This window comes from Hemicordylus capensis, chromosome 1, assembly GCF_027244095.1.
Source record: "Hemicordylus capensis ecotype Gifberg chromosome 1, rHemCap1.1.pri, whole genome shotgun sequence".
Classification (NCBI taxonomy): domain Eukaryota; kingdom Metazoa; phylum Chordata; class Lepidosauria; order Squamata; family Cordylidae; genus Hemicordylus; species Hemicordylus capensis.
Genome location: NC_069657.1, coordinates 205,038,842 through 205,093,834, shown reverse-complemented (window position 1 = coordinate 205,093,834; position 54,993 = coordinate 205,038,842). Strand labels below are relative to the sequence as shown.

Sequence of the window (54,993 nt, the reverse complement as noted above, 5' to 3'; positions counted from 1 at the left end):
ATATTTTAATGCTGCTGCTTGTGCACATGGGTCTAAAATGACTGACTATCATCTAGCACAATGTTAAGAGTGCTAAAACCCACCGAAATTGGACTCAGTGGACTCAAGTGTGGCATTCATTTTTGGATGGTTCCTTGATCAGCTAAATAGTTGCTGTTGATTAATCAAGTGATGCATTTTAGAAGAAGCTAATTTTTAATAAGCAACTTACTCCTCTCTCAACTCAGTATGCCTTAATTAAAATGGCTCCTGTTGGTATGCCTACTATTAGAGGTGGGGTGGAATAAAAATGTAATAAACAAGAATATGCATCATCTAAAAGCAAAGAATGAATGAAAAGCAAAACTATTGGTTTATTTATTTATTTATTTATTTATTTATTTATTTATTTATCTATCAATCATATTTCTATACTGCCTGATATCGAAATCTCCAGGCGGAGTACAAGTTAAAACATAATATAAAACAGTTAAAAATTCATAAAACAGATAAAACCGGTCTCAATAAGTAAAAACATATTAAAACAGGTACATCTTGAGGTTCTTCCTAAGAGCAAATGAAAAAGGAGATGCTCTTATTTTAACAGGTAGCATATTCCAAAGCCCTGGAGCAGCCACAGAGAAGGCCCAGTCCAGAGTCGCCACCTCTAGAAATGGATGTATCTGGCGTATCAGCTGAAGCTGATAAAAAGCAATCCTGGCCACTGCCTCAACCCGAGACCAGGAAGAATTTGGGATCCAGCAGCACTCCCAGACTATGAACCTGATCTTTTAGGGGGAGTGTAACCCCATCCAGAACAGGCAGATCTAAACCATCCCTCAGGTCCTGATCCCATATAGACATTGCCTCCATCTAGTTTGGATTAAACTTCAGCTTGTTATCCCTCATCCAATCCATTATCACCTCCAGGCTGGCATTTAGCGGGGTCACGCCAGTTCCTGATGAAGTTGGTATGGAGAAGAAGACCTGGGTGTCATCAGCATATCGATAACACCCTAGACCAAACCTCCTGATGATCTCTCCCGGCAGATCCATGCAGTTATTAAAAAGCACTGGAGACAGTATGGAGCCTTGTGGGACTCCACACACTAGCTCACACTTTGCAGAATAATAGTCTCCAAGTGGCACCATCTGGAATTTGCCAGAGAGGTACAACTGTAGAACGTGCCACCCAATCCTACCTCCCAAGTGTCCCTGCAGGATACCATGGTTGATGGCACTGAAAGCCGCTAAGAGATCCAAAAGAATCAGCAGAGTCATACTCCCTCTGTTGGAGATCATCAATCAGGCTGACCAAGGCAGTCTGCACCGCATAGCCCACCTGAAAGCCAGTTTGGAATGATAACCAAATTTATATAACCAAATGTATAAGCAAATTCATGAATGTTTTGTATTAGCACTTACACTTATATACCGCTTTTATAGCTGGAGCTCTCTAAGCGGTTTACAATGATTTAGCATATTGCCCCCAACATTCTGGGTACTCATTTTACCGACCTCGGAAGGATGGAAGGCTGAGTCAACCTTGAGCCCCTGGTCAGGATCGAACTTGTAACCTTCTGGTTACAGGGCGGCAGTTTTACCACTGCGCCACCAGGGGCTCTTTTGTATTTGATTTGCTTTCTTGTAGAGATGGCTTTTTATAGATTTACACTGCTAAGAAAAGTAGGATAATGGGAATAAATAGATTGATTAAAACTAATTGAGTTTATTATTTAAGTTCTTTAAGTGTGTGGTGGCCCTGGTAAACAGCATAGTACTGCTGTATTTTAAAGTCTGTTGAAAATTTGCTTAATTTCCATTCATGCAACCCCTTTGCCCCACTTGGCCAATTTCTTAAACCATTATTGGAGAGCTGAAGGCATCATGTGAACTCAACTATATACACAAGGTAGTCTGAAATGTGGAGCAAATCTTCTGTATGTGTGTGAACCATTGCAAACTTTCCCCCAAAATACAATTACCAGGATTCACTAGCTGGGGAAAGTAAAGGAGGATATTTTAGGTAGAGTGCAAATGGGAACAGCTACACACAACAATCCAGCTTCCACATAATTAAACACATAGGTCACAATTCAGAGAAAGATTAAGGCTGCACTCTAGGTGTAAGAGACCCAGTGCTTGCAGTGACGTTTCCTTCTACTGCACGCATCCTCAGATCAGGCTGCCATAGGAGAGGAGAGCTGGTCTTGTGGTAGCAAGCATGACTTGTTCCCTTAGCTAAGCAGGGTCCATCTGGGTTGCATAATGAATGGGAGACTAGATGTGTGAGCACTGTAAGATATTCCTTTCAGGGGATGGAGCTACTCTTGGAACAGCAGAAGGTTTCAAGTTCCCTCCCTGGCATCTCCAAGATAGGACAAGATTTTTATTTTTTTAATAGGACAAGATTTTTTATTGAACCAACAAACTACCAAAGCATACAGTACATTGCCAAAGCATAATTATATACAAAGTGGTTGTTTTTACATGATATATCTACAAAGATTTACACACAATGATTTGGAAACCCACAAGGTTATGAAGTATATGCAGGTAGTACTGTAACTCGGGGGTGGGGGATTTCAAGGCACATCAGGTAATCGGGGGGTGGGGGGAGGTTACGTCCAATGTCCATTTCCACAATTTGTCCCATCGCTGTTTAGAAGAGATACTCTTGTCTTTTTGCACATAACCATACAAACTTTTCCAGAAGAGATTTATTGTCTCATCTGCGTGAACCTCTTGGTCGCGTCTTCCCTCCCTATTCCTATGCAGGAGCATTGCATAAATGACATACAGGTTTACTAACCTGATTACGAGGAGGGGAGCATTCCAATTCCCTAGTATGAGGGCACCCGTTCTGTCCCGTTTCCTTGAAGGTTTCTTTCTGGGACCTCGAAAGGAGGTTCTATTGCTCAAACCCGATGTTAGTTCTTCCCAAGTCTGTTTTTCCAAATCAGGCCACTCTAACAGCTTGCTTACTCCCTGCCACACTCTTTTGGCTACCACACGAAATGTGAGTGGGTTTCCCTGAATGTTTTATCTAGCTCACTAGCTTTCTGTTTGCAGGTGATTTTAGGGCACTCTTGCTGGTCCTCTGGGAGCCATGGCTTAGCCGCATTAAGTGGTAGTACTTGATGGTATAAGCGCCACCTTGTTTCCATAAATGGAAAGGGACTTTTTTCTCCTTAAAGAGAGCGATAGGGTGATGGGATAGGGCTGAGAGAGATTCCTGCCTGCAACCTTGGAGAAGCTGCTGCCAGTCTGTGAAGACAATACTGAGCTAGATAGACCAATGGTCTGACTCAGTATATGGCAGCTTCCTATGTTCCATTTAAGCATACTTACCAGGAAGTAAACTCTATTGAAATCAATGGGACATTCTTTCAAGTTAAAAGGTTTTAGGAAGCAAACAGTTTTGGAAGGAAAAATGGGAAGGGAAGGGAAGAGAAAATCCCACTCATACAAGCACAAACATTGTCTTTGAAATGAACTTCCTCGCCTTCCAGTCCCTGCATAAGTGAGCATCCCCTTCCCAGCAGGACCGCCGAGCTCATGTGGCTCTCCAGGGAAGCCGGCATTTTTCTAACTTTGGCCTCCACGTCCAATCAATGAGGACTGTATGCGCTGGAAAAGGGCAGGGAGAGGGGTATCCGTTTTCTCTGGGCATGATCAGCTGAAAGAAAGAACCGGCGGGGGTGGGTGGGGGGAACAAAGGCATATTTCAAGGGTGGAGAGCAAAGGTGATTTCCTGTTGTGTTGCCTCTCGCGCAGAATGCTGCCGCCCTCCTGTGCCTCGTTTCAACTTCTCCGCCTGGCCGGTGTGCAGAGCTCGCCATGGAACGGGACGGGTGCCTCCGCAGGTCACTTCATTTTCTGCCATGCCCTGAGAAGGGGATTAGTGGGAAGCAAAAAGGCGGGTGTGCGCTGGGGGGCGGCGGCGGCGGGGAGGGTTGGTGGGAGAGAATCTGCTTTCTATTTCTCCCGTAGATTAAATGCATCTGGATCCATGTGGAAAGAGCTTCCTCTGGCCACTGTGCTGCAAGTTTCTCAGAGGCATTTGTATGGGGGGAAGGGATCGCCAGGACAATGAGAGCCTCTTTCTCGCAGAGAAAAGCTGCCGGGTTGAGACGGAGCCTATCAGCAACTTTGGTGGTGGGCTGAAAAAAGAAGGCTCGACGTGCATTGTTGAGGCAGAAAGGAAGGGAATCGGGAGCAGAGAAAAGCTGCCACCCCCTTTCTGATTTTCTGAGCGAAAAAGAGTGCAGGTTTCTTTGCAAACAAAAACAAAGCAAACACACAAACGGAACAGGTTACCTCCTGCCTTTCAGATTTATGCTCATTGCATGGTGTGTGGGTGTCCTGCCCGCCACCTCGGAGTCCCAACTTGCTTCACAATGCTTACTTTTATGTGACTTTATGCAGATCCAAAAGAAACACAAGAGCACACACAAAACTGAGAGCCTGCAGCTTTCCAGCGGGATAAACAGAAGGGGCAGGGGGTGGAGACAAACAGTGTCTTATACTGATGGAAGTTAATGCAGCCTCAGGTCATCTCGTTCCTCCCTGCTCCCCACCCGCCCCTTTCCTCCCTTGCATATGAAAAGAAAGGAGGGAACAGAGGGGGATAAGGAGAACGGCAGCTCTGGGAGGAGGAGGAGGAGCTGCGCCTCTTTGGCCAGGAGGTGGGAAAGTGAAAAAAGCTGGATCTAGCCACACAGAAGCAAAGCCGGTCTTGCCTGTCCAGCCAGCAGCAGCAGCAGCAGCAGCAAGAACAGAACTGCCATCTGTAGTAGGGCGACTTTCATCAGAAGCCCCCTCCCTCTTTCCCGCCCCTCCCCAACTTCCCCAAACTTCCCCAAGTCCCGCTCCCGCAGCTCTGGGCACTCCACAAAGTTGCCTCAGCGCGCAAGCCCTAGGGTGTGATCCGATCCAGCGCTGGACCTGAGGAGGGGGGGTAGGAGGACAGTCAGTTTTCCTTGCTCTTCTTCTTCTCCTTCTTCTCCTTCTCCACCGCCCCTCCTCCCGCAGCCCTTGCAGCAGGCTTCGCCTGAGAGGAACATATCTGGCTCCCGTTGGTCCCCGACTCGGGAACTGGGAAGAAGGAAGTCCACTGACGAGTCCCTCCGCAGAGAAGGGGCAGCAGGAGAGAGAGGCGAGTGCCCGGCGGCGGCGCCATCGCTGGCCCCGGGAGGTGTGGGTGCTGTGCTGCTGCTAGGCTGCTGCTAGGGTGAAGGCTCCGGGGCGATGCTGCTGCCGCCCGCCTTCCTGGTTGCCCTGGCCGGGCTGCTGCTGGCGAGCTGGGCGCCGCCGCCGCCGGCGGAGGGCGCGGCGTGCGAGCCGGTGCGTATCCCGCTCTGCAAGTCGCTGCCCTGGAACATGACCAAGATGCCCAACCACCTGCACCACAGCACGCAGGCCAACGCCATCCTGGCCATGGAGCAGTTCGAAGGGCTGCTGGGCGTCCACTGCAGCCCGGACCTGCTCTTCTTCCTCTGCGCCATGTACGCGCCCATCTGCACCATCGACTTCCAGCACGAGCCCATCAAGCCCTGCAAGTCCGTCTGCGAGAGGGCCCGGGCGGGCTGCGAGCCCGTCCTCATCAAGTACGGCCACGCCTGGCCCGAAAGCCTGGCCTGCGACGAGCTGCCCGTCTACGACCGAGGCGTCTGCATCTCCCCAGAGGCCATCGTCACTGCCGAGGGATCCGGTGAGTGAGTGGCCGTCACCTTCTCTTCCCCGCTCCCAGCCCCACCCCCGTCACCCTGCCCTGACCCTCGCAGATCCCCCGCCGGCCGCCACCAAGCATGCCTTCAGGCACTAACCCGAAGCCCTCCGAAGCCTGCCAACTTCCCCTGCTGCTGTGACCCAGCCCAGGATCCCAGGGCATGGCCGAGGGCACGTGCTGACGACGCTTCGTTCCTTGCTGAAGCTAAGCAGGTCTAGCTCTGGGCAGCCCCTGGATGGGAAGCCGCTTGGCAACCCGGTGTAGGCCACCATGGAAGAAAGGTGGGATATAGATGCAATAAGATGCATTAGCAGCTATACTTTGGTCCCTCTCAAGCATGCCAGCCTTTTCCACCACCTGACCTAGTCTCAGGTAAATATTTTCCCTTGACTCCCTCTACTCTGGGCCCATCCAGCCCAAAGGTCTTTGAGGTCAAGCTGTCTCTCCTCCCTGTTTGCTCTCTTCATTTAGCCCCACTTAGTTTCAGGTAAGCCTCTCACATTTCCAGTCATCCCTGGCCACCTGTGCTAACCACCAAATCACAACCCCAATCCAAAATCTCTGTGAGGCCTTAAACCTTGCCCACTTCACCCTCCTGCCCACTCCCCCCCCCCAACCCCGTCCCTCAGTAGGCCTCACTAATCCTAGCAAACTCAAACCAGAAGGGCTATGAAACTGGCCATGTTTCCATCGGCTGACCCTTTCCTCTACTCAACGCCCCACAGCCATAATAATAATCTCTCATCCCAGCAAGCCCTATCACCTCTGAATTCCCCATTCCTAGCTGCCCTGATAGATGACTGCACGCCAACCCTTCTTCTTAAACATTAATCCCTATCTTATCTGAATTTGGTAATAATTCTAGCCCAGCATCTTTCTTCAAATGAGGTGATCCTAGTCTCTGCCTGTTCAATAATCATGTTTTCTTCTGGCTCCTTTTTCCAGTTCCTCATGCTGTCTCTTCAACCTTTCTTGTCACCTAAGGTTATCAGATGAACATTTCAAAAAGAAGTAGTGCTTCTGAAGAAAGTTTCTTTATTGTCTGGAGATGGACACGCATTATGTTTTATGGCAGGAGTTCTCAAACTTAAGTTCCCAGATATTGTTGGACTACAACTCCCATCATCCTCAGCCAGCCACTGAAGCTGGGGATGATGGAAATTGCGGTCCAGCAAGATCTGGGAACCTAAAGTTTGAGAACTCCTGTTCTATAGAAATGTAAGAACCTTGGAGGAGCCTGGCTAGATGAGATGAAGGCTCCCTCTTGTCCAGCATCTTGTGTCCTGTGATGGTCACCCAGATGCTTCTGGGCATAAAAGCAAGAGCCTTCCTCTGCTGCTTGTACCCCTAGCAACTGGTATCCAGAGGAATACCACCTCTGAACTTGGCACTTTAGCTTTTCTGCCTAATAGCTATTGATTATATACATTAAGTATATGAGGTGTGGAGAAGTACTTGCTTTTGTCTGTTTTGAAGCCACTGCTAATAGGTTTCATTGACTGACCTCGAGTACTAGTGTTATGGAAGGAGAATTTCCCCCCTCAGCTTTCGCCATATCACTCTCATCATTTTATGAGCTTCTCTCGTAAATGCCTGAGACACTGCTTTAACCCTCCATGTAGGAAAAGAACTCCAGTCATTCAGTAATATTGGTTCCCTTTTTCTACACCTTTCCGAGCTCTGTAATATCCTTTTTGAGATGGGGGTGACCAGATTATATAGCCAAAATAAATGATCTCTTCTAAAATAAAGAATACCTGGCAATCATCTTCACTCACTTGGTACACCTGAGCCCACTTTGAATCTTACTTGTCCTGAAGCCTTTCCTCTAGTTTAGGGCTGCTCAACTTTGGCCCTCCTGCAGATGTTGGCTTACAACTCGCATCATCCCTCACTACTGGCCACTGTGGCTGTAGTCCAAAAACAGCTGGAGGGCCAAAGTAGAGCAGCTCTGCCCTAGTTGTTCCTTAGCATCTGCTTTGCTTGCAGAAGGTCCCAGATTCAGTCCTTGACATCTCCAGGTAGAGATGGGAAAACTGCTGCTGGTCAGTGTAGACAATTCTGAGCTAGGTGAACCAGCGATCTGTAGAATAATGCAACCTCGTATGTAGCCAATGCAGTTCATTGCAGCTTCACTCTAAGATGCCATCGACACAAAACGTAAATCACATGCAAATCCGATAAACTTCTTTTTGGCCTGTTCTTGTTTGCAGCTGGGGATCATATAGCCAAAGGTATTCCTGTATTCAGAACAAAACTTCTTTCACATAAGATAGGTTCACACAACCTGCCTCAAGTCAGTAAGCCAGAGAAATGTAGGGAACAAGTAGGTAACCAGCAGCATTCACTCCCAGCAGGCATGATGTCTGAACCTGCCTGGGTCCTATTCCCATGCTGCATTACCAACATTTGCTCGCTTTCTGTCACCGAGGTTTGAAGTCTGGTGAAGAAAGTTGGGTGGCAGTATTGGAACCGGACTTGGGTGGATTTAGATGTCACATCCACCGGAAGCACATGCTGCTGGTTACTTACTTCCCCCCATTTCCCTGGTTAATTGACTTGAGGCGGGTCATGTGAACCTGCCCATAGAAAACTAGATGCCAAAGTCCTAGGCTTTACATGCTGTGTAGAGGAGTTTCCCCCCTTTGTGGGGAAAATTGTGACCTCGCATCTACAGTCTGATATGGTAGCGTCCAAGAACTGTGGGCTCGTTCTAAAGCACACGTGGGCTGTCTTTTACATCTCTTGTGTCCATCTAGCATTTTCCTTTCATCTCCCTAGCTTCAGATCCTTTTGTAAACTCAGTGGAGGTCAGAAAATCATTGATGATTTCAGCCCTGAAACTGCTAGAGTGGGTTTGTGATTCACAACAGAATGTTCACTGAATCCAAAGGTGGCTTTTCATAATTATTAACCTACAGTTTCCAGGACTGAACTAGGCGTTACTAGGCTAAATGCATGCAGCTCACCCCCACTAGGCTTTTTCTTTTCCTGGAGGAGCAGGAAAAAGCTGGGAGCAGCTTTTGGAGGAGCCCTGTGAAGGAGAAAAGTGGCAGGGGAGGTAGCAGGTACCTTAGCAGGCAGGGAAAGGGTTATGCACTCCTCCTCCTGCTGCTTCTGTGCTTCACATTGCCCTCACAAGGACTGCTCTTTTTAAAAGTTGGGCTGCCCAACTTTGGCCCTCAGCTGTTTTCTGAGTGGACTACAACTCCCATCATCCCCAGACACAGTGGCCAATAGGGATGATGGGAGTTGTAGTCTAACATTTGCAGGAAGACTGAAGTTGTGCAGTCCTGTTTTAAAGGACAGTTGGAAGTGACATACACACGTTTTAAAGTCAGATTAGCTTTTGCCCTCCGAGGGTTCAAAAAAAATCCTGTATTTTTTCTTTAGTTCATAATTGGCACCAGCCTATGTGCATTACCAGCAGCCTGATATCCCTCCCATCCCCATGTAATTTGTATGAATAGGGCGGAAAAGGCAGCCTCACTGCAGGAGATATTGCACCTTTTAAAAATTGGGGGAAATTCTCCACGCAAGGAAGCTCATTTCAAAAGAACAGGCAAGGAAACAAAAAAGGGGAAACAGTGTTTCTTTGATATGGGTGACAGAGGCAGGGAGGGAGAGCTGGCATTAACTGCTTTATTTTTGAAATATATAGTGGCACATATTAGTGCCACTATATCTATATCTATATCTATATCTATATCTATATCTATATCTATATCTATATCTATATCTATATCTATATCTATCTATCTATCTAGTGGCACTCCTAAAAGCTAACCTAAATGTCTGGAATGTTTGAATGTGTGAGGGGGGAAGATAGGGGGATGGGACCATAGCTCAGTGGAAGAGCATCTGCTTTGCATGCAGAAGGGATGTGGCATCTCCATGTAGGACTGGGAAAATCTGTGTCTGAAACCCTGGAGAAGTGCTGTTGCCGGTCTGTGAAGACAACACTGAGAATGATGGACCAATGGTCTGATGCTGTATAAGGCCGGCCCCTATGTTGTGCTGTGTGTAAGCATTGATTTCATGGGCACTATTGGATAGGTGCCCTCAAAACTAATGCAGCTTCTGGTCTCAGTATTACAATAAATGTGCTAACTTCCGAGGGGAGAACATCCCATGGTTTTGCACTGAGAGTATCTCATTGTTTCAGTGCTGAGAAAATCATGCACTTTTCTTGCAACAGAAGTGCTGGCTCATAGAAGGATATCAGATTATCAGCTGCAGTTGGTGAGAAAATAATTTTAAAAGGCTCACATTCCCACCCCACTCCCTTATACCTCAGTGCCTTTTCTCCATGCAAGCACTGCTTGGCTTGGGATGGAAGTCCATGGAGTGGACTGCAGGATCCCTGGGAGGGTAGCAGTGTAGGACTGTCCAGAGGCAGGGCTGTGCCCAAGAAAGGAAGCTGCCGCCTTGGTACCAGCCATCCCGACTTGACAGGATGCCTCTTTCCCTTGGTGGCAGTAATGCTGATGCCACCACAGGCAGAGAGGGATGTGGTGACTTTCCTCCCTTTGGTGGTGACAGGGATCCCCCTGATCTCCCCAGAACAGAGCAGCCATCAAAGAGGCTCTTTTGCTCCTCTACCAAGAGAAGAATAAAGTGGTCAAGAAGATGCCTCTTCCTTGCTCTTCGTTTGGTGTTGGTAGCATTGGTGTCATTTGATGGCACTGATCTTTCCCGTGTGCTCTCCAGATGCCAGCAGGATAGCATCAGAGAGGCAGCATAACCAAGGGACAGAAGCAGAAAATGAGTTGTCGTGTGCCTGGTTGTCATGTCTCCTTGCATTTAATCTCAACTTTGAAATGGTTCAAAAGAGACGTCTATTTGGTTGAGAAAAACTTCACAAAATTTTGTTCAGGAGCGTGGTTGGGAAAACAAAAAAGTTACCAACGTTTATCATCAAAACAGCAGTTATGTAATTAATGATTATTGATGGGCAGTCTGTTCTTTACATTGATAAAAGCACAATAATAAACTTTTTTCAGGACCTCTTTAATGTGCAAATAAATAAAACAAAACAGATGTTAAAATAGCAAATATGTTGATGTTACACATCAGCTTCAGTGCTATACAGTGGTGATTGAAACGTGCTCTTGAGTACAATACTTCAACATCATGACTCAGCAAAACTGACAGTAATTAGCTAATCCTGTTTCAGTGTCAACCAGTCCTGCTACAAAAACCCCAATATCTCATAAGCAGAGTGGAACAGTAAAAATTCCCACTCTCACATAATAGGAATGGTGAGTAATAATGGGAGGGAAAGAGTAAAAGTTCACCTTCACTCAATAGCCAATGAATTTCATCGCTTCCCTTATTTCTTCTTTAACCTTTTTGGTGTATTCACTACTCTACCTTGGTGTTATTCTTTAACATGCCCTGCCCATGGATTTGTTCCATAATTCTATTATGTGCTCCAGCACAATAATAACTTTTATAGCAAGCATTTTTGGTTTTGCAGTATTAAGATCGATTTGGTTCAGTCCAAGATATTACATTGTACTTCTTTACTCTGTGAGCCCTTTGGGGACAAGGAACCATCTTATTAATTATTATTTTGTTTTTCTATGTAAACCACTTTGAGAACTTTTGTTGAAAAGTTGTATAAAAATATTCATAATAGAAATAGTGGAAGTATCTGATAGAGAGAGTGAGGGAGTAAGGGCACTTTTTGATACATAGTGGAGAAGAGACTATTGGCTGGTTGGGATCTATTTTCAGCTTTTGCTTCTGTTGAACTGACAGCTTAGTTAGGGCTTAGTCGAAGAGATGCCGCTTTGGTTGTGGCCTTCTCTACATCCAATATACCTGGAATGGCAAATGTGGGTGGATTGAACCTGGTGTGCTAGTGCCATGTTGGGGCTGCACATCTTTGGCCCTCTAGCTGTTGTTGAACTGCAAGTCTCATCATCCCTGACTGTGGCTGGGGATGGTGGGAGTTGTAGTACAAAAAACAGCTGGAGGAGGGCTGAAGTTGTGCATTCTTGCTCTGTGTCTTTGAGAATTCCCCTCTGCTTTTCTTTCCCAGCACTGTTTTCTTGAGGCAAGTCAGTTGCCTGAAGCTGCTGTTTGCCACATGGGAGAAAGCTTCCAGAGTGTTTTTCACACAGCAGAGTTTCCTATGAGGCTTTTCTGCAAGTGCGAAGTTGTCCCCCCCCCCTTCAAAAAGTGGATTTTTTTTTTTAAAACCCTGAATATAAATCAGGCTATACTCTTAATGCACAATGGAAAACCCAAATCGTGTTTGAAATGCTCCCTGATAGCTCGCAGGGACTTCAGGGAAAATCTGGCTGATATGTGAACACACACCCTCCATTCTGGAGGATATGCAGGCTAAAAGCCCTGTGTGAAAATCACCCAGGTACCTCTTTGTTTGGTATACGTTAGTTTTCCCCTAGGGGAAAATAGCAGCTTAAGATGACAGTCTTCACTGGAAAATTAGCACAGGAGGGGGAAATTAACTTTCTTCCTGTCCCTGCATTATTACCACAGTCCTGATCAAAATTGCTGCTCTCCTCCTGCACAACTGCTATTCATTCTTTTAAACAACAGAGATGATCTAGTCAGAGATCTCTTGCTATCACATCTAAGTTTCAAGAGCAGAGGATTCTGGGTCTTTTATTTTTTTTTGGAGAGGGTAAACCCAGTTCATGTAGATTGCTAGCCAGGCTGGTTGGTCCTCACTAGTTTTATAGGAGCCAGAGTTGTGGGAATGGGAAGTGCACCCTTGAAGACACATTGAGACTGTGCATCACAATGAATATCAGTAAAGGTGGAAAAGGTGTTTGTCAGGGAGGCTTGGCCGCCAGTACTGGTCCACTTATAGAAGAGCCTTGAAAAGCTGGCAAGGCACCTCAGTGTTCCTTGGAACACTGCTCAAAAACTCTGCATAATATTGACAGACAATTAAGTTGAACCAGTAGGATGCTATATGGCAACCAGAGCAATGTTGAAATACCACTGAAGAAATCAGTGGGAGCATTGACTGAATACCACTGAAATCAATGGGATCTAAGCATCTAAATATGTCCTTAAGTGCCATTGGTTCAAATGGGACATTACTGTGCCTGATCTTTTCTGGACTTTACCTGGTGCCTGAAATGCAAAGCCCTGCACACAAGATATTCATCTGTGCAATGAATCGCTTTATCAATCAATCAGTCAATCAATCATGCTGTCTTTACCCATCTGCCAAAGTGTCTTAAAGTGCTATAAAAATTCAGGAAACAGAAAAAGTGCAAAACCTGCGGATTCATACGTGTATTTTGCAAAGATAGCATTCTGAATTAAGGCTTGGGAAATACAGAACAGCCACATGAAGACATCCTGCTATTAAAATGGCCAGGTGAGGAAAGGGAGTAAGGACATATAGGAGATTCTTCAAAAGTATAAAATGGATAAGTAAGGTTGCACTTCTTCTTTTGCAACCTTGTTTTTTCATGTCTTCAAAGCCCTGTTCAGACATTATGTTGTACAAGTGTACAGACATTTCTGTGTGAATGATTGTACCTGCATTCATTTTAAAAGTAAACCTGCATACAGCCCCCCCCCCCCAATCCATGGTACAAATAGGAAGTTTACTTCTGTACATGCATTGAACATAACGTGTTAATAACTGTACCTATGTACAGATCTGTGTATAAGTGTTAAACATAGCATGTGAACAGGACTCATATTTTATTGTATTTACTACATTTTTATCCTTCTCTTCCTTTGCAGAGCTCAAGGTGCAGTGTTCCCTCTAAGGTGTGTGCATAAGCGCATGCTGACAGGGTGTTTTTTTAAAAAATATCAGCTCAATTAATTTTAGATCCTGCTCAGGCTGAATCAGGAAGGTCCCATTCTGAATGCACATGTGCACATACTGCCTTGATACTGCCACCCAGAACAAAACTCATTCCACACACAGATGAAAAAAATTAGAGGGAACTCTGTCAGGGTGCCATACATGGTTTTTCTCTTCCTTGTAGGTTTTTCTCTTCCTTTGTAGTAGGTTAGGCTGAGAACTGGTGACTGGACCAAGATCACTCAGAAATCTGAACCTAGGTCACCTTGGGCCTAGTTTGACCCTTGTCCCACAGTGGCAGATGACAGTGATAGATCGCTCTCTGCCCTATCAGCTTATATTTGTACCAGCTGACTGCATGATGGCTTGTTCTTGCATAGCTTCCACCAATACCTTATAGTGCCATCTTGGATTCTGACCCATTTGAAACATCAGGCATTGCTGTCTTGTTGAAGCCTTCACAGTTTTCTCTGCCTGAATGTCCCAGCTTGGTCCGTCTCCCTCCTCCAGCTATTCCCAGTTTCTGGTTCTTTCTTGCCTTGTATTTTGACATCTGCTCTTCAGACTCCAGCCATCTCCCCGGGCCTGTCTATAGACAGACTGTAGACTGTTGTTGCAGCTGTGCTGGGCTGATACCTGCTGGGAAGGTTTCAGCGCAAGTGGTTTTGAGTGCCCAAGTGAGGAGGGAGTTTGTGAATGTCTCATATTGAAGCGTTTGCAAGCTCCATCCTCCATAGTGCAGAGATGCTTTCCAAAGGGCCTTAAAAACAGATCTGTACTGAGGGAGGCTTGGCAGGGCTGCAGCCATTCAACAGCAGTCACACTCCAAACTGAAGAGAAGTCGTTTCTGTCAAATTGCCCCAAAGTTACCTATTACCGAGGACCACAAGCAGCACAATAGCCTCTTTGAAGGATTCCAGCATGAAATCCATGAACGCTTTCTTTCACTGAATGGGAACATGATGACATTCTAAATGCTGGAGTTTGAAAATTTTTTTTTAATAACAAACACTCCAGCCACTATGTAGAAGCCATCTTTCCCCTCTCTGCCCCCAATGGAATAAAAATTCACCTACTAAAAGTAGAATGAAATATTTTTATTCTACATTTCAAAACGGAGTCGAGGGTTTGGCCTCTGTGCCAAGAAAGAGACTTCTTTTTCTATCCCAGCTGCAGTGGAAGTGCACAGGTAAGGAGAGCACTGCTAATTAATATTGCCCACCGACATGAAGTTAACGTTCCAGATAAAGTAGTTTATTTAGGAAATCTATCAGGGAGATAGAGAAAGCCTGCATGCCTTGCTGCTAGCTACATGCAGGAAGTTGGACGGGAGAAAAAGGAAGCCTCTGTTCAGATGAGAGAATGAAACCTGAGACTATCAGACTAACAAAGGAGAAGCAGAGTAAAGAAAGTGTAGTAAAAGAGGGAATGCCCTTACTGGCAGTTTCTATCCCAGAGACGTATGTTTTTGGCAGTATAAAAATATGTTACGTACATACATGCATACATACTTATACATACATACATACATACATACATACATACATACATAAAGCCCCTAGTGGTCAATAGGGTTGCTGGTGCAAAGATTGGATGCCATGCAGGAGCTGCACCTCCAGAAATGTAGAGGGGGAGCCTGGGACATTTGTAGCAGGGGCCACGGTGGGTAGGCCCTTCAGACTGCTGATCATGAGATATGACGAGAATGTGTAGGAGGTAGGTGAGGGAGGATGCAAGGGCCTGTAGCCTCAACCGTGGCACCATCATGTAGCTTGGGCTTCTCAGCAACATTATAGGGGCATTAGAGTAGAGCGAGAAAATCACTCTAACTGCATGGTTTCTGCATATAGCTTATGCAGTAACAGTGCCACAAAGATATTATTTAAGGGGTTTCTGTGTAGCGGTTGTAACTTAGAGATCGGCCCTAGTTAGATCTCTAGGGGCCTAGTCACACGTACCAGTCTCATCTGATTGCTAGGCATTAGGACTGTATGAAGCAGCCCCACTTCAATTCAGGGACTGCTTTGGAGGGATCCCCATTTCACTTTGGGCCCAATCCTTAGGGGCCCCCCTCTCCTAAACATACCACTTACATGTCTGGGCAGGGGCAATAAGTGGGGCACTTTCCTATATCTTTTCTCCCAGTGGTAAGGGAGCAGGCATTCTCTTCCAGAGTTTGTATTTAAAATCTCTCCCCCCCCCCCCCCACTTTGCTTTCCCTGGAGTCCTGGGAATGATGAGGGTGCCTGGGAGTTGTAGTCTTTTGAGGCTGTGGATATTGCTGCGGTCTCATAAAGCACTCCATTTCTCAGAAGCACCTACATCATACTTAGGATTCTGGTGAAAATAAGTTGCAGGGAGTAGTTTTAAGTACAACTATAGAAGATGGTGCCTGATCCCTAGCTGCTGGGAACAAAGTTATAGGAAAGTGGCCTGTCTCTTGCCAACTGCCAGGTAAGTCATATTGTTAAGGGGGTGCAGCGATGATGCAAAGCTTCAGAGGGATGAAAGGTTTGATGCAGTTTGCTTCACTGACTCCAGCCAGACAGTGCTTTGTTTTGGGCCAAAGCTGAATAGGCTCACTAAGCTTTGCACAGGCCTACTAGGCATCCCCAGAGAGGAGGGCACTTCAGGACAGTTGAGGGAGGCCTCCAGCTCTCCCCAGGGATGCCTAGCAGTCAAATGAGAGCAGCATGTGACAAGGCCCCAAGATATGCCTAGAATCAATGGAAAAGGCCTTGCTGGGACCTGATGTGGCAGTCAAGATTAATGGTCTTCTGTGCATGCTGGGTTAGGGGAAGTGTAGTGAGTTAAGGGCCTCCAAGCATATCTCCCTCTGTGCCCAAAATGAATTTATCTTCGGAACCCTGCCGAAGATAGAGTTGTGAAATAGATTTATTGGAGTTGCAAAGCTACTTGTGAGTGAGCCAGGGAAAAGAGCAAGGGAGCCTGTTGCTGGAGAACTATCAGCCCACATTTTCTTTCTCATGAACAACTGACAAGTCATACTGTAGAACGTTATCCAATGAAATTTTTTTTTGATGAATTATTCTTTCCCCCTCTTGTTGCAGGGATTGTAGACCAGGATCACTGATGAGCGGGGATGGGGATGGGGATGCTGGTGGGGCGGGGGGGGGGAGCAAACAAGCAGCAGCTGCCAGCTGCATCCCCTGACCTCCCTTCTCTCCCCATCCCCGCCCTGGCTGCTTCCCTCGCCCCCAGCTTCCTGGGCTGGTCATTTGCTCAGTTGCCTCCAAAACATATTTTTTCCCTTCTCTCAAGCAACCAGGTGAATGACCTGCCCAGGAGGCGGGGTAAGCAGCACATGTGGGAGAGGCAGTCAGGGAAGAGAGATCAGGGAATTCAGCTGCTGCTTGTTTGCCACCCCCACCACCCAACTCATTGGTACTGGCCGCTACTGCCTCTAAATATTTGCTCCAGTCTGCTTGCCCGTGAAGGTGGCCTGGTGTCTCTCCTGTGATCCTGTGGTTTGCAGTGCTGTTCAGCAGATGCCCATTCCTAATAGTTATTTCCTAACCTGGCATACTTTAGGGTTAGGCCATTAGATTCTGAAAGTGGAAGTATTGAAAATTCATAGGAAATGTTTTGTCCGTAGTATGACTGCAATATAAAATGGAACTTAATTGCAGCTGAGGGCCACATTAGAGACTGGGGAGGCCAACTTGAGGCTTTGCAGCTTAATTCCCATCTTCCCCAGCTGCAATAAATTTATTTAGTTAGTTATTTTTTACATTTTTCTACCACCTTTCTGCCTTGACCTGGGAATTAACTTCCCTGTATGCCATGGGGCATGACGAGAATTGCCACTTGCTGCCCTATTTGATGTAGAGGATATGTACATCACATCACATGTATACATTATATGTTGAAAGCAGCATATAAATATTCGTAGTAGTAGTAGAGAGTTGGTGTAGCACAGTGACTTAAAGACTAAATTGTGAACCAGAATTCCCCCTGTCAGATCTTGGCTCTGCCAGGAACTCACTAGTGATCTCAAGCAACGCTCAGCTCCCCAGCTGCGATATAGGGGGATAATACCACCTTACAGCAGGTTCTTAAGCTTGAGTCCCCAGGTGGCATTGTTTTACAACTCCCACGATAGCCTTTGGCCGGTGTGGCTGGGGATGATGGGAGTTGTAGTCCAGCAACAGCTGCGGATCCAAATTTAAGAATCCTGGTCTTGCTGAGTGGTTTCAAAAATAACAGGGTGGATAAAAATCAATGATTTTTTTTTTAATGGAAAAAAATGGATTTTTAAAATTTAAATTGGATTTTTAAATTTAAATCAGATTTTTTTAAAAATAAAATGCTTTTTGAGGGAAAAAATCTATCTAAAGATAGTTTCCTATTTAAGATACATTATAGTCCAAAGATATTCATCGTGAAATAAGGATTAGTTTTTAATTATGTAGCATGAGGCTATATATATGCAATGTTTAAATTTTTTGGTAAATGAATTCCATTAATCCGTTCACAATATCATGTGATTATTTTGGGCAATTTTTCTATCTAGAAGAGGACCAAAAATGAAACCCTCATCTGGTTGTAAATATTAAGATTATACCAGCAAGAATGAGTCTTTATGTAGAAAACCATGATTTAAATCTAGTCTTACTGACTAGTGATTTAAATCGTGGTTTAAATCGTGGTTTAAATTGATTCGATTTAAATCAAATTCACCCTGAAAGATAATACTTTATATCATCAAGATAATACTTGTGAAGTGCTTCGCACACGTAAAAAATGCTATACAAATACAAAGGATAATGGTGGTGGGGTGGGGGCAGAAGAGTCACTTCCTGTGAACGTCTAACCTGACTCTCATTGGTGGCCAGAATGTGGCTTCCCAAATGGACTGTCCTCAGATCATAGAAAGCTCCCTCTTGTGTCTCCTTGACACCGCCATTGTGTGAAGCCTACCCTGCCTGGGAGCCATTCTGTGTGTTATACAGTGGCGGTGAGCTGAATTCTGGACTGTATCACTTCTGCAGAATTGACAGTGCGAGTTAGTGTGCTAATCGCGTATCTGCATAGAGGGCAATTGGTCACGGAGGAGGAGCAGGGCTTTAATTGTTGTGTAGAAGACAGAATTTTGGCAGGTGAAACCTTGTCATGCAGTTATAATAAGAATAGGTGTGTCTGCAGTGCATGCTTGGTATTTCTAGAGCACTTTCCCCAAGTGATGTATTTTCTAATTACATCATATTTGGTCATCAACTGGGTAAACAATATTTAGGTTGATTATTTACTGGCCTTTTAACCAGTGGATTGATTGATTAAATATATTTGTGTATCACCTAAACCTCAGTACAGGTACCTTTTGAGACACTGGTGATGGCATGAGATAGCTTGTGATTTTATAAGGAATAAAGCACCTTTTAATATTTCCCTTTTCATTTCAAAAAGTGAATCAGTGTCCCCTTCACTCTCAACCCCTGGGGTAATAATGCATCATCTCCACTATTTAAAGTGATTCAGGCTGTAATCCCATCCAGACATCCTTATCTGGAAGTAACTCCCATTGAACTCAGGAGGGCATCATTCTAAGACCACATGCGTGGGAGCTGGGTAAGGCCAAGAGTTGAGAGCACCTTCTTTTAGAGTAACTTTATTCCGCCTTGCTCTATCAGATCTCACCTTTTTCAGCTTGCTGTCACAAGAGAAGCCCAGTCGTTTTATTTGGAGAGAGTAGGAGGACAGTGATTCCTTTGCTATAAGAAGAGTAGGCCTTTTCTTTAGGCCACTTTATCAACGTTTTTGAATGTGTTCCTTGTAATTGCCATAGGGAATAACTGAAGTTTGAGTAAGGGTCAAAAGCCTTGTTAACTAAATTTATTCCGTAGGCCAATAAGAGGAGTGAGGAAGCACTTATGGATAGGATAATGTAGTGACTCAGAAATGGGGCCTTCCTGATTCAACCTGTAAAGTAAAGTGTGTTGCCAAGTTGATGTCGACTCCTGGCGCCCACAGAGCCCTGTGGTTGTCTTTGGTAGAATACAGGAGGGTTTTGCCATTGCCTCCTCCCGCGCAGTATGAGAGGGTGCCTTTCAGCACATTCCTATATCGCTGCTGCTTGATATAGTCTGGGAAATATACCGGTGGGGATTTGAACCGGCAACCTTCTGTTGTTAGTCAAGCATTTCCCCACTATTCCAGGATCTAAAATTAACATCAGAGTGAGTTATTAAAAAGAGAACCAAAGTTCTCAAAGTGTTAACCTACACAAGGAAGTTCCAAATGGATCATCTGCAAAACTAGAATACATAGACTCAAGTGTGAGTATGCTTTAAAATACGACACATAGTATACCTTTGTAATAATATGGAAATGATCCACACAATCCACAGATAGTAATATCCCCAAAGCCTTCACTGTGTGCAACCTCCTTTTGGCAACAGCCAATGCAAAACATACCACACATCTGGTGATTTCTGGGTCTTTTGACTGTGACTAGCAAAACAGTTTTAGCAATGATGGAGACAGGAGAAACGTTGCCGAACACAGGAGATAACCATTTGGTTCCAGGCAGCATCCAAACACAAAGACACCTAATAAATAATCAGGCAGATCCTCAATTGACCCAGGCTCACAAATGTATAATGACAATTGTAGCTAGAGTGAAAAAAGTGGTGGCCCAGACCACAAAGTACATTATATGAGCTCTACTGAATAAAACCCGCAAAATAAAATGTATATTTAAATAGGCTCACTCAAAAATTTCACAAACTGATGTAGTGCCATGGCTAAGAATGGGAGTAAGCTATGAGCCAGGCTCTCGCCACACGTGTGAACTCAGTGACTGGTTTGGCACACCACAGTCAGCCCCCTCCCCATCTGGAATATGGGTATAATGATACTGTACCATCTTGCAGGGTGGGTTGATTTCAAAATGCAGGCCCTGTTATTTATACCTGAAGGCAGCTCATGCAAATGTTAAAAACCACAAAAAATATTAAAATAGAAGGAACAATGATAAATTTGTGGAGGATAGGTCTGTCAGTGGCTACTGGTCTTGATGGCTCTAGGCTGCCTCCAGGCTTAGAGGCAGGAGGCCTCTAAATACCAGTTGCAAGGGAGCAGCAGCAGGAGAGTGGGCATGCCTACATCTCCCCTCTTGCCTGTGGGCTTCCCAGAGGTATCTGGTGGGCCACTCTGAAACAGGATGCTGGACTAGGTAGGTCTTGGGCCTGATCCAGCAGGGCTATTCTTCTGTAACGGCAAAAAACAGAAGACACAAAGCAGGCTCATTCCCCCTGCCCAACAGCTCGCTAAAAAAAAGAACAGTTTTGACTTATCACTGAAAAGAAGGGAGGGATGGAGCCAGCTGAGCGGCTGGGAGGGAGAGCTTACAAGGGGGGGAAATCCTGCTTCTTGTGACCTTCTTGCTTTTGCAAGGATTACTGAATTAATAGAGGTGGCTCGCTTTGCCTCCAGGAGCAGTGTGCCCAGTATGGCATATTCCCATGTGTCATTGACTCCCATAATCCTCAGCCAAAGGGCATTGCATCTGGGGATGCTGGGAGTTGTAGTCAACAACATCTGGGAGCCTCTTTTACAGGGAACACTGCCCTGGCGAGGAGACAGTGCCAAGCCCAGGCCAAGTTCCAGCTGAGGAGGCAAAGCTCATAGATGCCTTTCAGGGCTTGCCCCATAATCAGTCTCCCTGGAGAGTGGGCAATGAAGCCACCTCAGAGATCTCCTCAACAGTAGGGCTTTCCTAGGCAGCATGTCATACCAGCGATCAAAATATCAGGAGCAGGCAAAGTCATACAAGCAGAGGGTCAAAAGCCAGGAATCCAAGCTACAGGAATATGAAAGTGCACTTTCACAACAAAGTTGCTTTAGCCAAAGCTCAAGATTCGGGCCATACAGTATATAGTGCAGACCCAGGACTCTTGTCTCAGACCCCTCCCCAACCTTCCAGAGACTGCAGAGGCTTAAAGAGGCCAGGACCTATTTTGCAGGTGTCGGCTCCTACAGCAGGGGATGGCTCCTCTAGGTAGGGTTGAGAGTTGCCGGAGACCTCAGATTCAGAGGATAAGGGCAATGCTGTATCTTCTGGGCATGGCAGAAACAGTGACTCCAAGGGGGTCTGGGATCCACTCTGATGCCCCATCCCCGGAACTCTCCTCATCCTCCCCAGAAAAGGATGACTGCTGGGTTGGGCTCATGACACCAAGCAGGAAAGGACATGGCCCCTTCAGAGTATAAAAGCCCTCAGATCTAGCGTGACTGTTGCTGATTCAACAGTTCTTCTTGGGAGTCTAAACCCAACTCTCTAAAACCTGCCTTGCTACCTGGGTTCTGGGATGTGGCCTCATTACCTTAGGCCTGCTGGCAGTCCAATTGCCAGTTCTGCAGATGCAAACAGACAGCTGTTCTGATGAACAACTCCCCCCTGTGATAAAGGGACCTATTGAGAATGCATTGGGACATATTCTGCTAATATCCTAATGGGCATGCCCTCGGTATGACTCTTCCCTAATTGTGGGTTCCAGGACGGTATCGTCTGTGCCAGCTCTTACACTTCAAAAAGGCCTCTGGATTGGGGACTTGGTAAAGGCAAACACATTTAAAATTTAATTAGTTTGGTAATCAGTTAAATGGAAATTTGATCAACACATTTAAAAAGCCATACTTGTCATGCCATTAAAAAAAACACATTTATTTTAACATACGCTTTCATGGTCTAGGAACATTGGAAGCTGCCATATACTGAGTCAGACCATTGGTCCATCTAGTTCAGTATTGTCCACACAGACTGGCAGCGGCTTCTCCAAGGTTACAGGCAGGAGTCTCTCTTAGCCCTATCTTGGAGATCCTGCCAGGGAGGGAACTTGGAACCTTCTGGCTGCAGGCATGCAGATGCTCTTCCCAGACTAGCCCCATCCCCTAAGAGGAATATCTTACAGTGCTCACACGTGTATGTATTTGTTTGTATGTATTCACACATGTAGTCTCCCATTCAAGTACAGACTGTTACAGGCCCTGCTTAGCAAAGGAGGCAATTCATACTTGCTACCACGGACCCACTTGTGAATTCTAGTCCACAAAATATGAGTCTAAAATAAATGTGAGTCTTTAAAATGACAATACTCTTTTCATTTTGCTACAAAAGGCTAACATGATTACTCTTCTGGTGTCATGACTCACGATCCAGGACCCCCCGACCCCCCCACTGGGACATGGTGGGTAGTTCAGAGGATGAGGCAGGATGGGAAGACCTTATGAGCCCGACTCTGAGTGACCCTCTGCTTCTGGGACCCCCACCCCACCTGTGGCAGGAGAACCAGGCAGTTCTGACTCCATTGCCCTCAAAGCTGTCTGAGGTCTGTGTTGTTCCTGGATCCCTACCTCAGTGGAGACTGATTCAGCCTAGAGCACACTTGAGCACTAACCCTACATTACGTGGGCATGGATTTTCTTGCGAGGGGAGGCTTGCATTTGTTTCCTTAGCAACATGTGTACTTGTAACTATGGATCTGATTCAAGGGTTCATGACTTGTTAATAAACTCATCCAAATATTCCCTCTCCCTTGCCATGGAGATATCTGAGTGGAAGGATCCCATGACTGTAAAATATACTGTGTAAAGATTTCACAGTCTCCATTGGTTATCTTCTGGGCCTGGTTGTGCAATACTAAGTCATGCACAGACAATACACTGCCTCTAGGTCCAATATTATGTGGACACCATTTATTGGTCTCGTCCATAAGGATTTTAACATATTCCTTCTTTCCTTTAGGAGTAATGAATCCACTATGGTCCTTCCATGAGGCAGAGTGAGGCGTGGCCTCAGGTGCGGGTGTGAGGAGGGGCCACAGGAGGGTGGAATTCCTGCCCCCCCCACACCTCCCCAGGTGCACCATCCTGCAGATGGGGCATGTCATATCATCCTCTGCCTCAGGACACTTAAAAAAAATTGATGGCAGCCATCATGTTTTTGTATGTGAGTTGTAATTGGTGCTTACTTGTGTAGATTCCTACACAAACAAATCCTTCTTCACTTGGTCCATCTGCTGTAAAGAAGGGTGGTTGCTTACAGCATAGGCATTTGTACACAACTCTACATGTGGTGGGAGGACCCACATTGGCTCCTATACCATGTTGCACAGTCAACCTGCACCATCATGTGTACTTTGTCACCCCATATGTGAAATAATGATCTATAGCACTACTACTGCCCTGAGCCATTTTTGGAAGGGCGGTATAGAAATCGAATAAATAATAAATACTGGCAGTAAACCAATAAGGGATATTGAAATTCATAGATCAGCGTCAAAAATTAAATCATGCCTCTGTTAAATTCTATGTGATCTGATGCTGTGATCCAGGAAGGGGAAGCATCTATGTACATACATCCTGTACATACATCAAACTCCATCGGCCATAGAGACCTGGACTCACATGTCTGGGTCCCAGTTTAGAACTACTGTCCGCAACGGAAGCCCCCAGCTTCTTTTTTCATTAATATAGTCTTAGCCATTTCCTAATATTTCATGTATTAAAATTTAAGCATTTTAATGTGGCTGTGTTAACATAATCCAATATTAAAAATACTAACACTTCTTTACATATTTAACAATTCATGCCAGATTTCCCTATGGATTCTAATAATGGCAACTGTAGAGGCACCGGCACTGGTGAGTACATTTTTATCTAATAACTTATCTTTAAAATAAATAAATAAATAACATTTTTCTTCCCTTTTATTGAGATCAGCTTTTAATCTAATACAGAAGCTCTTGATGGTGGCATAATATTATCTGTACTGTAATCAGCTTTGCCCAGAAAATTGGATAAATGATGACAAATTTATACAGGGGGGTTTAAGAAGGCAGCTAAAGTTCTAGTCTGGGTTGAATTTTGTTATTATTGTTATTGCATTGCAATCCTACGCCCTATTGCTTGAAAGCAAGTCCCACCATGTTCAGTGAGACTTACTAGGGGTGTGCACAAAACTGGCTTGCCTGGTTCGTTTTGAGTCTGAACTGGACTCAAACCGGACCGGGCATGTTCAGATTTGTGCACCCCCAAACAACACCCCCCCCCGTTCGGCTTGAGTTCAAGCTGGTCCGGGGGTTCTGACTGTAAAAATTATTTTTAAAATGAAATCACTGCCTCCAGGGGCGTGGTCAGAGTGGGTGGGTCCTCCAGAGGTTCTCCCTCCCCATGCTGGCTTCCTCGATCCTGTAAAGGCCCGGTTCAGGCAGTTTTCAGACCATTTCGGACCTCTGTGTAGTTGCAGCAGCCATTTTGGAGGCCACCACACATGCAAAATGGACACCTGCAGATGGTGAGTTCATTAAAAAAAAAAAAAAATTAACATCCAGAACCCCCAAAACGGCTGAGAACCCCCAAAATGGTTGATATCCAGCCCTCAAACTGGGCCTGTTCGATGTTGAGCCAGTCTGATTTTGAACTGGCATGCACATCACTAGGACTTACTCCGTAATCAGTGCATTTTGCATTGCAGCCTATAAGTCAAAGTAGTATGGTTGCCATGGTATTTCAAATGTAGGTGTATGCATGGCTCTTGTGAAGCCAATGAACTGCAGAGGGGATGAGAGGGAGGGAGAGAGGGCTGCTTTTTCTGCTTTTACCCAGGGAGAAGGAAAAGGTGGTTTCTTTCCCTACTTGCTGGTCATTTGCAGAAGACAGGAGTTGCTTGAACTTTTTGTAAAAGCTTAAAGGCAGGGAAAATGCTTCTCTCCTTTCGGGAACTAGGGATGTGCACAAAACCGGTTTGCTTGGTTCGGTTCGAATTTGAACTGGGTTTGAACCGGGAGGGGGAGGTTCGGTTTTGGTTTTGCTTGAACCCCCTTGGTTTGGTTCAAATTCGAACAGGTTCAAACCGGTTTGAACCTCCCAAAGTGGGTTGAGTGGTAGTTGGCATCCATGGATGCCTACCACCCAACCTCCAAAGCAATCAGACACTCGCCCGATTTTTTAAAAATATGAACTTTTGGTGTTTTTTTTTAAATTCTCATAAGGTATAATGGGACTCAAACCAGCCCATTATCCTATTGTGGAGCACCTAGGGGCACAAAAGTGGGGTGGGTGGTAGGCACCCCGGGGTGCCTACCACCCACCAAACCCCAAGGCAATCGGATAGTCCTCTGATTATTGGTGAATTTTAAAAGTATTTTTGAATTGGAAAGGGGTGCCTAGAGCAGAGTGTGGTGGGTGGTAGTGCCCAAAGGGGGCAAGGAAGCTACCAGAATTATTTCAAATGAATTGGGCAAAGGGCTAATTTTTAAGTGATTTTTTGAAGTTTTCGCCTCTTTAAGGTTTTTCCCCATAGGGAAGAATGGAGGTTTCAGCAGCCCCATAACTGCACTTGGGGTGGCCCAGAGCGAGTGGTGGTGTAGTGCACAGAGGGTGCCAACCACCCCCATAGGTTGCTAATCCATGGGGTACTGGGTTTTGTTGTTTCTGAGGTGTTCTGAGTGTAGATTCTCTGGTAACATATGCGATTTTCAATGACAAACCATGAATCCATGCTCAACCCCTGCTAACTGGGCAAAGAGGCACCTTTTACCATGGTGATTCTCATTATTTAGCAGGGGGAGAGTAACTGGCCCTATCCACCCCCAGCACAGTACCTCCAGTGACTGTTGCTGGGGTCTATCTTACGTTCCTTTTTAGGAACGTAAAAAGCCTGAGCCATTTTTGGAAGGGTTGTATAGAAATCGAATCATCATCATCAACAACAACAATAATAATAATAGTTTGCTACCAGAGAATCTACACTCAGAACACCTCAGAAACAGGCTGCTTCAAATGCAGGATACAGATGAGAAGTGTACTACTGTATATCCAAATACGACGGATATTTATATATTGCTTTTTTAAAAAAGTTCCAAAAGCAGTTTACATAGATATATATAAATACTGTACATACATAAGTACATACATACATACAATGGCTCCCTATCCCCAAAGGGCTCACAATCTAAAAAAGAAACATATGAATGTAATGTTGGACGAATGTAAACACATCTAAAGCAATTATTTTGGAAGCAATGAAAGCTACATTAAGGGGTGAATGTGAGAATTTTTGAATTTTAAAAGGAAAAATGCTGAACAAATTAATATTCTTACTACCACCATAAGAGAATTGGAGACAACCCATAAAGCCACTGGCTCTAGTAAGATTTATAGGAAATTTCTACAGATAAGGAAAGAGCTGGAGGCTTTAGAATGCCAGAAAGTTGCCTCAGCAATGGCCTATACTAACCAGAAGATTTATGAATTTGGTGATAAAAGTTCTAAGCTATTGATGAATAGGTTAAAAGGAAAGGTAAAACGAAATCTGATACACTCTATTAAAGATGCTATTGGCATGAAAGTTACTGACTCCACCGAGATTTGTGATGCATTTGTAAAATTTTATTCTAATCTATATAGTTCAGATGCTTCTGATACCAGCAATATAGAACTATATTTAAACAACATAGGAATGTCCCCTTTATGTGCTAATCACAGTATGGTTTTAAATGCACCTTTTACAATAGAAGAGATGCAAGAGGTTATTAAAAGGTTAAAATCTCAAATCTCCTGGCCCTGATGGCTTTACATCTCAAATCTCAAATGGCTTTACATCTCAAATCTCCTGGCCCTGATGGCTTAATATATAAGAGGTTTGGGGATATTTTGATTCCTTGACTTGTGACTCTTTTAAATTCTATTTTAGATGGTCATTCTATCCCTGAGTTGTGGAGATTTTCCAGACTAGTAATGATTCCGAAAGCTAATAAGGATAAAGAACTTGTAGAATCTTTTAGACCCATTGCTTTACTTAACCAAGACCTTAAGATATTTACAGCCTGTTTGGCAAAAAGGTTGAATAACTTTATAGTTCAATATATAAACCCTGATCAGACTGGCTTTATCAAGGGGCGTCAGATTTAGGGATGTGCACGGACCGGTTCGGAGGCCATTCTAAAGGCCTCTGGACCGGTCCGGACACGGGGTGGTTCGGTTCGGGAAGATGGGGTGGGGGGTTCCAATAAGGACGGGGGGGGGCCTTTACTTACCCCTCCCAACAACCACGCCGTATTTCCTAGAGCAATCGGGCGGCAGGATACCTCCCTGCCGCCCACTTCAATCCCCGCTTGGCTGTGGCTCCTCCTGAAGTATTCAGAATCGGGCGGCAGGATACCTTCCTGCTGCCCCGTTCAAAACCCCACTCAGCTGGCAGCCGCCCCCTTCAAGACCCCTGCCGCCCCCTTCTCCCCAGTGCTCCATTGCAAAGGGGCGGCAGGAGAACTCCCTGCCGCCCTTTTGCCTGCTCGGCTGCAAATGGCTTCTGCTCGGCTTTTGAGCAGGCAAAGGGGCGGCAGGGAGTTCTCCTGCTGCCCGATTTCTAAAAGTAGCAACTGCTCCTTTTAGAAATCGGGCGGCAGGAGAACTCCCTGCCTCTCCTTTGCCTGCACGGCTGCAAATGGCTTCTAAGAAGCCTTTTGCAGCCAAGCAGGCAAAGGGGCGGCAGGGAGCTCTCCTGCCGCCCCTTTGCAATGGGGCACTGGGGAGAAGGGGGCGGCAGGGGTCTTGGGGGTGGCAGGGGTCTTGAAGGGGGCGGCCGCCAGCCGAGCAGGGTTTTGAAGGGGGCAGCAGGGAGGTATCCTGCCGCCCGATTGCTCTAGGAAATACGGCATGGTTGTTGGGAGGGGTAAGTAAAGCCCCCCCGTCCTTATTGGAACCCCCCACCCCAGTGCCGGACCACAGCTCCGCAGTTCCGTGCACACTCCTAGTCAGATTGTGGACCCTATACGTCGTATTTTAAACTGTATGAATTACGGGGGGGGGGGTATCCGCTGGCTATTCTTACTTTAGATATCTTTGAAGCTTTTGACCCTCTACAATGGCCTTACTTAATTAAATTAGTTGAGAAATTACAAATGGGCACAGGATTTGTCAACATTATCAAACAACTTTATTGTAAATCTTCCGCAATAATTCATGTGAATTCTTGCGATTCTAAACCCTTTAGTATATTAAGCGGCACAAAACAAGGCTGTCCCCTTTCCCCTTTATTATTTATACTCTCTATTGAGCCTTTGGCTCAAGCCATCAGACATAACTCAATAATTAAGGGCCTTATTATAAAAGATGTAGAGCATAAAATTAATCTATATGCAGATGATATCGCATTAATTTTGACTGACTCTTTGAGGTCTATCTTTGCCATACAGGAAGAGTTGGAAAGATTTGAACAAATTGCTGGTTTGAAAATAAATTTGACTAAGTCAGAGCTTTTATGTTCCGGAATGGTTTCTAAATCTCAAGATTGTTTGGCAAAATCCCTAGGGGTTTCTAAAATTTCTAAAGTTATTTGATTTTTAGGGGTATATCAATGGATTTATCACAGCTTGAAGGATTGAATTATTCTCTAGTCATCAGTCAAATTAAAAGGAAAATTAGGAAATGGGAAGGTGTTAGGCTGTCTTTGATGGGTCGGATAGCTGCCACAAAGATGCATTTACTTCCAAGATTATTATTTCTATTTTAAGTATTGCCAATTAAACTTTCAAAATTTACTATAGGTAGATGGCAAAAGATTTTAAACCTTTTTATTTTTGCCTGAAAAAGATCTAGATTTTGTAACAATGCATTATATAGGAAAGTACAACAGGGCGGTATCGGAGTTCCAAATTTAATGGCCTACTATGAAGCATCACATCTTAGGGATATTCTGTGGTTAATAGTAGACCCGGAAGCTAAATACTGGGTGAAGATGGAGGTTCCTGAAGAACATCTCGGTAATATTAACTACTTAGTATTGATATTTAAATTCCTTAAGAGTTCTAAATCTGTTATACATCTGTTTTTAAGAACCACTTTTAAGATCTAGGGGAAATGGCATAAAATCCCCCCCCCCCCGCCATATTCCCCCTTGTTATCCATTTAGTCATCCTAAATTTCCAGCTTAGACTCACCCTCTCAATTACTTGGTGTCTTTGGAGGTGGTGTTGCAAATAGATTAAAGGATTTTTATTATTTGGATAAGCCAATTGATTTAGAACCAATTTGGGAGAAGTTTATGAATAAGCATTACTCTTGGTTAAATTTTCTTCAGTTTCAGTCCTTTATTTTACATCCTGATATAGTTAAACAGGCTAATAGGAATTTGACTATGTTTGAGGAATTAATATTAAAGGCTTCAGAAGTTTCTAAGGGATTTATTTCTAGATTATATGAGATTCTAATAATGCAGACATCTGATCCATTAATTGGCCTTAAGTTGGCCTGGGAAATTGACCTACAACAAACCATTAGCGACTTACAATGGAATGGAATACTGAAATGGAAGCCGGTGTTTTCTACCTCTTCCGGAATTAGAGACAACTTTGTTAAGCTCTTTCACAGGTGGTTTTTGACCCCTTCTAGATTATCCCACATTAATAAGAGTTTGTTCCCACTTTGCTGGAATGGCTGTGGTAATAGGGGTACATACTGAGAGCCAGCGTGGTGTAGTGGTTAGAGTGCTGGACTAGGACCGGGGAGACCCGAGTTCAAATCCCCATTCAGCCATAATACTAGCTGGGTGACTCTGGGCCAGTCACTTCTCTCTCAGCCTAACCTACTTCACAGGGTTGTTGTGAAAGAGAAACTCAAGGATGTAGTACACCGCTCTGGGCTCCTTGGAGGAAGAGCGGGATATAAATGTAATAACAACAACAACAACAACCACAACACTTCCATCTATGCTGGTCTTGTCCCAGTATTTTCTGCTTCTGGACAGAGGTGTTTTTAGAAATGGGTAAAATTACACAACAAAAGTTAGATATGAGACCAGAGCTGGCTCTATTAAATGTATTTTCGGGAGCTAATTTGGCATTATTGTCTAAGGATCTTATAGTATTCATGTTCACTGCGGCTAGATTATCCATTGCACAATACTGGAAGCATAAAACCATGTCTCTGACATCTTGGTATCAGTCTATGTGGCATATTGCCATATCTGAAAAATTGACCCATATTATTAGTCTTCGAGCGGGTCAAACTAATTCTAATGATTTTATCATGATATGGTCAGATTTTATTCTGTTTACAAATCAGGATAATTTTAGTCATTCTTCTCCATCTAATTATTTACATATCTGGAAGGATGGTTAATGGATGTCATTATGTATCAGTTTTACTATTCATGTTTATGTATTGTCTTATTAAATTATTTTTTTTAAAGGGGGGGAGATAGACACCAGAACAGCCACTGAAGGGATGCTGTGCTGGGGATGGATAGGCCCAGTTGCTCTCCCCCTGCTAAATAAAAAGAATCACCACTTTTAAAAGGTGGCTCTTTTGATCAGTTAGCAGGGGATTGAACTGTATGTACATACAGTGTACACCAATTGTATGTTAACGTGAATGTAGGACGATTGTTCTGGGTTTAATGTGAAAGTGCAGTTAATAGAACTAGGTGGGGAGCGTTCATGGAATTGGGGTGAGGCAGAATAAAGAGCCAATCTAGTTCAATCTTCCTCCTTAAAGCAGGACCACCCCCACACAAGACTCTACATAGATCATCTGTGCAGTCAGTGCATGAGAAGAAAGTTGGTGTTTTGCATCATGGTGGCGGCAGAATAGATAACATCAGATGGCTTAAGCAAGCAAGTCAGTCCAGATGCTACAGAAGTGAGGGGTTGGTTCACTGGCCAATCAGACCTGAAAGGAAATTGCGTCTTGGTGCCTGCCCTCGGTTGTGCTCGCTCAGTGGCCTAGCAGTGTAATTTCACCCAACAAACCCACCCCTGCTGTTATGACAGAGGTTATGTTTCTTTTTCTTTTAAAGATTACAAAAATATGGAGGGCCAGTGTAAAACGAGTCAGGTGAAACTAGTCACCAGAAGTCCCTGATGTCTGGAGAAAGGATAGGCGGGTGTAAGTGTAACTCAGTTCAGGCCTAAAGACACTATTGGAACAGACAGTGATGTATTGCATCCCTCTTTAATAGCTTGCAAGAGTCCTCACTGTTTTAGGTAATCCTCATTTGCATTTTTCTAGGGTTTTGTTTATTTGTTTTACATTTCCAAAAAGTCCAGGGCTTTAAAATTAGATTCTTTCGTGTGCTTTGCCAAGTTGGCTTTTAACCCATCTGTCGGTTTGCTGTAATGAGCATATTTATTGCATCCAGTATGAGTCTCCCTAAAGCTGATTTCATTTTGACTTTACAACAAAATAAATCTTGAGGGGCTGTCATTAATATCGGTGTGCCAAGTTCTCTGAGCTCTCATCAACCTCCTTGCTAGTGAATCCTCATCTTATCTTCCCTGTTATTCCATCATGCTTGAGTGGCTTTTGGCCAGAAGCCTGAATCTGTTGGCTGAGAATGAAGCTTTCTCTCATACCCTTTTGGACTTTGCTGCATCTGAGCAGTGTGGCTATGTCAGAGATGCCCAGGTGCCAGGTATGTTTCAAGACCAGATGAGTAACCTGGGTGATGAAGGGACAGCATCATGCCCATTTGTGATGTATTTGTGATGTCCTCTACTGATTCGCTTGGAATGTTTGCCCTAAGAAAAGTGCTTGATATTATTTCTCAATATTGCTTTCATCCACACAATTTCTCCATTCGGTCTGGAGTTGCACTTACCATGTGGGATATGTATATCTCATGCTTCCTCAATCAAATCACAGAAATGGGGAATTTGGCTCATACATTCAGAACCTGAGAATTAGACCTCACACATTCTCTCCCTGCCCCTCAACAGCATCAGCTGACTAGCTCACACTCCTTCTCATCTGTAGTTGTACCTTGAAAATGCATAGGCAATGGCTAATAAACTCTTAGAAGCAGAACTTAGTTGTTAGGGCATGTGGCTTCACTGCTTAGCATCCTTGTCCTATATAGCTAATAAAAACAGCAAAAATATGCATATTTTGCTAATGTATATAATTTATCCAGGTGTCAGAATTTGAATGTTCTTGATACAGTTTAGGCCATTTTGGCACAGATTTAGTAAACACATAGGCTGACATACTGTGTGACATTACACATCTGGTGGAATGTAACATTTACACAGTTGCACAAGAGCACTGTCGCACAACTGAGCAAATGTGACATTCCACCATATGTGTGTGTATGTGTGTGCACCTGTATTTATTTATTTATATTGTTAAATTTATACCCCGCCTTTCATTAAGAAAATCCCAAGGCGGCTCACAATAACTGTTATATAATGTTGCACAGTATGTCAGCTACAGTATATAGCACTATACTTACCAGATTACTAGGTTGTTACTGTTACCAGATTTGGAGGATAAAAATATCAAGATCTTTTGCTTTTGAGTGAAAAGTGAAGGGAAATTATTGTATAGCCTGCAAGCTAGTGCTGCTGGCCCAATCAGGAATTATTCTCCTTGCCCTACCAAACAAACACCAAGTTCACAAACTGTTAAAAAATAATAATGCGCTGTTAGTGTTATTGTCTGATCAGGGGTGCATGCTATGACATACCCCCCTGGAAAGAGGGAGACCTGCCTTTTGATACATCTCTATCCATTGACCTTTCATCCCCTATGATCCATCTCCTTTCTGTATGTGTTGGTTTTCTACCAATCAGCCCCTTGTGAGAATGCACAATTGCAGCGGCCTTCTGCAGAGATAATGCACAAGCTGTCCTTACATCAAGAACATTTGCAGGATGAAATGTGTGACTTTGGAGTGACTGTTGCTCAGAGACAGAGCACAGGTCCCAGGTACAATCCCTGACTTCTGCTGTTTAAAGGGTCTTGGGAAGCAGAGCTGGGAAAGTCTTCTGCCTTAGACCTTGGCAGCAAGGGGAGCCTTATCCCCAGGGGAGGTGATGGGATCTGGATTGGAAACATGTTTGGGATAAAGGGTCATACAGTCCCCCGTCTCATGCATGGTTCCATTCTGGACTGGACCTCTACAGCTGCTATTTTCAAAATAAAAGTTAAGGCTGTTGTGCTAATGAGGGCTTAACATAACATGTAGTTTGGGCCTTGAAGGAGAAATTACTGCACTAGACAGGCTCAAGGCCTGACTGCAAGCAGCTTCTTCTGCCTGATTTGAAAATTACAACAAAGTGCAGAGGATAGGAAGCGTATATCTCCTTATCCCTTACATCTCACAGGGCCCAGAGCCTCAGATGGTTTTGACAGTGACCTTTCTGTTGGTTTCATGTGTAATGCTGTCCCTTAGTGAGGGAGAGCTCTGGTGGCTGGAGGTGGCACAGTCAGCTTATCTGCACCAAGGAGCATTCACACAAACGCTCATGTGGATAATGGGGTATGAGAAGAAGGGGCTCACTGGAGGGCTCTGCTCCTCTTCCATGATTACAAAAGCCATACCCATGATTCTTTTTGTGAAGAAGAAGCTATGATCTTCTCTCACCAACAAGAGCAGTTACTTGTACAGGCCTGTCAGGTGCAGTAATAGCTGTGCTGCTCTTAATAAGCACTTTTGTTATGGCAAGAGAAAAAGTGTTTGTTTGTTTATTAAGTACATTTATAAACCGCCCCATCCAGAGGCTCTGGGCGATGTACAACTAGTTTAAAAAACATAAGAACAAACATCATTTAAAACACACTACTTAAAACAATATAGAAACAATCTTAACACAATTTAAAACCAAATAAAATACTTAAAAACAATTTAAAAAACCTTGGAAGGCCAGGCCAAACAAGTAAGTCTTCTGGGCTCTCTTAAAAGCCAACAGCGAGCCTAAACTGCATTCCATAGGCCAGGAGCAGCTATAGAGAAGGCCCGGTTCTGAGTCGCCACCAGATGTACTGGTGGTAACTGGAGACAGACCTCTCCAGATGACCTCAACATGCGATGGGGATCATACAGAAGGAGGCGATCTCTAAGGTAGCCTGGACCCAAGCCATACAGGGCTTCAAAGGTAATAACCAGCACTTTGTATTTTGCCCAGAAACATATCAGCAGCCAGTACAACTGTTTTAAAACAGGCATAACAACATAATAAAAATAGCCATTTTTGGAAGGGTGGTATATAAGTCAAATGAATAATAAACAATAAAAATAATATGGTCTCTCCAGGTTGCTCCAGAGACCAATCTAGCTGCTGCCTTTTGAACTAACTGAAGTTTTCGAACTACATACAAAGGCAGCCCCACGTAGAGTGCATTGCAATAGTCAAGCCTGGAGGTGACCAGCTGATGCACCACTGTTTTGAGATGGTTCGCTTCAAGTAATGAACTCAGCTGTCGAATAAGCCAAAGTTGATGGAAAGTGCTCCTGGCCATAGACTCCACCTGAGATACCAGGGTGAGGTCTGGATGCAAGAGCACTCCCAAGCTGTGTACCTGTCCCTTCTGGGGGAGTGTAACCCCACCCAGCACAGGGAGATCTAACTCATCCCTTCTTAATGGTGTCTTTCTTTCTTAATGGTGTAAAGAAAGCAAACACAGAAGAAGAAAGCAGCTCTATTTTGCAGACTCACATGGAGCTGTTTGGAGGAATGCAGCATTTAATGCTGATTTTTTTTAGGGCAAGAATACTTTGGTTTATAATATTCAAAAATGGCATATGACTACAATTTAACTACTTAAGAAAATGTATATTTTTAGTGTTTGGCTTTCTTAGGCATTCAGGGTTTCTTCCTTTGGCAGCTGAAAGACTGAGCTATGAACAGGAATCTACAAATTTAGGCCTAGCTCCCTAGCCAGCCATCATTTGTGGTTGCCACCAATTCCCTCTCTTCCCTCAGATCATTTTCTGGCACACAGACAAGAGGGCTTAGCAGAGAAACGAGTCTTCTGTCATTTGCACTGGGATATAGCGATGGCAAGAAACAGTGGGAGTCCTCTCCTACTGCTCAGAAAGAATTCCTGCTTCTTTTTACCTTCTCAAAAATGGCAGTGGAAATGAGACCTCTGATGTTGTCCTGCTCACCAGAGGAGATTGGGGTAGTCCTGCTCATCAGAGGGCTAGAGTACTTGCCACTGGCCAGCGGCTTCGTAGATGCCTGACCACAAGCCAGGAAGCCCCTGGTTTGAATCCCACCTCTGCCCTGAATTTAGTGGGTGGCTTCATATATGTCAATCCCTCTCAGCCTTAGCCTCCCATCTGCAATATGGGGAAAATAGTAATTCTCAGCTTGTTGTAAGAAGGACAAGATCATGGTTTGTGAATTGCTTTAAACACTCTGGAAAATGCTGTATAAAATATGAATTATTATTTATGAATGTTGAACAGTCGCCTACAGTGAGGAGTCTGGAAAATTGTTTGAAGATTTGTTCTCTTGGACTGAGCCTTTTCTAAAGAATATTTCAAAGACTCGCAGCCATATGATTACTGGGGAATAATGCCTGTGTGCAAAATCTACTCAAAGCAAGTCTTATCCCTGGCAGAGTCCATTGGCAAAATCTTGTGTCTAAAGATTACCCCTTTCTCTTGGCGAGACATGACATTTTTGTCTGTTTCATAAGTTATTTTTAAAGTTGCTTGGGAAATACTTCAGATTTCTATTTTTAATAGGGATATGTACAAATTGCTTCAGTGCATCCAGTAGGGATGTGCTGTATTGCTTTGGTGCGGCATGCTGAATCGCTTTGGCAGGGCTGGGAGTAGTACCTTTAAGCATGAGTAAAGCATGTTCTTACCTGCTTCTCCACCACATTTCCTGGTGCGCCACTGCGCCACTCATAAGTCCATGTGCAGCTGCACCCAGCGCTGCACCCAGCAGCCTGTGCGCAGTGGCGGGACACACATGGCCACTGTACATGTGCGGCAGCCATCTGCACGATCAGAAACACCATGCTGACCATGCACATGGCCACCGTGCATGTGCAGTGGCCATGCACATCCTTCCTCAGCGCCCTGCAGACTTCTGAGCGCCACAGCACCGCACCAGGAAATGAGGTGGGGTGGGTAAAGACCAGCTATACTCTTGCTTAAAGGTACCGCTCCCTGCACATCCCTAATTTTTAAAAATAGTAATTTGGTTGTATTTTGACAGGTGTACATATTTGTGTTGCATGGTAATACTACATGAGTTTTATGACACCTAAATAGTCTATGCATTTCAAAGGGCTGCTATGCATTGATCTTTGCCTTTCCAATGATCCCACCTTCAAGCCTGCAAAGGTCTCCTGCCCTCTTCAATAACTCCATCCATTTTCCATTGCTGCCCCTCATGCCTAGAATGCTCTCACTAAACACCTACACAGAACCATCCCTTTTTCCTCCTTTAATCCCCATCTCAAAACACATTTTTTTTGCTAAAATTTAGCCTAACGCTTTAGTCCTCTTCCCCCAAATGAAGTGAAGCTGAATAACAATAATGATTTAATTTATATACTGCTTTTCAAGAAAAGCCTTCTCAAAGCGAAGAAAACACAGAAAAATAATACAGAAAAAAGGAAATAAAATGGTTCCCTGTCCCCAAAGGGTTCCCAGTCTTTTAAGAAACACATCACAAGGGCTTGTCTTTTGTTTATTGAATCCTGAAAACCGTGCATCCTTGAAAGCCAGCATAGTGTAGTGGGTAGAGTGTTGGCCAGTTGTCTAGAAGAATCACCTTTGACAGATGTGGCTTGTAATGTGAGAATGTGAACGGTCGCGTTTCTAAAATCTGCTCTTCTATTCAGGTATTAGAGACCCAGGAGTTCTGTTTCTTTTTGCATTGTGTCACCTTAGTTCTTAGTGCTCAGTTGAGCCCAGTGATAGTGGGGCAGCCATGGGATCAAGCCCTAGACTTCTAATTCAGATTGATTACTACCATCCAGCATTTTTACAAAAAGGAATGTTGGACAGATCACAGAGTGTGTCTGACATCTCTCGTTTGAGTCTTTACTCTAATGCAAAAGATTTCTGTTTTTCAGAGCGCTGCAAATGCAAGCCTATAAAAGCTACCCAGAAGACTTATCTTCGGAACAATTACAACTATGGTAAGTATGGTTTCATGGCAAGATAACAAACATTTTAAGGAGAGAGGAAGAGAAACTGAAGGCCGAAAAGATTTGACAGAAAAAGGTTATCAGGCAGCTGCTTTTCCCATTCCACATCCTCCAAGGGAAGCTAATTTGGTCAGCTGTTGGGTGGGGGAGAACAGATAGGAATGTCAGATCAGCCCATCATTTTAACCAGTAAATTGTAGCTCTTCTGAATAAAGGATTATATGATGGAAATCCTTGTTACAGTGCTGAAATATTAAGGTATGGATCTCTCTTCATTTCAAAGTATGGTCAGCAAAGGGGAGCAGGTGCACCTGCAAGAGGTGTCAGCAACCAGCAGTCCCTGGAGTGACTATAACTGTAGCTATAACCCCGTTCAGCATGGCAAAACTTAATACTGATTGTCACACCACCAGTCTGTTATAATAAGATAAGAAAGATCTGCTATGGGAAATCCCTTAAAAATATCAGTGCTACCATGTAATGGTAAACGTATTTCCTATTTTAAAAAGAGCTCCTCCTCAAAATATTGGGAGACAAGTCTCTGAAAGAATAACAGAGATAACAATGAGAACAAGCCGCTATAATGAAGACCTGATCGTGTTTTGGCTGAGAAAGCTGATCACATTCTAATATAACGTCTGTTAAAAAGAACAACTAATATTGAGAAAACACAGACAGCAATACCAAGACCAACCAAATTTGTAAATCTCCAAGGTGCAGACATAAATGACTGTTTTACAAATATGATATTTGCAGGCACTTCCTTTTTAAACTTTTTTTTTCTTTTTAAAGTATTATAACAGCAATTATAGCATGATAACAAAGTCTTTGTCTTCTCCAAAGTTGCCTTCTCAGCCAGGGTAAAAGATTGTTCAAAAGAATAAAGCATTCAGGATGATATATGTCTGGGTGATATATAGTTGACTATGCTCTTTTGTTTTTCTTCAGTAATTCGGGCTAAAGTAAAAGAGGTGAAGACCAAATGTCATGATATCACTGCAGTAGTTGAAGTAAAGGAGATTTTGAAATCATCATTGGTGAACATTCCTAGGGACATTGTTAACTTGTATACAAACTCTGGTTGCCTGTGCCCACCTCTCAATGCTAATGAAGAATACATCATTATGGGCTATGAAGATGAAGAACGCTCCAGGTAATTTTCTTTCTGTCAGCTCTGAATAGAAACTTACCTAATATAAACAAAACAAAGCTTGATGGAACACAAAGACGACAGTTGGCATCCCGAGAGCTAAAAGATACAGGCTGATATCCAGAGTAATGGGGCACTTGTGGTAGGATGGTGAGCTAGTGCAAAAATGTTCTGCTAGCTAGTTTTGCCAAGTCTGGAACTCATTTTCCAGACTAGTGTTGTACTACCAGAAGCATGCTTGGGGCTACGCAAGAGTTACATAATTGCTGCATGCCCCATTGGTTTTAATGAGAATTTTTGACCAAGAGCACTCTTATACAAACCCCCTTTTTCTTCTTGCACAAGTGCAAATTTGCTCATTCCACATGCACACCATTGCTCTGGATGTTAATTGCTGTGTTTGGTGGACTTCTCCTGGAAGGGAGCTCATGGTAGGTTTGTTGCCACCACAGAGAGGGTCCTACTCTAGCCACTAATGTGGCCTAAAAATCTCAGAAACCAGTGATTCATAAGAAAAGCCCTGCTGGATCAAGCAGCCCACCAGATCCCGCTGGAAGCCCGCAGGCAGGAGTTGAGGGCATGCCCTCTCTCACTCCCCTGGTATTCAGAGACATCTCACCTCTGAGGCTGGAGGTTGCTCATAGCCCTCGGACTAGTAGCCATTGATAGACCTCTCCTCTATGAAGTTATCCAAACTCCTCTTAAAGCTATCCACGTTGTTGGCTTTTACCACATCTTATGGCAGAGAATTCGACAAGTTGATTATGCATTGTGTGAAAAAATACTTCCATTTGTTCGTCCTAAATTTCTTGGCAATCAATTTCATGAGATGACTCCCTAGTGCTATGGGAGAGGGAGAAAAATTTCTCTCTATCCACTTTCTCCACACCACCAGGTGTTGTAGTCTTGCCTCATAAGGAAGATTCATAGGAAGCTACCTTAGAATAATTCAGAGTATTAGTTCATCTAGCTCAGTATTGTCAAAACTGACTGGCAGTAGCCAGTGCTCAAGGTATAAGACAGTCCTTTCAGACCAACTTGGAGATGCCAGGGATTGAACTTGGGACCTTCTACATGCAGATCAGATACTTGACCACTGAGCATATGGTTGATTGATCTGAGAACATTTTTCATTGAAAAGAGGTATATAAACATTACTAGTTGGGATGCCGCCTTACCTGGTTGCCTGCATGGCCGTTTGGAGTCCAGCAGAAAGTGTGGCATCCCTCCTTTGGGGCTTCTGTCTTCCCTCGAAGGGAGCAGGGGTGAAGTGGTTCCAGACTGGTCAGGTTCCAGTGGGGTAGAGCAGGCAAGGCAGAGAGAGCTGCAGGGAACAGCTCCAGTGGGGCAGCCATGTGGCACGAAGTAAGACCAGGGAGGGGGTGGGGCTTGGAGTAGGCTATAAACTCTGTCAGCTCTGTACTGGGACATTTAATGTGAAGGCAGCCAATGATGAGGGCTGCTCTTGAGCATGGGAGTTGGAAGTTCACCTGGAGTAGGAACCAGCTGGATTTATATATATATATATATATATATATATTTGACTTGCAGTAGCTCTCCATGGCCTGCTACTTAATCCTCTCCGGAGTGTGCTTCCTAAAATGGCTGTTCAAGGCTTTAAAACAGGTTCAGACTGTTCAACAACACTTCAAAAGTAAAAATAAGCGCCTTGAATTGGTGCTAATGGAAAACTGACAACAAGTTCAACCACTCAGGCTCTGGTATGATGTGTTGGCTACAGCTAACACATGCCTTGACACATTTTCTTTGGATCTAGGAGCCAGCCCCAAAATTTAGGAGCCAGACAGTGGATTACTAGACTAAATGTCTGACCTTATGGGAAAGCAGGGGGGTGTAAATAGGCTTTAGCCACTTTATAAGTAACAAACTTAGAACAGAAACAGGGCTGCCTGAGACAAATAAAGATTTTATTTAATAACACTGCCTCTGGATATCCTAGTCTAGGTGCCTCAGTTAAATTACTAGGCATCCCAGTTCCCTGGGATTCATCCAGCCCTGGGTTATCTCTTGTCAGTAGCTAAGGTAGCAACATCTTGCCGTAGCGACAACTTCCAAAGTCTTCAGAGGCAGCTCTACATTTTGAATCAACCACTCTCTTGCAGTTAGTCTGTCCATCCATTCAGTATTTAGATAGGCAATGTAGTATAGTGGCCTAGAATATTGGGTTTATCTGTTGGAGGGCCAGCTTCCAATCCTTACTGTGGAGGAAAATGTGTGGGCTTGAGCAAGCCCTTCTCTCTGCTTGGCTTACTTCATTGGGCTGTTGTGAGGATAGAAGCCATGACTGAATGCCAGTTGCTGTGAGCCCTAGCTGAAAGCAGGATAGAAATTGACAATAAATATTTGTTTATTTAACATCCTTCTTTTCATAATGTAAAATCAAAGTGTGCAGGCACAGACCAGGTAGGAGGAGGGAGATGTGATTGTGTGGAGGCAAGGTAGGAGGAAAAGCTGGGTAGGTTTCCTCCTACCTTGCTTCCACACAACCAAAAATTGGGACTACACACAGCTTGCAAACCTGGGTTGAACACAGTTTTTGTTTGTGTGAATGACCTCAGTGACTATTTTCTGCACCAGAGCTATTCACTACTGGCACTCGGTGAAGGGGAAAGCAGTGTCAGTACCTTTCCCTTAGTGAGTACCAGTGATGGCAGCCAAGGTGGCCCTCCCACGAGGTGAGGTAATGTGGCCACCTCAGGCAGCAGATTATTGGGGCATTCGCAAGGCGACAAGTTGCCCTCTTGCCTCTGCTTGATATTTATTTATTTATTTATTTATTTATTTATTTATTTATTTATTTATTTATTTACCACCTGAAATGTGTCTCTCTAGCCAACGCACACAGTTTGTTTGCTTGTTTTAAGGAAAGAGAAGAAGGAGGGTGCACACAACGGGGGTAATTTGGCACCCTGCCTCAGGTGTACAGAGGTCCTGAGCTGCCACTGATGGCAGCAAACACTTTCAAAGAGTGAGAAGGCTGGTGATTTCCATAGAATTGACCAGCAGTTGACTGGTAAATTGATGTCACCATTGTGTCCACTTTCACCTTAATGTCTCTTAACATCCCTTAAGGATGAGGGATAACAAACTGAAGCTGAATCCAGATAAGACGGAGGTACTTATTGTGCGGGGTCAGAACTCGGGAGATGATTTTGATCTGCCCGTTCTGGATGGGGTCACACTTCCCCAGAAGGAACAGGTATGTAGTCTGGGGGTGCTTCTGGATCCGAACCTCTCCCTGGTATCCCAGTTGAGGCGGTGGCCAGAGGTGCTTTTTATCGGGTTTGGCTGATACGCCAGCTGTGTCTGTTTCTTGAGATGAACGACTTCAAAATGGTAGTACATATTCTGGTAACCTCTAGGCTGGAATACTGCAATGCACTCTATGTGGGTTTGCCTTTGTATGTAGTCCGGAAACTGAGTTGGTTCAGAATAAGGCAGCCAGGTTGGTCTCTGGGTCTTCTATGAGAGACCATCTTACTCCTATCTTGAAGGAACTACACTGGCTGGCTATACGTTTCCAGGCAAAATACAAGGTGCTGGTTATCTATATATTTAATTCTCTTAGCCGGCATGCGTGCCCAGGATTTGGCAGCAGAACTCTCGCGAGAGTTCCTGGCATTGAGGCGAGAGAGTTTGGGGCAAAAAAAATGGCGGAGGATGGTGGCGGGCCGCAAAACAGGAGGCGGCAGCAGGACGTCCTGGCCTTGCCAGGCGGGGCCGTCCCAGGTAAGAGGGATGCGGCAGCGGTGGCAACAAAGCCCAGTCTGGCCGCTGGGGGTGGAAGGCAGTGGCGGAACAGCAGGCCAGGCTGTCCCGGGTAAAGGCGAGGTGGCAAAGCCCGGACTGGCAGCTGGGGGTGAGAGGCAGCGGCGGGATGGCTGGCTGGCGAGAAGCAGCGGAGAGACTGGAAAGGGGGTGAGTGGGAAAGAGAGAGTGTGGCGGGGGGAGGGAGGGGGGAGGAGGGTGAGATGAGAGAGAAGGGTGGGACGGAGAGAGAGGGGGCAGGAGAGTGGGGTAGGGGTAGGGGGCAGGAGAGAGTGGGGCAGGAGGGGGAAAGGGTGAGATGAGAGGGGTGGGAGAGGGAGGGGGGCAAGAGAGAGTGGGGCAGGAGGGGGAAAGGGTGAGATGGGAGGGGGGCAAGAGAGTGGGGCAGGAGGGGGGAGGGGGAGGTAGAGTGGGGCAGGAGGGTGAGATGAGAGAGAGGGGGCAAGAGAGTGGGGGAGGAGGAGGGAGGGGGAGTGGGGCAGGAGGGAGGGGGGAACAGCTAGCCCCAAATAGCGCACAGATGCTCTGTGCGGGTCGGCTAGTTACCTATAAAGCCCTAAACAGCTTAGGCCCTGGGTATTTAAAAGAATGTCTTCTTTGCCATGAGCCCCACCGCCTGTTAAGATCATCTGGAGAAGTTCATCTGCGGGTGCCGCCCACATGCCTGGTGGCTACCCAGGAACAGGCCTTCTCTGTTGCAGCCCCTGGACTTTGGAATGCACTCCCTGTTGAGATAAGAGCCTCCTCATCTCTGGCAACTTTTTAAAAGGCACTCAAGACGCATTTATTCACCTTGGCTTTTAATTAGATCTATGGTTCTAGAAAGAAGAAAAGAAATCTTTTTTCTTTTTCTTTTTCTAAAATACTGGGTTTTAAATATTTTAGAATTTTTATGTTTTAAATGTTTTTAATTGTTAAGTGATTTGATGTTTTACATTTGAATTGTAAACTGCCCAGACATGCAAGTTTTGGCTGGTATAGATAAACATATATTTTCTCCATGACCAGACTATTTCCCCCCCCCAAGCAGATCCCATTTTTTTCTTGCTTGTGTATATTAGAATAACAGGGTTTTTCTTTTGATATTATATAGGTTACTCCTGGTAGAAGGTTCCATAGCTGAAAAATGGAAGGACCGTCTTGGTAAAAAAGTAAAGGTAATACAATGATTTATTCATGTTTGAAGTTTTGCTTTTGGTACCATCAACGTTCACTGAATATGCAACCCAATCCTGTGCATTTTACTCAGAAGTAAGTCACACTGAGGTCAGTGCAGCATACTCCCAATTAAAGTTGCATAAGATAGCAGTCTCAGACTTCACCCATCAACACACAGTGTTGTTTTGCTGGTCAGATTTCGTTCTCCTTTTCACTGTACCCAGTTCAACTCCTACCAAAATGAATCTTCAGCAGCATTTCTAACGCATAAATATATACATAAATTAGACAATGATAACTCTACATGGATTTTTCAACATATTAATTAGTCTTTTCCAAAATATTAGTCATAAGATAATTCATAGTTAATTTCAGACCAAGAAACCTATGTAAGGATTGAAATTGAATATGAAAGTAATCAAGATAGTACAAAGCTGTACTACCCTGAATTTTTGTGGTCATAATCTGCTGTGATATTTACAAAAATAAAAGTGAAACATTTCATAACCATTTATATAAGTGTGCCTGTGCATGTGTGTGCATGCACACACACTTCCCTCAGGCGTGTTGGGCTCTCCATTAATATGTTTGCAACTGTCAAAATCTGAATCAAATGCATCATTAACAATTTTTTTTAAATGAATGCTCAGAAGAGACTAGCACTCCAAAGCAGAGCCTCCTAAACCACTAGTGGATAGGAAAGAGCACCTTTGCACACAACCCAGTCATGATCCAGCCATTATGTGTGGAGGTCAGATGTGTGCGTGCCGTCCCCTGCATTGGAGTATGGAGGAGGGGCTCCATAAGTCAGGCATCCCAAAGCCATTCTTGGCCTAACAGTACTTGCCTGGGAGGGAGAAGAACGGCCACATGGATCCAGCCATCACAGAACTCTCTCAGTTACAGGGCATAGCCATCCCGTACTCCCGCCCCCGGCAGTAATGCACAATGTGGGGGGGGGAGATGCAACGTAATTATGTTGCTGTTTCCTTTCCTGGTGCATTTTTGGTCAGTACCAGGAAAGAAGAGGTGGCATTTTAAGATATGGCTTGCTCCAGCTGCCAGAAGGCAGCTAATTCCTTCAAGCAAGCCGGCTCTTCTGAAAATATAAGCCCCACCCCCACCTCTACCCCTGATACTATTCAGTGCAAGGCTGAGTCGATGCAAGCCCTATCAGGGCATTTTTCTCTGGAAACAATGCTGAAGAAAAATGCTCCGATTGGGTTCGCATCGCCTTGTTCCTGATTATTGGGCTGATTTGATGCACAGACCTATGTATAAGTTTTGTCAATGTGGGCCGTGGCGCGGGTGCTGTGTGGCATGTGCTTCTGACCCACTGGAGGCCCTTGGTGTTTTTTTGTTCACATAAAGACCTCTGTACCTAGCGGTAGAGAATGTGTCAGCCACCAATATATCTGATTTCCATTGGCTGTCAACCTACTATTTCTTCTCATCAGGCGGGGGGTGGGGGGGATGGCCACTTTCAAATGTCCTTTGAAAGTACATACACAATCAGAGAAGAAAACACCTTTTAGCACTGGTTATATTTGGTCATGTATGTGGGGGCCTTGGAGATTTTTTTCATGGTTGCTGTTCCTAGTCAGCGTTTCCCTTTGAACACTGGGTCTGTTTTCCCCAGTTGCTTTTGTTTTTCTGCTTCCCTGACTGCTGCCAGATTATTAAACAATAGTTCACTCAGTTCATCACTACAGGGGCTTGGATAGCGTTAAGTCAGGAACTTTAAATACCTGTCTTTTGGGATACCAAAGGAGAAAATGCTGAGCTTTGAGTGTCTTTCTGCTATTTCTGTATTCATGGAATGGGTTATTTTGACTCACACCAAAGCTTTTAGAGTGCCTTGGCAACGCGGATAGAATGATGATGTGAACCCTGTAGTGTGAGCTTCATGTCTGAAAATATGTCCAAGAAAGCTGAGGATCCATTTCTTTGTGCAGAATTAGGCTTTCAAGTCTGATCTTTCATTTAAAATATATTATTTCTTGCTCTTGTTTCTGAAGAAATGATATCTTAGGACTGCTATCCCCTTCCCCATGCTCAAATACACTAAGCCAAACCCAAACAAGTGATGGCCCTCCAAGCTGAAGCTGCTTTCCAGCCACATTATCACTCACCTATGAGGGACTCAGTAAATGTCCTGTTTTTGCTGCCTTGGCTAAACTTTTTATTTATTTGAGACAATTTAATATATATATATTTATTTAAGCTTGCTTTTAAAGCTGGATAAAAAAAATCAGTCAGATGTAATAAATACATCACTACAGTAAAAACAGTGTGGTGTAGTGGTTAGAGTGCTGGACTAGGACCGGGGAGACCCGAGTTCAAATCCCCATTCAGCCATGAGACTTGCTGGGTGACTCTGAGCCAGTCACTTCTCTCTCAGCCTAACCTACCTCACAGGGTTGTTGTAAGGCGCTCTGGGCTCCTTGAAAGAAGAGCAGGATATAAAATGTAAAAAAAATGAAAAAATAATAATAAAAACAAACTAATAGACTAATAAAATTCCAACCACAATCAACCTTATCACAGAGAAGAGCCCATCTTAGAAAGCTGAGTCTTCAAATGTTTCTTAACACAACAAGTATGGGGGAGGCAAAGAAATCTATCTAGGAATGGGGTTGGGCCACCACTGACAAGGCCCTGTGCTAGGTCTCTGTCAACCACATCTCAGCTAACAGGACCAGAGAGCAAGCCCTCTACAGCAGATCTTAAAAGACTGGGCAGGTTGATATGGAAGCAAGTGGTCCTTAAGGCAACTCAGTCCCAGGCTGCAAATAACTTTAAAAATCAAACCAGCACTTTGAACTGGGCCCAGAAGTATATTGGTAACCAGTGTAATTGGGAAAGGTGTTATAATGTTCTTGCTGAACGCCCAACTTGCAGCCTTTCAGTAGCATTCTGGAAGAACTGAAGCTCCCAAACACAGCCCCACATATAGTGCATTATGGTAGTCTTGTTTGGATGTAACTTTGGCTTATGTTTGGGAAAATACTGACCAATGTTTCATCTGTGATTGTTGTTAAGAATAGGTTCTTGTTCATTTCACAGGCATGAAGTGAACATTCATTTATTTAATTCATTTAGCTCCGCTGTTGTCTGGATTACCAAACTTCCTGGTCTTTCCTGTTTTTCAACAAGTTTTTGTTCTTGTAATTGCACTAGTCATGACTGAGCATTAGGGATGTGCACAAACCGGTTCAGTGGTCCTTTTACAGACCGCCAAACCAGGTCCGAAGTCCAGTGTTTGAGCCAGTTCAGAGGCGGGGGGGGGGTTCTTTAAGGGGCAGGGAGAGTGTTCTTACCTCCCCTACCACATTTCCCCCGCCGGTGCTCTCCTGGAAATCGCTGGTGTGAGGCTGCAGCGGACCTCCTTGCAGCTCCGGCCAGCGTTGTATCAGAAGTGCCCAAAGTGCCCAAGAAAGGTGACATCCTTGCAAGAGAAAGGCAACCTGAAGAGAAGTAACTGCTGCATAATTATTGCACTAGAAACTGATTGGGCAGGACTCCAGTGTTTTGCATTTTTTGTCCAAGAGACAAGAGCAGATGGTTCAGTTACTTGTTCCAGTACACAGTCTGCATGGAGATAACCTTTTCATTTGCAGACTGTTAAACACTGTTTGTCACTTACCTCTAAGCCAAACTGGCCTGGAGTCTTGACAAATTAATCAGACTTATATTACACATACTTTCTCCATGATCAAGAAGCCACATTTTATACTTGAAGCCATATTTCCCAAAGCCTCAGTTCAGAGTGAGTACAATAGCCCATCCTCAGCTCAGTATTAACAACTTTAAAAGAAGAACACAAACTGAACTGGATGAGTGCTCCAGTAGTTTCCCTGTAGTGGAGGGCAACAAAGAAGCAGTTCAAACAATACTGTCCCAGCACATGTGAACCAGTTCAAATGATACCATCCCAGCACATGTGAATGAAGACGGGCTGCACCAAAGAGCACACCTGTCAGGACATCATCCATGGGCATCCCAGTGCCCTCCTGGCGTGCTTCTTGATCATGTGTGGGATTGTTCATCTGAATGACTCCTAAATACAAATCACATGGCTTTAAACATCTCAGCCACTTTCCAAAGGGTGGTATAGAAATCAATCAATCAATCACTCAGTCAATAAAAATAAACAAGAGACCATGGCTTAGGGTCCATTCAGATGAATGGCCCCCACACACGAACAAAGATATGCCAGTGTTGGATAGAAGTCAGTGCTGGATGAAAAAACAACAGAAGCTGTCTTCACACATTAGTTTCCTGCATAGAGAAGCTATGAGTCAAAGTATGCAGGGGGGATATGGGAGCACATCAGCCAGCTGTGTCCCCCACCCCACCCCACCCCACCCCACCCTGATGTCTGCAAGAAGAAGGCAGCACTGAATGTGAGAAAGATTCCTCTGCATGATTTGGAATCAGACTCCAATTCATGTGATGGAATATACCTGAAGTAGATTCAATACTGTCATCTTCATCCAACTGTTGAACGCGTGGACACCTGGTGATGTGGCTGGCCAGTATGTCTATGTGAGAGCCATGGCTAGCTGGCTTGCTCCAGTTTTTCTTCCTCATACGCTGGCTATATGTGAGGGTGTGGAAGGACACCATCTGACAGCAATTTAAAGGCCTTCCTACCTAGCCTGGGTTAGGCTGCGTGTGAGAAGAGACTTATAATGAGCTGGTTTAGATGTAACACAAAGAGGTAATTATACAATACAATTTAAAAAACTGTATTTTACCCAGCTTTGGGAGCTGTGTGTGCTTTGGTTATGTGTAAGCAAGGTAGGAGGAAAAGGTTTCCCTCCTACCTTGCTTCCATACAAAATTGGGGAGCACACACACACACCCCACACCTGAGTAGAAAACAGTTTTCATTTGTGTGAATGACGTCAGAACCTCAGATAAAGCTTGGCTCCATGTAACAGACTTGGGAGTGTGTGCTTTCCCTTCCATGTCCACCGGAGCATCTACTTCCGTTTAGGTCCAAATAAACCAAAATTGGCCACATCTGAACCAGCTGATCTTGGTTTATTTTAACCTACTTTCTTGAAATGAACTATGATCTGAAACCAAAATTGGATGTTACCAATTATGGTTTACTTCAGGTAAGTAGGTTAGAAGATCAGCTGGTTCAGATGTCACGACTGAGTTATTTTATTTTAAAATAAAAGTTCAAAGATTTATTTTAAAACCAGTTATAAGGAGACACTTGTGTGGGCATGGGGAGTGCACATTCCCATGGCTTGGGAACATCCCATGGTTGAAACCAAGGTTCTCCACAATGTGTGAACCAATAGAGTCAAGGGAAACCTACAAAGGTTGGTACTGTAACACTGAAGGATAACATTAAAAGTGACGAAAGGGGTCAGCTTGACCACAGTTTTAGGAGCCTAGAGCAGTGGCTTGTCTTTCATACCTTGGTTTGCTTTCCTGTCCAGCTGTTGCATTCAAAGCACTCAACTGCTTTTCCTATTCTGTTTTCTCAGATGGGCCCACAGGTGGCTTCACTTAGGCTTTATTTAAAAAATAAATAAAACTAAATGCAAAGCACTTTTCTGCTTGAGTCATCCTATGTTGGTGTTGGCCGGTTAGGTTGCACTGTTAATATGATCTCTAAGGTGGCCAGGGATTGCTTGATTAAAGTCACTCTGAAAGAGAAAAGGGCAATGTTTAAGAACCAAGTACCACCCCCGCTCCCCCCGCAAAAGTGATTACTTGTTTTTCTAATACACCTTAGGGGCTAATCTTGAAAACATTCATGTGTTCAAGAATTTTATTTGCACAAATCGTTCAGTTGCTTTGGCCAGAGCTGGAACTAACTTTAGTTTAAGTAGGGCTATACATATAATTAGAACTGAATTAGCTCTCCTACCACTGCCACCTCTAGAGCCTACAGGATTTGAGCTTTAATGTAGTGATTTTAAAATAGTACACACACACACACAGAGATAGCCAACATATGATACTATTTCTATTTTGGGAGGTAAATTCTACATCTGATGTGGTCTGGGTTGTGTTTTTTCTCCTTTTTAACAAGGCACTTCAGGTTCAAAATTAACAGGGTTTCAGCTTGAGGCAGTTAGTTATAATAATAGTAATTAACAATAATGTGACCAAAGAAAATTAATAATACAGTTGTCCCTCCCCAACCGTGAGGGTTCAGTTCCTGGAAAACCTCATGGTTGGCGAATTTGCGGTTGACAAGGCATTAAAACCAATGGGGAACAGGGGGTTAGGGGAATTGCAGTCACAAAAAGACCGAAAAATCAGTTAAAAATAGGGAAAAAATGCCCCCGACCCCTCCTCAAATAACCCCTGACTCCCTAGAAATTGCACCTGAACCCCCGGAATTTGCCTCTAGAAATTGCCCCCTGACTCCTAGAAATGACCTCCTGACCCCCCAAATCCCCCCCAAACCCCCAGATTTCAAAAAACCCTCGCCAAACCGCAGACCTGCCACAATTTCCCAGTCGCGGATACTCAAACCTGCAATTGGGAAAACCACAGTTGGCGAAGGACGACCGTATACCCAGTACACAGCTGAAAATAGACCAAAAGGTTGGGTGTGAGCATTTCTTTGCCACTAGCCAACCCGCACAGAGCATCTGTGCATTCTTTGGGGCCGGCAGTTACATCTCACACACACACACACCCCTACCTTCTGCCCCAGTCTCTGCTTCTGGGCCCAGCTGCCTCTCCTCCCCACCGTCACTTCTCCCCCCATGTCTTTCCCTCCTGCCCCTTGCCCCCACAGTCAGGCAGGCCCGCCACCGCCTCTGTCCTCTGCAGCCGGGCCCGCTGCTGCCTCTGGCCTGCACAGCTGGGTCGGGCCGGGCCTGCTGCCGCCGCTGGCCTCCATGTTCGGGCTGGGCCTGCTGCCACCACCAGCCTCCGCAGTCGGGCCGGGCCTGCTGCCGCCGCCAGCCTCCACATTCGGGCTGGGCCTGCTGCCGCCGCCGCCAGCCACCACATTCGGGCTGGGCCCGCCGCCGCCACTGCTGGCCTCTGTGGCCGGCTGGGCCTGCCACCACTGGCCTCCATGGCCGGGCCGGGCCCGCCACCACTTCTGTCCTCCACCACTGAGACGCTCCTCAGCCAATCAGGTGTATCCCTCCGCTGCCCAGCCAATCAGCTGGGTTGCTGGGACGCATCCCCACAGAGGCTGAGGCACGTCTACAAGAATTAAATATATGGATTCTAGCAGTGGCCAATTCATGCTTAGTACATTTATCTGTCACTTGATGGTCTTCTCTTACTCTAAACCTAACTTCATCATTTCTTTTATTTTCTATATTTTAATATAAAGCACTGGGGCTTTTCTGCATCTCTCGCTCTTACTGTGTTTAGTTGGGTAACCCAAATTAGAACATATCCTCTCTCTTTCTACTCTCACTCTGCAAACCCATGGAGGCACAAAATGTCAGGCAAGGGGGAGTCTGGGTATAAGTTAAGCATGGAATTGGTTGGACTAAGGTCCCAGCTACACATCTCTTTTTTCATGGAGATCAACGCTTCCTGTGAATTTTCCATCTGCCAGTTATTCATCAAGCAGTTCTCACTCCATGTTTTGGGGCCATCACATGAGGACAGTGACTGCTGGAACAGGCAAGCCACTTATGTGACGGACCTATTTCACATGCAGTAAGTGATGTTTAGCATTACAGATGGCAGACAGGAAACTGGCTACTGACTAGGAGGCTAATCCCCCTTGATGAACATGACATTCACCTAGGCATAAGTTGCACAGTCAGTCTTTCTAAGATTTTCAGCAAAAGGTAAGTGAGAACCCCTTGTATACAGCCATAAAAATGGACTATTGTAGCCTATAGGCAAACAAATAAATAAGCTCTGTGCTTTATTTTTAATAAAGCCTAAGTTAACCCAGTAGAGTTTGCAAATTGTTGAGCTCTCCATGGGAGGGGAGACCAGGTTAGCCACTGTTGACTGATCTGTCCATTCTTCCTCCTGCTTGCTTCACTGTGGGGCCAGAACTCCACATGCCAGATGAGTAATGGAGGAATAGACTGGCACCTCTTCACTGTGATGAGCCTGCCACGTGGGTCAAGACATGGTGACTGCTTTGGCAAAGCCTCCTTTGAAATTATAGTTCAAGTGACACAAAGCGCTTGATATTTTTAAATCCACCTTCATGCACACATTTGTTAAAGGGCTTTGGGGTTTTTTTGTGTGTGGCAACATTGCAGCCTAGGCTGTTGATTTCTTTTCTAGAGATAAGAGAAGCTGCACATTTTTGGAAGAAAATGCAACTATGTTAATCTAACACTGTGTGTGTGTGTGTGTGTGTGTGTGTGTGTGTGTGTGTCTTAAATCCTTCAGCGATGGGATCAAAAACTCCGTCATCCTGGAAAAGGCCGCAATGAACCCGGACAAAGTGATTCTGCTCAAAAATCTGGAAGAACCAGCAATCCACGGCAAAGGCGCAACTAGAAGCAAAATGTCACATATTAAGAGAAATCCATGGACTTATATAAATTAAAGACTTGCCTTGTTGGAGCAGCAAAAGAGAAATTGCACTATTGCACGTTGTATTTCTATTGTTTACTATGAGACCATGTTGTAGTCAATATTAGTTTTATATTCTCATTTGTTTTTTCTGGCCCCTTGTATTTGTAGTTATATAAACACTCAGACAAAATTGTATATTGTACTACAAATAGCTGTGGACTACATCTATATGAGTGTTTTTGAATTGGCAAATGTGATGAGTTAGCCATGGCCATTATGTGTACACAGTTACTCCAAGCCAGAGATTTGTGCACACTCTGTATGTGCATCATTGACACACACAAGCTGCCCCATTCAGTTCAGCAGCAGCACCCTATGAATGATTTTTCTATGCACAATGAGTAGATCATGACAGAGGTCAGGGGAGGCAGTGAAACGTAGAAACAGATACAGGGCCAGTTCAGAAGACCATCTCCCCAAGTGGATATTTTGTATAGTGAAGGGATGAGATCGTGCCTTTGTGCTCTCCCACTATGCCATGCCTGGTAAGAATCATTCCATAGGGCTTACATGCATAACATCCAATGTTTGTAGGCCCTAGGCATTTTGTTAGTAGTCTGCATATGATGGGGACATCAACTGCACATTCTGGGCATATACACAACTGTGATGTGGGGTGGAAAGGCATGTTTTTGTTCCTCTCACTATATATTGTCTCTGTTTTGAGATAAAAATCATCTGAACTAGTCCATAGTAACACATAAGATTGGGATCAAGTGTACATTCAGAATCTGAATTTTTCTTTATGTGAAAACTGTATGGGCCACACATGCATACAAATTAAGAATGGCAGGGGATTGTAAAAACTGGGAGAGGGAGGGCAGGTGAACCACCTTAGTTTTGCAAAATACAAAGAAGATTGGAGATAGCAAAAGATAACAATAATACTTTGAAAGGAACCTATGTAGGGTGGAAGTTCTGTTGCTTTTAGAGTTCATTTCCCCCCTCCAACTGAAAGTCCTTGTTGGCAGTACGGAAAAAGGATTATACAAAGAGCTCAGTTGATACCAGAGTAGGTCTGTTAAATGTCAATTCCTCTTCAATAAACCACTTGTATTAAGTCTAGCTTTAAAACATTAACCATGACAAATACCGCACGGAGGGCTTGCTTCTGAATGTCTTAATCCTTGTGGGAAAGGTTGTATAGAATTGTTAAGTCTCGCCAGAAGTTATGTTATACTTGCTCTCTGATAACACCCCACCCCCCCTTTTTTGTTGCTTGCTTTTATGGGTTGTCGGACTAGACTGCCTTCACAGGCCTGCTTCTTGGCATAGGCCTGCACTTTATCACCATGACTGTCTTTCAGTGCCTACACTAAACAGCAGTGTCCAATGGTCAGTACTGGAGATGTGTAAGAAAGGAACTGCAGCTACAATGAAGGTTCCAGCCATGCTCCATAAAACTAGTCTCACATAAGAACTGCAGTAGGGGACAGAGACTTCATCCTGGCAATACACGTACCTTTCTCTAGCCTGTGCTGTACTTCTGTTCAACACGTAACAGCAGGTCATCCTGCTGATCACTTCATTTAAGCCTTACATGCCAGCGCCAATAGTTGGAAATTGTAATTTTACCTCTTCTTTGTAATTCAAACTATCAGTAGGATACTGAACTAAAATAAAACAGATATTTTAGCAGAAAATAAAACATTTATGTTACAAATTGCTTTTGTCTTCTCACTGATAGTTGTGGCAGTTCTCTTTTGAAATGCCAATTCAAGAATGAATTCTTCAAACTAGTAACTATTCCTACATATAACCATGAATTCCCAGCATTCTTTCCTTCTTGTCCTTTGTTCTGTCACACTCTAGCACGACCAAGAAATGGAATCCAAGTACAGAGAGGAATGGATTTGATTCTTAATGTTTGGACGGTTCAGGAAGAAAGAGATTTGGCCTCAGTGAGTGCACTCCTTTATTTATTCCTATATAAGCAAATGGTTGCAATTCACTCCTTTGGGGGGAAATGTGTTGCACTTGGGCAGCACCTGACACTGAATGACTCAACCAGCCCTGTCAAGGATCCTGCAAGGTAGTACATTGTTTCTCTGTCTGCAGTATTCAAACCCTCCATCTAGATAACACACACCTCTTATAATATGGCAGACATTTTGCTAGTCAGTACTTCGATGTCATGTAACAAGTGGGGGAAGCCACACTGTACCATATCCAAGCTCCTCCAGTCAATATAGACGCAGGGAACTTTTGTTGAAAAGTAGCATATAAATATTCTTTGTCTTCAACTTCATTCAGGCTCACCTAGGAGATGAAGATCAGAATCTCTAGGGTCGCCACATCTCCCCTGGGCACTGGAACTGATGCAGGAGAAAAGGCAGATGAGGCTCATCCCACTATTTTCCTCTGCAGTTCTTTTATCTGGCCCTCTCCTTCACCTGCTGCATGGCACACCTGAAGGCCAGGGTACCACAGAAGGTGAGGAAGGAGGGTGGATAGCCGTAGTACAAAGGGATGTGTGGGCAGAGCTGCACCTGCTCTTTCTCCAGTCTTACAATGAAAATTTCAAGGGGGACCTCAACAGTTCCAGGCAACGGGGGCTAGGCCTACCCTATTACTTTTCTTTTATGCTGTTTTGTCCCAGGACAGAGAGCCCTTTCTCATGATCAGTGGCTTCCTCACGTGCTAGCAGTGAGGAACCCTTAAAAGGATTACCTCCCTGCAGACAATTGGCGGTTCCTTGTGCAGGCGAATCACGCGCCCAGACGGTTACTGGCTACTGCCAGCAGCGTGGAGGGTTGGGGTGCCAGGACGCGTTGCCCCACCCTGGAACTCCCACAGTGTACGACACAAGTATACAGTGTGTTAGAATTATGGGTGATTTCAACTACCCACACATAGACTGGGTAAATTTACATTCAAGTCAGGACAAAGAGGTCAAATTTCTAGATACGCTAAATGACTGTG

The 54,993-nt window shown here is 44.5% G+C and overlaps 1 protein-coding gene and 1 long non-coding RNA gene across 3 annotated transcripts; one reads left to right on the top strand and one right to left on the bottom strand.

Annotated features, from left to right (window-relative positions):
- The first annotated feature begins 4,545 nt into the window (after positions 1-4,545).
- Positions 4,546-53,737, top strand: FRZB (frizzled related protein). Of its 2 annotated transcripts, XM_053286644.1 has the most exons (6): positions 4,546-5,692; positions 24,131-24,178; positions 37,353-37,418; positions 38,376-38,580; positions 43,460-43,523; positions 51,883-53,737. In XM_053286644.1, exons 1-6 carry the CDS (start codon positions 5,230-5,232, stop codon positions 51,991-51,993), a joined length of 957 nt encoding a protein of 318 aa, XP_053142619.1. In that variant the 5' UTR covers positions 4,546-5,229; the 3' UTR covers positions 51,994-53,737. The 2 variants fall into 2 exon arrangements, with proteins under 2 accessions (XP_053142619.1, XP_053142620.1); XM_053286645.1 differs by lacking the exon at positions 24,131-24,178.
- LOC128340852 (uncharacterized) lies at positions 40,585-50,393 on the bottom strand. Its single transcript, XR_008314027.1, has 4 exons — positions 50,298-50,393; positions 48,962-49,193; positions 46,845-46,991; positions 40,585-40,909 (listed from the first exon to the last, which is right to left on the bottom strand). It is a non-coding gene; the product is annotated as an uncharacterized LOC128340852 (long non-coding RNA).
- Positions 53,738-54,993: the final 1,256 nt, after the last annotated feature.

Excerpts from the sequence above, each read along its gene's own strand:
- FRZB (XM_053286644.1), top strand. The coding sequence starts at position 5,230 with ATGCTGCTGCCGCCCGCCTTCCTGGTTGCCCTGGCCGGGCTGCTGCTG. Across the intron at positions 24,179-37,352 it reads CTGTAGAGGCACCGGCACTG|AGCGCTGCAAATGCAAGCCT; the intron begins GTGAGTACATTT and ends TCTGTTTTTCAG. Across the intron at positions 37,419-38,375 it reads TCGGAACAATTACAACTATG|TAATTCGGGCTAAAGTAAAA; the intron begins GTAAGTATGGTT and ends GTTTTTCTTCAG.